Here is a 72,089-nt window from a genome sequence, read left to right on the forward strand (position 1 = left end):
TCGAGATACGTTTCTACGGAAAGGATAGGATTTTCTTTGGGGTTCCGAGTATCTCTTTTCCGATGCATTATTCCGCCTTTACTGCATCCCTCGCTCCCTCACATTGACGAATTAACACACAATTTGCGTCCATATAAAATACTCTGGATTCCTTGCATTGTCCTTCTAAATCGAGATACGTTTCTACGGAAACGATAGGATTTTCTTTGGGGTTCCGAGTATCTCTTTTCCGATGCATTATTCCTCCTTTACTGCATCCCTCGCTCCCTCACATTGCCGAATTAACACACAATTTGCGTCCATATGAAATACTCTGGGTTCCCTGCATTATCTTTCTAAAACGAGATACGTTTCTACGGAAACGATAGGATTTTCTTTGGGGTTCCGAGTATCTCTTTTCCGATGCATTATTCCCCCTTTACTGCATCCCTCGCTCTTTCACATTGACGAATTAACACACAATTTGCGTCCATATGGAATACTCTAGATTCCCTACATTGTCCTTCTAAATCGAGATACGTTTCTACGGAAACGATAGGATTTTCTTTGGGGTTCCGAGTATCTCTTTTCCGATGCATTATTAATCCTTTACTCCATCCCTCGGTCCCTCACATTGACGAATTAACACACAATTTGCGTCCATATGAAATACTCTGGATTCCCTGCATTGTCCTTCTAAATCGAGATACGTTTCTACGGAAACGATAGGATTTTCTTTGGGGTCCCGTGTATCGCTTATCCGATGCATTATTCCTCCTTTACTGCATCCCTCGCTCCCTCACATTGACGATTTAACACACAATTTGCGTCCATATGAAATACTCTGGATTCCCTGCATTGTCCTTCTAAATCGAGATACGTTTTTACGAAAACGATAGGAATTTCTTTGGGGTTCCGCGTATCTCTTTTCCGATGCATTATTCCTCCTTTACTGCATCCCTCGCTCCCTCACATTGACGAATTAACACACAATTGGCGTCCATATGAAATACTCTGGATTCCCTGCATTGTCCTTCTAAATCGAGATACGTTTCTACGGAAACGATAGGATTTTCTTTGGGGTTCCGAGTATCTCTTTTCCGATGCATTATTCCTCTTTTACTGCATCCCTCGCTCCCTCACATTGACGAATTAACACACAATTTGCGTCCATATGAAATACTCTGGATTCCCTGCATTGTCCTTCTAAATCGAGATACGTTTCTACGGAAACGATAGGATATCCTTTGGGGTTCCGAGTATCTCTTTTCCGATGCATTACTCCTCCTTTACTGCATCCCTCGCTCCCTCACATTGACGAATTAACACACAATTTGCGTCCATATGAAATACTCTGGATTCCTTGGATTGTCGTTCTAAATCGAGATACGTTTCTACGGAAACGATAGGATTTTCTTTGGGGTTCCGAGTATCTCTTTTCCGATGCATTATTCCTCCTTTACTGCATCCCTCGCTCCCTCACATTGCCGAATTAACACACAATTTGCGTCCACATGAAATACTCTGGGTTCCCTGCATTATCTTTCTAAAACGAGATACGTTTCTACAGAAACGATAGGATTTTCTTTTGGGAGTCGAGTATCTCTTTTCCGATGCATTATTCCTCCTTTACTGCATCCCTCGCTCCCTCACATTGACGAATTAACACACAATTTGCGTCCATATGATATACTCTGGATTCCCTGCATTGTCCTTCTAAATCGAGATACGTTTCTACGGAAACGATAGGATTTTCTTTGGGGTTCCGAGTATCTCTTTTCCGATGCATTATTCCCCCTTTACTGCATCCCTCGCTCCCTCACATTGACGAATTAACACACAATTTGCGTCCATATGGAATACTCTGGATTCCCTACATTGTCCTTCTAAATCGAGATACGTTTCTACGGAAACGATAGGATTTTCTTTGGGGTTCCGAGTATCTCTTTTCCGATGCATTATTCCTCCTTTACTCCATCCCTCGCTCCCTCACATTGACGAATTAACACACAATTTGCGTCCATATGAAATACTCTGGATTCCCTGCATTGTCCTTCTAAATCGAGATACGTTTCTACGGAAACGATAGGATTTTCTTTGGGCTTCCGCGTATCTCTTTTCCGATGCATTATTCCTCCTTTACTGCATCCCTCGCTCCCTCACATTGACGAATTAACACACAATTGGCGTCCATATGAAATACTCTGGATTCCCTGCATTGTCCTTCTAAATCGAGATACGTTTCTACGGAAACGATAGGATTTTCTTTGGGGTTCCGAGTATCTCTTTTCCGATGCATTATTCCCCCTTTACTGCATCCCTCGCTCCCTCACATTGACGAATTAACACACAATTTGCGTCCATATGGAATACTCTGGATTCCCTGCATTGTCCTTCTAAATCGAGATACGTTTCTACGGAAACGATAGGATTTTCTTTGGGGTTCCGAGTATCTCTTTTCCGATGCATTATTCCTCCTTTACTGCATCCCTCGCTCCCTCACATTGACGAATTAATACACAATTTGCGTCCATATGAAACACTCTGGATTCCCTGCATTGTCCTTCTAAATCGAGATACGTTTCTACGGAAACGATAGGATTTTTTTGGGGTACCGAGTATCTCTTATCCGATGCATTATTCCTCCTTTACTGCAGCCCTCGCTCCCTCACATTGACGAATTAACACACAATTTGCGTCCATATGAAATACTCTGGATTCCCTGCATTGTCCTTATAAATCTTTATTCGTTTCGACGGAAACGATAGGATTTTCTTTGGGGTTCCGAGTATCTCTTTTCCGATGCATTATTCCCCCTTTACTGCATCCCTCGCTCCCTCACATTGACGAATTAACACACAATTTGCGTCCATATGGAATACTCTGGATTCCCTGCATTGTCCTTCTAAATCGAGATACGTTTCTACGGAAACGATAGGATTTTCTTTGGGGTTACGAGTATCTCTTTTCCGATGCATTATTCCTCCTTTACTGCATCCCTCGCTCCCTCACATTGACGAATTAACACACAATTTGCGTCCATATGAAATACTCTGGATTCCCTGCATTGTCCTTCTAAATCGAGATACGTTTCTACGGAAACGATAGGATTTTCTTTGGGGTTCCGAGTATCTCTTTTCCGATGCATTATTCCTCCTTTACTGCATCCCTCAGTCCCTCACATTGACGAATTAACACACAATTTGCGTCCATATGCAATACTCTGGATTCCCTGCATTGTCCTTCTAAATCGAGATACGTTTCTACGGAAACGATAGGATTTTCTTTGGGGTTCCGAGTATCTCTTTTCCGATGGATTATTCCTCCTTTACTGCATCCCTCGCTCCCTCACATTGACGAATTAACACACAATTTGCGTCCATATGAAATACTCTGGATTCCCTGCATTGTCCTTCTAAATCGAGATACGTTTCTACGGAAACGATAGGATTTCCTTTGGGGTTCCGAGTATCTCTTTTCCGATGCATTATTCCTCCTTTACTGCATCCCTCGCTAACTCACATTGACGAATTAACACACAATTTGCGTCCATGTGAAATACTCTGGATTCCCTGCATTGTCCTTCTAAATCGAGATACGTTTCTACGGAAACGATAGGATTTTCTTTGGGGTTCCGAGTATCTCTTTTCCGATGCATTATTCCTCCTTTACTGCATCCCTCGTTCCCTCACATTGACGAATTAACACACAATTTGCGTCCATATGAAATACTCTGGATTCCCTGCATTGTCCTTCTAAATCGGGATTCGTTTCTACGGAAACGATAGTATTTTCTTTGGGGTTCCGAGAATCTCTTTTCCGATGCATTATTCCTCCTTTACTGCATCCCTCGCTCCCTCACATTGCCGAATTAACACACAAATTGCGCCCATATGAAATACTCTGGATTCCCTGCATTGTCCTTCTAAATCGAGATACGTTTTTACGAAAACTATAGGATTTTCTTTGGGGTTCCGAGTATCTCTTTTCCGATGCATTATTCCTCCTTTACTGCATCCCTCGCTCCCTCACATTGACGAATTAACACACAATTTGCGTCCATATGAAATACTCTGGATTCCCTGCATTGTCCTTCTAAATCGAGATACGTTTCTACGGAAAGGATAGGATTTTCTTTGGGGTTCCGAGTATCTCTTTTCCGATGCATTATTCCGCCTTTACTGCATCCCTCGCTCCCTCACATTGACGAATTAACACACAATTTGCGTCCATATAAAATACTCTGGATTCCTTGCATTGTCCTTCTAAATCGAGATACGTTTCTACGGAAACGATAGGATTTTCTTTGGGGTTCCGAGTATCTCTTTTCCGATGCATTATTCCTCCTTTACTGCATCCCTCGCTCCCTCACATTGCCGAATTAACACACAATTTGCGTCCATATGAAATACTCTGGGTTCCCTGCATTATCTTTCTAAAACGAGATACGTTTCTACGGAAACGATAGGATATTCTTTGGGGTTCCGAGTATCTCTTTTCCGATGCATTATTCCCCCTTTACTGCATCCCTCGCTCTTTCACATTGACGAATTAACACACAATTTGCGTCCATATGGAATACTCTGGATTCCCTACATTGTCCTTCTAAATCGAGATACGTTCCTACGGAAACGATAGGATTTTCTTTGGGGTTCCGAGTATCTCTTTTCCGATGCATTATTCCTCCTTTACTCCATCCCTCGCTCCCTCACATTGACGAATTAACACACAATTTGCGTCCATATGAAATACTCTGGATTCCCTGCATTGTCCTTCTAAATCGAGATACGTTTCTACGGAAACGATAGGATTTTCTTTGGGGTCCCGTGTATCGCTTATCCGATGCATTATTCCTCCTTTACTGCATCCCTCGCTCCCTCACATTGACGAATTAACACACAATTTGCGTCCATATGAAATACTCTGGATTCCCTGCATTGTCCTTCTAAATCGAGATACGTTTTTACGAAAACGATAGGATTTTCTTTGGGGTTCCGCGTATCTCTTTTCCGATGCATTATTCCTCCTTTACTGCATCCCTCGCTCAGTCACATTGACGAATTAACACACAATTGGCGTCCATATGAAATACTCTGGATTCCCTGCATTATCCTTCTAAATCGAGATACGTTTCTACGGAAACGATAGGATTTTCTTTGGGGTTCCGAGTATCTCTTTTCCGATGCATTATTCCTCTTTTACTGCATCCCTCGCTCCCTCACATTGACGAATTAACACACAATTTGCGTCCATATGAAATACTCTGGATTCCCTGCATTGTCCTTCTAAATCGAGATACGTTTCTACGGAAACGATAGGATATCCTTTGGGGTTCCGAGTATCTCTTTTCCGATGCATTACTCCTCCTTTACTGCATCCCTCGCTCCCTCACATTGACGAATTAACACACAATTTGCGTCCATATGAAATACTCTGGATTCCTTGGATTGTCGTTCTAAATCGAGATACGTTTCTACGGAAACGATAGGATTTTCTTTGGGGTTCCGAGTATCTCTTTTCCGATGCATTATTCCTCCTTTACTGCCTCCCTCGCTCCCTCACATTGCCGAATTAACACACAATTTGCGTCCACATGAAATACTCTGGGTTCCCTGCATTATCTTTCTGAAACGAGATACGTTTCTACGGAAACGATAGGATTTTCTTTTGGGAGTCGAGTATCTCTTTTCCGATGCATTATTCCTCCTTTACTGCATCCCTCGCTCCCTCACATTGACGAATTAACACACAATTTGCGTCCATATGATATACTCTGGATTCCCTGCATTGTCCTTCTAAATCGAGATACGTTTCTACGGAAACGATAGGATTTTCTTTGGGGTTCCGAGTATCTCTTTTCCGATGCATTATTCCCCCTTTGCTGCATCCCTCGCTCCCTCACATTGACGAATTAACACACAATTTGCGTCCATATGGAATACTCTGGATTCCCTACATTGTCCTTCTAAATCGAGATACGTTTCTACGGAAACGATAGGATTTTCTTTGGGGTTCCGAGTATCTCTTTTCCGATGCATTATTCCTCCTTTACTCCATCCCTCGCTCCCTCACATTGACGAATTAACACACAATTTGCGTCCATATGAAATACTCTGGATTCCCTGCATTGTCCTTCTAAATCGAGATACGTTTCTACGGAAACGATAGGATTTTCTTTGGGCTTCCGCGTATCTCTTTTCCGATGCATTATTCCTCCTTTACTGCATCCCTCGCTCCCTCACATTGACGAATTAACACACAATTGGCGTCCATATGAAATACTCTGGATTCCCTGCATTGTCCTTCTAAATCGAGATACGTTTCTACGGAAACGATAGGATTTTCTTTGGGGTTCCGAGTATCTCTTTTCCGATGCATTATTCCCCCTTTACTGCATCCCTCGCTCCCTCACATTGACGAATTAACACACAATTTGCGTCCATATGGAATACTCTGGATTCCCTGCATTGTCCTTCTAAATCGAGATACTTTTCTACGGAAACGATAGGATTTTCTTTGGGGTTCCGAGTATCTCTTTTCCGATGCATTATTCCTCCTTTACTGCATCCCTCGCTCCCTCACATTGACGAATTAATACACAATTTGCGTCCATATGAAACATTCTGGATTCCCTGCATTGTCCTTCTAAATCGAGATACGTTTCTACGGAAACGATAGGATTTTTTTGGGGTACCGAGTATCTCTTATCCGATGCATTATTCCTCCTTTACTGCAGCCCTCGCTCCCTCACATTGACGAATTAACACACAATTTGCGTCCATATGAAATACTCTGGATTCCCTGCATTGTCCTTATAAATCTTTATTCGTTTCGACGGAAACGACAGGATTTACTTTGGGATTCCGAGTATCTCTTTTCCGATGCATTATTCCTCCTATACTGCATCCTTCGCTCCCTCACATTGCCGAATTAACACACAAATTGCGTCCATATGAAATACTCTGGGTTCCCTGCATTATCTTTCTAAATCGAGATACGATTCTACGGAAACGATAGGAATTTCCTTTGGGAGTCGAGTATCTCTTTTCCGATGCATTATTCCTCCTTTACTGCATCCCTCGTTCCCTCACATTGACGAATTAACACACAATTTGCGTCCATATGAAATACTCTGGATTCCCTGCATTGTCCTTCTAAATCGGGATTCGTTTCTACGGAAACGATAGGATTTTCTTTGGGGTTCCGAGTATCTCTTTTCCGATGCATTATTCCTCCTTTACTGCATCCCTCGCTCCCTCACATTGCCGAATTAACACACAAATTGCGCCCATATGAAATACTCTGGATTCCCTGCATTGTCCTTCTAAATCGAGATACGTTTTTACGGAAACGATAGGATTTTCTTTGGGGTTCCGCGTATCTCTTTTCCGATGCATTATTCCTCCTTTACTGCATCCCTCGCTCTCTCACATTGACGAATTAACACACAATTTGCGTCCATATGAAATACTCTGGATTCCCTGCATTGTCCTTCTAAATCGAGATACGTTTCTACGGAAACGATAGGATTTTCTCTGGGGTTCCGAGTATCTCTTTTCCGATGCATTATGCCCCCTTTACTGCATCCCTCGCTCCCTCACATTGACGAATTAACACACAATTAGCGTCCATATGGAATACTCTGGATTCCCTACATTGTCCTTCCAAATCGAGATACGTTTCTACGGAAACGATAGGATTTTCTTTGGGGTTTCGAATATCTCATTTCCGATGCATTATTCCTCCTTTACTGCATCCCTCGCTCCCTCACATTGACGAATTAACACACAATTTGCGTCCATATGGAATACTCTGGATTCCTTGCATTGTCCTTCTAAATCGAGATACGTTTCTACGGAAACGATAGAATTTTCTTTGGGGTTCCGAGTATCTCCTTTCCGATGCATTATTCCTCCTTTACTGCATCCCTCGCACCCTCACATTGCCGAATTAACACACACTTTGCGTCCATATGAAATACTCTGGGTTCCCTGCATTATCTTTCTAAAACGAGATACGTTTCTACGGAAACGATAGGATTTTCTTTTGGGAGTCGAGTATCTCTTTTCCGATGCATTATTCCTCCTTTACTGCATCCCTCGCTCCCTCACATTGACGAATTAACACACAATTTGCGTCCATATGATATCCTCTGGATTCCCTGCATTGTCCTTCTAAATCGAGATACGTTTCTACGGAAACGATAGGATTTTCTTTGGGGTTCCGAGTATCTCTTTTCCGATGCATTATTCCCCCTTTACTGCATCCCTCGCTCCCTCACATTGACGAATTAACACACAATGTGCGTCCATATGGAATACTCTGGATTCCCTGCATTGTCCTTCTAAATCGAGATACGTTTCTACGGAAACGATAGGATTTTCTTTGGGGTTCCGAGTATCTCTTATCCGATGCATTATTCCTCCTTTACTCCATCCCTCGCTCCCTCACATTGACGAATTAACACACAATTTGCGTCCATATGAAATACTCTGCATTCCCTGCATTGTCCTTCTAAATCGAGATACGTTTCTACGGAAACGATAGGATTTTCTTTGGGGTTCCGAGTATCTCTTTTCCGATGCATTATTCCTCCTTTACTGCATCCCTCGCTCCCTCACATTGACGAATTAACACACAATTGGCGTCCATATGAAATACTCTGGATTCCCTGCATTGTCCTTCTAAATCGAGTTACGTTTCTACGGAAACGATAGGATTTTCTTTGGGGTTCCGAGTATCTCTTTTCCGATGCATTATTCCCCCTTTACTGCATCCCTCGCTCTCTCACATTGACGAATTAACACACAATTTGCGTCCATATGGAATACTCTGGATTCCCTGCATTGTCCTTCTAAATCGAGATACGTTTCTACTGAAACGATAGGATTTTCTTTGGGGTTCCGAGTATCTCTTTTCCGATGCATTATTCCTCCTTTACAGCATCCCTCGCTCCCTCACATTGACGAATTAACACACAATTTGCGTCCATATGAAATACTCTGGATTCCTTGGATTGTCGTTCTAAATCGAGATACGTTTCTACGGAAACGATAGGATTTTCTTTGGGGTTCCGAGTATCTCTTTTCCGATGCATTATTCCTCCTTTACTGCATCCCTCGCTCCCTCACATTGCCGAATTAACACACAATTTGCGTCCACATGAAATACTCTGGGTTCCCTGCATTATCTTTCTGAAACGAGATACGTTTCTACGGAAACGATAGGATTTTCTTTTGGGAGTCGAGTATCTCTTTTCCGATGCATTATTCCTCCTTTACTGCATCCCTCGCTCCCTCACATTGACGAATTAACACACAATTTGCGTCCATATGATATACTCTGGATTCCCTGCATTGTCCTTCTAAATCGAGATACGTTTCTACGGAAACGATAGGATTTTCTTTGGGGTTCCGAGTATCTCTTTTCCGATGCATTATTCCCCCTTTGCTGCATCCCTCGCTCCCTCACATTGACGAATTAACACACAATTTGCGTCCATATGGAATACTCTGGATTCCCTACATTGTCCTTCTAAATCGAGATACGTTTCTACGGAAACGATAGGATTTTCTTTGGGGTTCCGAGTATCTCTTTTCCGATGCATTATTCCTCCTTTACTCCATCCCTCGCTCCCTCACATTGACGAATTAACACACAATTTGCGTCCATATGAAATACTCTGGATTCCCTGCATTGTCCTTCTAAATCGAGATACGTTTCTACGGAAGCGATAGGATTTTCTTTGGGCTTCCGCGTATCTCTTTTCCGATGCATTATTCCTCCTTTACTGCATCCCTCGCTCCCTCACATTGACGAATTAACACACAATTGGCGTCCATATGAAATACTCTGGATTCCCTGCATTGTCCTTCTAAATCGAGATACGTTTCTACGGAAACGATAGGATTTTCTTTGGGGTTCCGAGTATCTCTTTTCCGATGCATTATTCCCCCTTTACTGCATCCCTCGCTCCCTCACATTGACGAATTAACACACAATTTGCGTCCATATGGAATACTCTGGATTCCCTGCATTGTCCTTCTAAATCGAGATACTTTTCTACGGAAACGATAGGATTTTCTTTGGGGTTCCGAGTATCTCTTTTCCGATGCATTATTCCTCCTTTACTGCATCCCTCGCTCCCTCACATTGACGAATTAATACACAATTTGCGTCCATATGAAACATTCTGGATTCCCTGCATTGTCCTTCTAAATCGAGATACGTTTCTACGGAAACGATAGGATTTTTTTGGGGTACCGAGTATCTCTTATCCGATGCATTATTCCTCCTTTACTGCAGCCCTCGCTCCCTCACATTGACGAATTAACACACAATTTGCGTCCATATGAAATACTCTGGATTCCCTGCATTGTCCTTATAAATCTTTATTCGTTTCGACGGAAACGACAGGATTTACTTTGGGATTCCGAGTATCTCTTTTCCGATGCATTATTCCTCCTATACTGCATCCCTCGCTCCCTCACATTGCCGAATTAACACACAAATTGCGTCCATATGAAATACTCTGGGTTCCCTGCATTATCTTTCTAAATCGAGATACGATTCTACGGAAACGATAGGAATTTCCTTTGGGAGTCGAGTATCTCTTTTCCGATGCATTATTCCTCCTTTACTGCATCCCTCGTTCCCTCACATTGACGAATTAACACACAATTTGCGTCCATATGAAATACTCTGGATTCCCTGCATTGTCCTTCTAAATCGGGATTCGTTTCTACGGAAACGATAGGATTTTCTTTGGGGTTCCGAGTATCTCTTTTCCGATGCATTATTCCTCCTTTACTGCATCCCTCGCTCCCTCACATTGCCGAATTAACACACAAATTGCGCCCATATGAAATACTCTGGATTCCCTGCATTGTCCTTCTAAATCGAGATACGTTTTTACGGAAACGATAGGATTTTCTTTGGGGTTCCGCGTATCTCTTTTCCGATGCATTATTCCTCCTTTACTGCATCCCTCGCTCTCTCACATTGACGAATTAACACACAATTTGCGTCCATATGAAATACTCTGGATTCCCTGCATTGTCCTTCTAAATCGAGATACGTTTCTACGGAAACGATAGGATTTTCTCTGGGGTTCCGAGTATCTCTTTTCCGATGCATTATGCCCCCTTTACTGCATCCCTCGCTCCCTCACATTGACGAATTAACACACAATTAGCGTCCATATGGAATACTCTGGATTCCCTACATTGTCCTTCCAAATCGAGATACGTTTCTACGGAAACGATAGGATTTTCTTTGGGGTTTCGAATATCTCTTTTCCGATGCATTATTCCTCCTTTACTGCATCCCTCGCTCCCTCACATTGACGAATTAACACACAATTTGCGTCCATATGGAATACTCTGGATTCCTTGCATTGTCCTTCTAAATCGAGATACGTTTCTACGGAAACGATAGAATTTTCTTTGGGGTTCCGAGTATCTCCTTTCCGATGCATTATTCCTCCTTTACTGCATCCCTCGCACCCTCACATTGCCGAATTAACACACACTTTGCGTCCATATGAAATACTCTGGGTTCCCTGCATTATCTTTCTAAAACGAGATACGTTTCTACGGAAACGATAGGATTTTCTTTTGGGAGTCGAGTATCTCTTTTCCGATGCATTATTCCTCCTTTACTGCATCCCTCGCTCCCTCACATTGACGAATTAACACACAATTTGCGTCCTTATGATATCCTCTGGATTCCCTGCATTGTCCTTCTAAATCGAGATACGTTTCTACGGAAACGATAGGATTTTCTTTGGGGTTCCGAGTATCTCTTTTCCGATGCATTATTCCCCCTTTACTGCATCCCTCGCTCCCTCACATTGACGAATTAACACACAATGTGCGTCCATATGGAATACTCTGGATTCCCTGCATTGTCCTTCTAAATCGAGATACGTTTCTACGGAAACGATAGGATTTTCTTTGGGGTTCCGAGTATCTCTTATCCGATGCATTATTCCTCCTTTACTCCATCCCTCGCTCCCTCACATTGACGAATTAACACACAATTTGCGTCCATATGAAATACTCTGCATTCCCTGCATTGTCCTTCTAAATCGAGATACGTTTCTACGGAAACGATAGGATTTTCTTTGGGGTTCCGAGTATCTCTTTTCCGATGCATTATTCCTCCTTTACTGCATCCCTCGCTCCCTCACATTGACGAATTAACACACAATTGGCGTCCATATGAAATACTCTGGATTCCCTGCATTGTCCTTCTAAATCGAGTTACGTTTCTACGGAAACGATAGGATTTTCTTTGGGGTTCCGAGTATCTCTTTTCCGATGCATTATTCTCCCTTTACTGCATCCCTCGCTCCCTCACATTGACGAATTAACACACAATTTGCGTCCATATGGAATACTCTGGATTCCCTGCATTGTCCTTCTAAATCGAGATACGTTTCTACTGAAACGATAGGATTTTCTTTGGGGTTCCGAGTATCTCTTTTCCGATGCATTATTCCTCCTTTACAGCATCCCTCGCTCCCTCACATTGACGAATTAACACACAATTTGCGTCCATATGAAATACTCTGGATTCCCTGCATTGTCCTTCTAAATCGAGATACGTTTTTACGAAAACGATAGGATTTTCTTTGGGGTTCCGCGTATCTCTTTTCCGATGCATTATTCCTCCTTTACTGCATCCCTCGCTCAGTCACATTGACGAATTAACACACAATTGGCGTCCATATGAAATACTCTGGATTCCCTGCATTATCCTTCTAAATCGAGATACGTTTCTACGGAAACGATAGGATTTTCTTTGGGGTTCCGAGTATCTCTTTTCCGATGCATTATTCCTCTTTTACTGCATCCCTCGCTCCCTCACATTGACGAATTAACACACAATTTGCGTCCATATGAAATACTCTGGATTCCCTGCATTGTCCTTCTAAATCGAGATACGTTTCTACGGAAACGATAGGATATCCTTTGGGGTTCCGAGTATCTCTTTTCCGATGCATTACTCCTCCTTTACTGCATCCCTCGCTCCCTCACATTGACGAATTAACACACAATTTGCGTCCATATGAAATACTCTGGATTCCTTGGATTGTCGTTCTAAATCGAGATACGTTTCTACGGAAACGATAGGATTTTCTTTGGGGTTCCGAGTATCTCTTTTCCGATGCATTATTCCTCCTTTACTGCATCCCTCGCTCCCTCACATTGCCGAATTAACACACAATTTGCGTCAACATGAAATACTCTGGGTTCCCTGCATTATCTTTCTGAAACGAGATACGTTTCTACGGAAACGATAGGATTTTCTTTTGGGAGTCGAGTATCTCTTTTCCGATGCATTATTCCTCCTTTACTGCATCCCTCGCTCCCTCACATTGACGAATTAACACACAATTTGCGTCCATATGATATACTCTGGATTCCCTGCATTGTCCTTCTAAATCGAGATACGTTTCTACGGAAACGATAGGATTTTCTTTGGGGTTCCGAGTATCTCTTTTCCGATGCATTATTCCCCCTTTGCTGCATCCCTCGCTCCCTCACATTGACGAATTAACACACAATTTGCGTCCATATGGAATACTCTGGATTCCCTACATTGTCCTTCTAAATCGAGATACGTTTCTACGGAAACGATAGGATTTTCTTTGGGGTTCCGAGTATCTCTTTTCCGATGCATTATTCCTCCTTTACTCCATCCCTCGCTCCCTCACATTGACGAATTAACACACAATTTGCGTCCATATGAAATACTCTGGATTCCCTGCATTGTCCTTCTAAATCGAGATACGTTTCTACGGAAACGATAGGATTTTCTTTGGGCTTCCGCGTATCTCTTTTCCGATGCATTATTCCTCCTTTACTGCATCCCTCGCTCCCTCACATTGACGAATTAACACACAATTGGCGTCCATATGAAATACTCTGGATTCCCTGCATTGTCCTTCTAAATCGAGATACGTTTCTACGGAAACGATAGGATTTTCTTTGGGGTTCCGAGTATCTCTTTTCCGATGCATTATTCCCCCTTTACTGCATCCCTCGCTCCCTCACATTGACGAATTAACACACAATTTGCGTCCATATGGAATACTCTGGATTCCCTGCATTGTCCTTCTAAATCGAGATACTTTTCTACGGAAACGATAGGATTTTCTTTGGGGTTCCGAGTATCTCTTTTCCGATGCATTATTCCTCCTTTACTGCATCCCTCGCTCCCTCACATTGTCGAATTAATACACAATTTGCGTCCATATGAAACATTCTGGATTCCCTGCATTGTCCTTCTAAATCGAGATACGTTTCTACGGAAAAGATAGGATTTTTTTGGGGTACCGAGTATCTCTTATCCGATGCATTATTCCTCCTTTACTGCAGCCCTCGCTCCCTCACATTGACGAATTAACACACAATTTGCGTCCATATGAAATACTCTGGATTCCCTGCAATGTCCTTATAAATCTTTATTCGTTTCGACGGAAACGACAGGATTTACTTTGGGATTCCGAGTATCTCTTTTCCGATGCATTATTCCTCCTATACTGCATCCCTCGCTCCCTCACATTGCCGAATTAACACACAAATTGCGTCCATATGAAATACTCTGGGTTCCCTGCATTATCTTTCTAAATCGAGATACGATTCTACGGAAACGATAGGAATTTCCTTTGGGAGTCGAGTATCTCTTTTCCGATGCATTATTCCTCCTTTACTGCATCCCTCGTTCCCTCACATTGACGAATTAACACACAATTTGCGTCCATATGAAATACTCTGGATTCCCTGCATTGTCCTTCTAAATCGGGATTCGTTTCTACGGAAACGATAGGATTTTCTTTGGGGTTCCGAGTATCTCTTTTCCGATGCATTATTCCTCCTTTACTGCATCCCTCGCTCCCTCACATTGCCGAATTAACACACAAATTGCGCCCATATGAAATACTCTGGATTCCCTGCATTGTCCTTCTAAATCGAGATACGTTTTTACGGAAACGATAGGATTTTCTTTGGGGTTCCGCGTATCTCTTTTCCGATGCATTATTCCTCCTTTACTGCATCCCTCGCTCTCTCACATTGACGAATTAACACACAATTTGCGTCCATATGAAATACTCTGGATTCCCTGCATTGTCCTTCTAAATCGAGATACGTTTCTACGGAAACGATAGGATTTTCTCTGGGGTTCCGAGTATCTCTTTTCCGATGCATTATGCCCCCTTTACTGCATCCCTCGCTCCCTCACATTGACGAATTAACACACAATTAGCGTCCATATGGAATACTCTGGATTCCCTACATTGTCCTTCCAAATCGAGATACGTTTCTACGGAAACGATAGGATTTTCTTTGGCGTTTCGAATATCTCTTTTCCGATGCATTATTCCTCCTTTACTGCATCCCTCGCTCCCTCACATTGACGAATTAACACACAATTTGCGTCCATATGGAATACTCTGGATTCCTTGCATTGTCCTTCTAAATCGAGATACGTTTCTACGGAAACGATAGAATTTTCTTTGGGGTTCCGAGTATCTCCTTTCCGATGCATTATTCCTCCTTTACTGCATCCCTCGCACCCTCACATTGCCGAATTAACACACACTTTGCGTCCATATGAAATACTCTGGGTTCCCTGCATTATCTTTCTAAAACGAGATACGTTTCTACGGAAACGATAGGATTTTCTTTTGGGAGTCGAGTATCTCTTTTCCGATGCATTATTCCTCCTTTACTGCATCCCTCGCTCCCTCACATTGACGAATTAACACACAATTTGCGTCCATATGATATCCTCTGGATTCCCTGCATTGTCCTTCTAAATCGAGATACGTTTCTACGGAAACGATAGGATTTTCTTTGGGGTTCCGAGTATCTCTTTTCCGATGCATTATTCCCCCTTTACTGCATCCCTCGCTCCCTCACATTGACGAATTAACACACAATGTGCGTCCATATGGAATACTCTGGATTCCCTGCATTGTCCTTCTAAATCGAGATACGTTTCTACGGAAACGATAGGATTTTCTTTGGGGTTCCGAGTATCTCTTATCCGATGCATTATTCCTCCTTTACTCCATCCCTCGCTCCCTCACATTGACGAATTAACACACAATTTGCGTCCATATGAAATACTCTGCATTCCCTGCATTGTCCTTCTATTTCGAGATACGTTTCTACGGAAACGATAGGATTTTCTTTGGGGTTCCAAGTATCTCTTTTCCGATGCATTATTCCTCCTTTACTGCATCCCTCGCTCCCTCACATTGACGAATTAACACACAATTGGCGTCCATATGAAATACTCTGGATTCCCTGCATTGTCCTTCTAAATCGAGTTACGTTTCTACGGAAACGATAGGATTTTCTTTGGGGTTCCGAGTATCTCTTTTCCGATGCATTATTCCCCCTTTACTGCATCCCTCGCTCCCTCACATTGACGAATTAACACACAATTTGCGTCCATATGGAATACTCTGGATTCCCTGCATTGTCCTTCTAAATCGAGATACGTTTCTACTGAAACGATAGGATTTTCTTTGGGGTTCCGAGTATCTCTTTTCCGATGCATTATTCCTCCTTTACAGCATCCCTCGCTCCCTCACATTGACGAATTAACACACAATTTGCGTCCATATGAAACGCTCTGGATTCCCTGCATTGTCCTTCTAAATCGAGATACGTTTCTACGGAAACGATAGGATTTTCTTTGGGATCCCGTGTATCGCTTATCCGATGCATTATTCCTCCTTTACTGCATCCCTCGCTCCCTCACATTGACGAATTAACACACTATTTGCGTCCATATGGAATACTCTGGATTCCCTGCATTGTCCTTCTAAATCGAGATACGTTTCTACGGAAACGATAGGATTTTCTTTGGGGTTCCGAGTATCTCTTTTCCGATGCATTATTCCTCCTTTACTGCATCCCTCACTCCCTCACATTGACGAATTAACACACAATTTGCGTCCATATGAAATACTCTGGATTCCCTGCATTGTCCTTCTAAATCGAGATACGTTTCTACGGAAACGATAGGATTTTCTTTGGGGTTCCGAGTATCTCTTTTCCGATGCATTATTCCTCCTTTACTGCATCCCTCGCTCCCTCACATTGACGAATTAACACACAATTTGCGTTTATATGAAATACTCTGGATTCCCTGCATTGTCCTTCTAAATCGAGATACGTTTCTACGGAAACGATAGGATTTTCTTTGGGGTTCCGAGTATCTCTTTTCCGATGCATTATTCCTCCTTTACTGCATCCCTCGCTCCCTCACATTGACGAATTAACACACAATTTGCGTCCATATGAAATACTCTGGATTCCCTGCATTGTCCTTCTAAATCGAGATACGTTTCTACGGAAACGATAGGATTTTCTTTGGGGTTCCGAGTATCTCTTTTCCGATGCATTATTCCTCCTTTACTGCATCCCTCGTTCCCTCACATTGACGAATTAACACACAATTTGCGTCCATATGAAATACTCTGGATTCCCTGCATTGTCCTTCAAAATCGGGATTCATTTCTACGGAAACGATAGGATTTTCTTTGGGGTTCCGAGTATCTCTTTTCCGATGCATTATTCCTCCTTTACTGCATCGCTCGCTCCCTCACATTGCCGAATTAACACACAATTTGCGTCCATATGAAATACTCTGGGTTCCCTGCATTATCTTTCTAAAACGAGATACGTTTCTACGGAAACGATAGGATTTTCTTTTGGGAGTCGAGTATCTCTTTTACGATGCATTATTCCTCCTTTACTGCATCCCTCGCTCCCTCAAATTGACGAATTAACACACAATTTGCGTCCATATGATATACTCTGGATTCCCTGCATTGTCCTTCTAAATCGAGATACGTTTCTACGGAAACGATAGGATTTTCTTTGGGGTTCCGAGTATCTCTTTTCCGATGCATTATTCCCCCTTTACTGCATCCCTCGCTCCCTCACATTGACGAATTAACACACAATTTGCGTCCATATGGAATACTCTGGATTCCCTGCATTGTCCTTCTAAATCGAGATACGTTTCTACGGAAACGATAGGATTTTCTTTGGGGTTCCGAGTATCTCTTTTCCGACGCATTATTCCTCCTTTACAGCATGTCTCGCTCCCTCACATTGACGAATTAACACACAATTTGCGTCCATATGAAACACTCTGGATTCCCTGCATTGTCCTTCTAAATCGAGATACGTTTCTACGGAAACGATAGGATTTTCTTTGGGGTCCCGTGTATCGCTTATCCGATGCATTATTCCTCCTTTACTGCATCCCTCGCTCCCTCACATTGACGAATTAACACACTATTTGCGTCCATATGGAATACTCTGGATTCCCTGCATTGTCCTTCTAAATCGAGATACGTTTCTACGGAAACGATAGGATTTTCTTTGGGGTTCCGAGTATCTCTTTTCCGATGCATTATTCCTCCTTTACTGCATCCCTCACTCCCTCACATTGACGAATTAACACACAATTTGCGTCCATATGGAATACTCTGGATTCCCTGCATTGTCCTTCTAAATCGAGATACGTTTCTACGGAAACGATAGTATTTTCTTTGGGGTTCCGAGTATCTCTTTTCCGATGCATTATTCCTCCTTTACTGCATCCCTCGCTCCCTCACATTGATGAATTAACACACAATTTGCGTTTATATGAAATACTCTGGATTCCCTGCATTGTCCTTCTGAATCGAGATACGTTTCTACGGAAACGATAGGATTTTCTTTGGGGTTCCGAGTATCTCTTTTCCGATGCATTATTCCTCCTTTACTGCATCCCCCGCTCCCTCACATTGACGAATTAACACACAATTTGCGTCCATATGAAATACTCTGGATTCCCTGCATTGTCCTTCTAAATCGAGATACGTTTCTATGGAAACGATAGGATTTTCTTTGGGGTTCGGAGTATCTCTTTTCCGATGCATTATTCCTCCTTTACTGCATCCCTCGCTAACTCACATTGACGAATTAACACACAATTTGCGTCCATGTGAAATACTCTGGATTCCCTGCATTGTCCTTCTAAATCGAGATACGTTTCTACGGAAACGATAGGATTTTCCTTGGGGTTCCGAGTATCTCTTTTCCGATGCATTATTCCTCCTTTACTGCATCCCTCGTTCCCTCACATTGACGAATTAACACGCAATTGGCGTCCATATGAAATACTCTGGATTCCTTGCATTGTCCTTCTAAATCGAGATACGTTTCTACGGAAACGATAGGATTTTCTTTGGGGTTCCGAGTATCTCTTTTCCGATGCATTATTCCTCCTTTACTGCATCCCTCGCTCCCTCACATTGCCGAATTAACACACAATTTGCGTCCATATGAAATTCTCTGGGTTCCCTGCATTATCTTTCTAAAACGAGATACGTTTCTACGGAAACGATAGGATTTTCTTTTGGGAGTCGAGTATCTCTTTTTCCGATGCATTATTCCTCCTTTACTGCATCCCTCGCTCCCTCACATTGACGAATTAACACACAATTTGCGTCCATATGATATACTCTGGATTCCCTGCATTGTCCTTCTAAATCGAGATACGTTTCTACGGAAACGATAGGATTTTCTTTGGGGTTCCGAGTATCTCTTTTCCGATGCATTATTCCCCCTTTACTGCATCCCTCGCTCTTTCACATTGACGAATTAACACACAATTTGCGTCCATATGGAATACTCTGGATTCCCTACATTGTCCTTCTAAATCGAGATACGTTTCTACGGAAACGATAGGATTTTCTTTGGGGTTCCGAGTATCTCTTTTCCGATGCATTATTCCTCCTTTACTGCATCCCTCGCTCCCTCACATTGACGAATTAACACACAATTTGCGTCCATATGAAATACTCTGGATTCCCTGCATTGTCCTTCTAAATCGAGATACGTTTCTACGGAAACGATAGGATTTTCTTTGGGGTCCCGTGTATCGCTTATCCGATGCATTATTCCTCCTTTACTGCATCCCTCGCTCCCTCACATTGACGAATTAACACACAATTTGCGTCCATATGAAACACTCTGGATTCCCTGCATTGTCCTTCTAAATCGAGATACGTTTCTACGGAAACGATAGGATTTTCTTTGGGGTCCCGTGTATCGCTTATCCGATGCATTATTCCTCCTTTACTGCATCCCTCGCTCCCTCACATTGACGAATTAACACACAATTTGCGTCCATATGGAATACTCTGGATTCCCTGCATTGTCCTTCTAAATCGAGATACGTTTCTACGGAAACGATAGGATTTTCTTTGGGGTTCCGAGTATCTCTTTTCCGATGCATTATTCCTCCTTTACTGCATCCCTCACTCCCTCACATTGACGAATTAACACACAATTTGCGTCCATATGGAATACTCTGGATTCCCTGCATTGTCCTTCTAAATCGAGATACGTTTCTACGGAAACGATAGTATTTTCTTTGGGGTTCCGAGTATCTCTTTTCCGATGCATTATTCCTCCTTTACTGCATCCCTCGCTCCCTCACATTGATGAATTAACACACAATTTGCGTTTATATGAAATACTCTGGATTCCCTGCATTGTCCTTCTGAATCGAGATACGTTTCTACGGAAACGATAGGATTTTCTTTGGGGTTCCGAGTATCTCTTTTCCGATGCATTATTCCTCCTTTACTGCATCCCCCGCTCCCTCACATTGACGAATTAACACACAATTTGCGTCCATATGAAATACTCTGGATTCCCTGCATTGTCCTTCTAAATCGAGATACGTTTCTATGGAAACGATAGGATTTTCTTTGGGGTTCGGAGTATCTCTTTTCCGATGCATTATTCCTCCTTTACTGCATCCCTCGCTAACTCACATTGACGAATTAACACACAATTTGCGTCCATGTGAAATACTCTGGATTCCCTGCATTGTCCTTCTAAATCGAGATACGTTTCTACGGAAACGATAGGATTTTCCTTGGGGTTCCGAGTATCTCTTTTCCGATGCATTATTCCTCCTTTACTGCATCCCTCGTTCCCTCACATTGACGAATTAACACGCAATTGGCGTCCATATGAAATACTCTGGATTCCTTGCATTGTCCTTCTAAATCGAGATACGTTTCTACGGAAACGATAGGATTTTCTTTGGGGTTCCGAGTATCTCTTTTCCGATGCATTATTCCTCCTTTACTGCATCCCTCGCTCCCTCACATTGCCGAATTAACACACAATTTGCGTCCATATGAAATTCTCTGGGTTCCCTGCATTATCTTTCTAAAACGAGATACGTTTCTACGGAAACGATAGGATTTTCTTTGGGGTTCCGAGTATCTCTTTTCCGATGCATTATTCCTCCTTTACTGCATCCCTCGCTCCCTCACATTGACGAATTAACACACAATTTGCGTTTATATGAAATACTCTGGATTCCCTGCATTGTCCTTCTAAATCGAGATACGTTTCTACGGAAACGATAGGATTTTCTTTGGGGTTCCGAGTATCTCTTTTCCGATGCATTATTCCTCCTTTACTGCATCCCTCGCTCCCTCACATTGACGAATTAACACACAATTTGCGTCCATATGAAATACTCTGGATTCCCTGCATTGTCCTTCTAAATCGAGATACGTTTCTACGGAAACGATAGGATTTTCTTTGGGGTTCCGAGTATCTCTTTTCCGATGCATTATTCCTCCTTTACTGCATCCCTCGTTCCCTCACATTGACGAATTAACACACAATTTGCGTCCATATGAAATACTCTGGATTCCCTGCATTGTCCTTCAAAATCGGGATTCATTTCTACGGAAACGATAGGATTTTCTTTGGGGTTCCGAGTATCTCTTTTCCGATGCATTATTCCTCCTTTACTGCATCGCTCGCTCCCTCACATTGCCGAATTAACACACAATTTGCGTCCATATGAAATACTCTGGGTTCCCTGCATTATCTTTCTAAAACGAGATACGTTTCTACGGAAACGATAGGATTTTCTTTTGGGAGTCGAGTATCTCTTTTACGATGCATTATTCCTCCTTTACTGCATCCCTCGCTCCCTCAAATTGACGAATTAACACACAATTTGCGTCCATATGATATACTCTGGATTCCCTGCATTGTCCTTCTAAATCGAGATACGTTTCTACGGAAACGATAGGATTTTCTTTGGGGTTCCGAGTATCTCTTTTCCGATGCATTATTCCCCCTTTACTGCATCCCTCGCTCCCTCACATTGACGAATTAACACACAATTTGCGTCCATATGGAATACTCTGGATTCCCTGCATTGTCCTTCTAAATCGAGATACGTTTCTACGGAAACGATAGGATTTTCTTTGGGGTTCCGAGTATCTCTTTTCCGACGCATTATTCCTCCTTTACAGCATGTCTCGCTCCCTCACATTGACGAATTAACACACAATTTGCGTCCATATGAAACACTCTGGATTCCCTGCATTGTCCTTCTAAATCGAGATACGTTTCTACGGAAACGATAGGATTTTCTTTGGGGTCCCGTGTATCGCTTATCCGATGCATTATTCCTCCTTTACTGCATCCCTCGCTCCCTCACATTGACGAATTAACACACTATTTGCGTCCATATGGAATACTCTGGATTCCCTGCATTGTCCTTCTAAATCGAGATACGTTTCTACGGAAACGATAGGATTTTCTTTGGGGTTCCGAGTATCTCTTTTCCGATGCATTATTCCTCCTTTACTGCATCCCTCACTCCCTCACATTGACGAATTAACACACAATTTGCGTCCATATGGAATACTCTGGATTCCCTGCATTGTCCTTCTAAATCGAGATACGTTTCTACGGAAACGATAGTATTTTCTTTGGGGTTCCGAGTATCTCTTTTCCGATGCATTATTCCTCCTTTACTGCATCCCTCGCTCCCTCACATTGATGAATTAACACACAATTTGCGTTTATATGAAATACTCTGGATTCCCTGCATTGTCCTTCTGAATCGAGATACGTTTCTACGGAAACGATAGGATTTTCTTTGGGGTTCCGAGTATCTCTTTTCCGATGCATTATTCCTCCTTTACTGCATCCCCCGCTCCCTCACATTGACGAATTAACACACAATTTGCGTCCATATGAAATACTCTGGATTCCCTGCATTGTCCTTCTAAATCGAGATACGTTTCTATGGAAACGATAGGATTTTCTTTGGGGTTCGGAGTATCTCTTTTCCGATGCATTATTCCTCCTTTACTGCATCCCTCGCTAACTCACATTGACGAATTAACACACAATTTGCGTCCATGTGAAATACTCTGGATTCCCTGCATTGTCCTTCTAAATCGAGATACGTTTCTACGGAAACGATAGGATTTTCCTTGGGGTTCCGAGTATCTCTTTTCCGATGCATTATTCCTCCTTTACTGCATCCCTCGTTCCCTCACATTGACGAATTAACACGCAATTGGCGTCCATATGAAATACTCTGGATTCCTTGCATTGTCCTTCTAAATCGAGATACGTTTCTACGGAAACGATAGGATTTTCTTTGGGGTTCCGAGTATCTCTTTTCCGATGCATTATTCCTCCTTTACTGCATCCCTCGCTCCCTCACATTGCCGAATTAACACACAATTTGCGTCCATATGAAATTCTCTGGGTTCCCTGCATTATCTTTCTAAAACGAGATACGTTTCTACGGAAACGATAGGATTTTCTTTTGGGAGTCGAGTATCTCTTTTTCCGATGCATTATTCCTCCTTTACTGCATCCCTCGCTCCCTCACATTGACGAATTAACACACAATTTGCGTCCATATGATATACTCTGGATTCCCTGCATTGTCCTTCTAAATCGAGATACGTTTCTACGGAAACGATAGGATTTTCTTTGGGGTTCCGAGTATCTCTTTTCCGATGCATTATTCCCCCTTTACTGCATCCCTCGCTCTTTCACATTGACGAATTAACACACAATTTGCGTCCATATGGAATACTCTGGATTCCCTACATTGTCCTTCTAAATCGAGATACGTTTCTACGGAAACGATAGGATTTTCTTTGGGGTTCCGAGTATCTCTTTTCCGATGCATTATTCCTCCTTTACTGCATCCCTCGCTCCCTCACATTGACGAATTAACACACAATTTGCGTCCATATGAAATACTCTGGATTCCCTGCATTGTCCTTCTAAATCGAGATACGTTTCTACGGAAACGATAGGATTTTCTTTGGGGTCCCGTGTATCGCTTATCCGATGCATTATTCCTCCTTTACTGCATCCCTCGCTCCCTCACATTGACGAATTAACACACAATTTGCGTCCATATGAAACACTCTGGATTCCCTGCATTGTCCTTCTAAATCGAGATACGTTTCTACGGAAACGATAGGATTTTCTTTGGGGTCCCGTGTATCGCTTATCCGATGCATTATTCCTCCTTTACTGCATCCCTCGCTCCCTCACATTGACGAATTAACACACAATTTGCGTCCATATGGAATACTCTGGATTCCCTGCATTGTCCTTCTAAATCGAGATACGTTTCTACGGAAACGATAGGATTTTCTTTGGGGTTCCGAGTATCTCTTTTCCGATGCATTATTCCTCCTTTACTGCATCCCTCACTCCCTCACATTGACGAATTAACACACAATTTGCGTCCATATGGAATACTCTGGATTCCCTGCATTGTCCTTCTAAATCGAGATACGTTTCTACGGAAACGATAGTATTTTCTTTGGGGTTCCGAGTATCTCTTTTCCGATGCATTATTCCTCCTTTACTGCATCCCTCGCTCCCTCACATTGATGAATTAACACACAATTTGCGTTTATATGAAATACTCTGGATTCCCTGCATTGTCCTTCTGAATCGAGATACGTTTCTACGGAAACGATAGGATTTTCTTTGGGGTTCCGAGTATCTCTTTTCCGATGCATTATTCCTCCTTTACTGCATCCCCCGCTCCCTCACATTGACGAATTAACACACAATTTGCGTCCATATGAAATACTCTGGATTCCCTGCATTGTCCTTCTAAATCGAGATACGTTTCTATGGAAACGATAGGATTTTCTTTGGGGTTCGGAGTATCTCTTTTCCGATGCATTATTCCTCCTTTACTGCATCCCTCGCTAACTCACATTGACGAATTAACACACAATTTGCGTCCATGTGAAATACTCTGGATTCCCTGCATTGTCCTTCTAAATCGAGATACGTTTCTACGGAAACGATAGGATTTTCCTTGGGGTTCCGAGTATCTCTTTTCCGATGCATTATTCCTCCTTTACTGCATCCCTCGTTCCCTCACATTGACGAATTAACACGCAATTGGCGTCCATATGAAATACTCTGGATTCCTTGCATTGTCCTTCTAAATCGAGATACGTTTCTACGGAAACGATAGGATTTTCTTTGGGGTTCCGAGTATCTCTTTTCCGATGCATTATTCCTCCTTTACTGCATCCCTCGCTCCCTCACATTGCCGAATTAACACACAATTTGCGTCCATATGAAATTCTCTGGGTTCCCTGCATTATCTTTCTAAAACGAGATACGTTTCTACGGAAACGATAGGATTTTCTTTTGGGAGTCGAGTATCTCTTTTTCCGATGCATTATTCCTCCTTTACTGCATCCCTCGCTCCCTCACATTGACGAATTAACACACAATTTGCGTCCATATGATATACTCTGGATTCCCTGCATTGTCCTTCTAAATCGAGATACGTTTCTACGGAAACGATAGGATTTTCTTTGGGGTTCCGAGTATCTCTTTTCCGATGCATTATGCCCCCTTTACTGCATCCCTCGCTCTTTCACATTGACGAATTAACACACAATTTGCGTCCATATGGAATACTCTGGATTCCCTACATTATCCTTCTAAATCGAGATACGTTTCTACGGAAACGATAGGATTTTCTTTGGGGTTCCGAGTATCTCTTTTCCGATGCATTATTCCTCCTTTACTGCATCCCTCGCTCCCTCACATTGACGAATTAACACACAATTTGCGTCCATATGAAATACTCTGGATTCCCTGCATTGTCCTTCTAAATCGAGATACGTTTCTACGGAAACGATAGGATTTTCTTTGGGGTCCCGTGTATCGCTTATCCGATGCATTATTCCTCCTTTACTGCATCCCTCGCTCCCTCACATTGACGAATTAACACACAATTTGCGTCCATATGAAATACTCTGGATTCCCTGCATTGTCCTTCTAAATCGAGATACGTTTTTACGAAAACGACAGGATTTTCTTTGGGGTTCCGCGTATCTCTTTTCCGATGCATTATTCCTCCTTTACTGCATCCCTCGCTCCCTCACATTGACGAATTAACACACAATTTGCGTCCATATGAAATACTCTGGATTCCCTGCATTGTCCTTCTAAATCGAGATACGTTTCTACGGAAACGATAGGATTTTCTTTGGGGTTCCGAGTATCTCTTTTCCGATGCATTATTCCTCTTTTACTGCATCCCTCGCTCCCTCACATTGACGAATTAACACACAATTTGCGTTCATATGAAATACTCTGGATTCCCTGCATTGTCCTTCTAAATCGAGATACGTTTCTACGGAAACGATAGGATTTCCTTTGGGGTTCCGAGTATCTCTTTTCCGATGCATTACTCCTCCTTTACTGCATCCCTCGCTCCCTCACATTGACGAATTAACACACAATTTGCGTCCATATGATATACTCTGGATTCCCTGCATTGTCCTTCTAAATCGAGATACGTTTCTACGGATACGATAGGATTTTCTTTGGGGTTCCGAGTATCTCTTTTCCGATGCATTATTCCCTCTTTACTGCATCCCTCGCTCTTTCACATTGACGAATTAACACACAATTTGCGTCCATATGGAATACTCTGGATTCCCTACATTGTCCTTCTAAATCGAGATTCGTTTCTACGGAAACGATAGGATTTTCTTTGGGGTTCCGAGTATCTCTTTTCCGATGCATTATTCCTCCTTTACTCCATCCCTCGCTCCCTCACATTGACGAATTAACACACAATTGGCGTCCATATGAAATACTCTGGATTCCCTGCATTGTCCTTCTAAATCGAGATACGTTTCTACGTAAACGATAGGATTTTCTTTGGGGTTCCGAGTATCTCTTTTCCGATGCATTATTGCCCCTTTACTGCATCCCTCGCTCCCTCACATTGACGAATTAACACACAATTTGCGTCCATATGGAATACTCTGGATTCCCTGCATTGTCCTTCTAAATCGAGATACGTTTCTACGGAAACGATAGGATTTTCTTTGGGGTTCTGAGTATCTCTTTTCCGATGCATTATTCCTCCTTTACAGCATCCCTCGCTCCCTCACATTGACGAATTAACACACAATTTGCGTCCATATGAAACACTCTGGATTCCCTGCATTGTCCTTCTAAATCGAGATACGTTTCTACTAAAAACGATAGGATTTTCTTTGGGGTTCCGAGTATCTCTTTTCCGATGCATTATTCTCCCTTTACTGCATCCCTCGCTCCCTCACATTGACGAATTAACACACAATTTGCGTCCAAATGGAATACTCTGGATTCCCTGCATTGTCCTTCTAAATCGAGATACGTTTCTACGGAAACGATAGGATTTTCTTTGGGGTTACGAGTATCTCTTTCCGATGCATTATTCCTCCTTTACTGCATCCCTCGCTCCCTCACATTGACGAATTAACACACAATTTGCGTCCATATGAAATACTCTGGATTCCCTGCATTGTCCTTCTAAATCGAGATACGTTTCTACGGAAACGATAGGATTTTCTTTGGGGTTCCGAGTATCTCTTTTCCGATGCATTATTCCTCCTTTACTGCATCCCTCGCTCCCTCACATTGACGAATTAACACACAATTTGCGTCCATATGAAATACTCTGGATTCCCTGCATTGTCCTTCTAAATCGAGATACGTTTCTACGGAAACGATAGGATTTTCTTTGGGGTTCCGAGTATCTCTTTTCCGATGGATTATTCCTCCTTTACTGCATCCCTCGCTCGCTCACATTGACGAATTAACACACAATTTGCGTCCATATGAAATACTCTGGATTCCCTGCCTTGTCCTTCTAAATCGAGATACGTTTCTACGGAAACGATAGGATTTCCTTTGGGGTTCCGAGTATCTCTTTTCCGATGCATTATTCCTCCTTTACTGCATCCCTCGCTAACTCACATTGACGAATTAACACACAATTTGCGTCCATGTGAAATACTCTGGATTCCCTGCATTGTCCTTCTAAATCGAGATACGTTTCTACGGAAACGATAGGATTTTCTTTGGGGTTCCGAGTAACTCTTTTCCGATGCATTATTCCTCCTTTACTGCATCCCTCGTTCCCTCACATTGACGAATTAACACACAATTTGCGCCCATATGAAATACTCTGGATTCCCTGCATTGTCCTTCAAATCGGGATTCGTTTCTACGGAAACGATAGGATTTTCTTTGGGGTTCCGAGTATCTCTTTTCCGATGGATTATTCCTCCTTTACTGCATCCCTCGCTCCCTCACATTGCCGAATTAACACACAAATTGCGCCCATATGAAATACTCTGGAATCCCTGCATTGTCCTTCTAAATCGAGATACGTTTTTACGAAAACTATAGGATTTTCTTTGGGGTTTCGCGTATCTCTTTTCCGATGCATTATTCCTCCTTTACTGCATCCCTCGCTCCCTCACATTGACGAATTAACACACAATTTGCGTCCATATGAAATACTCTGGATTCCCTGCATTGTCCTTCTAAATCGAGATACGTTTCTACGGAAACGATAGGATTTTCTTTGGGGTTCCGAGTATCTCTTTTCCGATGCATTATTCCTCCTTTACTCCATCCCTCGCTCCCTCACATTGACGAATTAACACACAATTTGCGTCCATATGAAATACTCTGGATTCCCTGCATTGTCCTTCTAAATCGAGATACGTTTCTACGGAAACGATAGGATTTTCTTTGGGGTTCCGAGTATCTCTTTTCCGATGCATTATTCCTCCTTTACTGCATCCCCCGCTCCCTCACATTGACGAATTAACACACAATTTGCGTCCATATGAAATACTCTGGATTCCTTGCATTGTCCTTCTAAATCGAGATACGTTTCTACCGAAACGATAGGATTTTCTTTGGGGTTCCGAGTATCTCTTTTCCGATGCATTATTCCTCCTTTACTGCATCCCTCGCTCCCTCACATTGCCGAATTAACACACAATTTGCGTCCATGTGAAATACTCTGGGTTCCCTGCATTATCTTTCTAAAACGAGATACGTTTCTACGGAAACGATAGGATTTTCTTTTGGGAGTCGAGTAACTCTTTTCCGATGCATTATTCCTCCTTTACTGCATCCCTCGCTCCCTCACATTGACGAATTAACACACAATTTGCGTCCATATGATATACTCTGGATTCCCTGCATTGTCCTTCTAAATCGAGATACGTTTGTACGGAAACGATAGGATTTTCTTTGGGGTTCCGAGTATCTCCTTTCCGATGCATTATTCCCCCTTTACTGCATCCCTCGCTCTTTCACATTGACGAATTAACACACAATTTGCGTCCATATGGAATACTCTGGATTCCCTACATTGTCCTTCTAAATCGAGATACGTTTCTACGGAAACGATAGGATTTTCTTTGGGGTTCCGAGTATCTCTTTTCCGATGCATTATTCCTCCTTTACTCCATCCCTCGCTCCCTCACATTGACGAATTAACACACAATTTGCGTCCATATGAAATACTCTGGATTCCCTGCATTGTCCTTCTAAATCGAGATACGTTTCTACGGAAACGATAGGATTTTCTTTGGGGTCCTGTGTATCGCTTATCCGATGCATTATTCCTCCTTTACTGCATCCCTCGCTCCCTCACATTGACGAATTAACACACAATTTGCGTCCATATGAAATACTCTGGATTCCCTGCATTGTCCTTCTAAATCGAGATACGATTTACGAAAACGATAGGATTTTCTTTGGGGTTCCGCGTATCTCTTTTCCGATGCATTATTCCTCCTTTACTGCATCCCTCGCTCCCTCACATTGACGAATTAACACACAATTTGCGTCCATATGAAATACTCTGGATTCCCTGCATTGTCCTTCTAAATCGAGATACGTTTCTACGGAAACGATAGGATTTTCTTTGGGGTTCCGAGTATCTCTTTTCCGATGCATTATTCCTCTTTTACTGCATCCCTCGCTCCCTCACATTGACGAATTAACACACAATTTGCGTCCATATGAAATACTCTGGATTCCCTGCATTGTCCTTCTAAATCGAGATACGTTTCTACGGAAACGATAGGATATCCTTTGGGGTTCCGAGTATCTCTTTTCCGATGCATTACTCCTCCTTTACTGCATCCCTCGCTCCCTCACATTGATGAATTAACACACAATTTGCGTCCATATGAAATACTCTGGATTCCTTGGATTGTCCTTCTAAATCGAGATACGTTTCTACGGAAACGGTAGGATTTTCTTTGGGCTTCCGAGTATCTCTTTTCCGATGCATTATTCCTCCTTTACTGCATCCCTCGCTCCCTCACATTGCCGAATTAACACACAATTTGCGTCCACATGAAATACTCTGGGTTCCCTGCATTATCTTTCTAAAACGAGATACGTTTCTACGGAAACGATAGGATTTTCTTTTGGGAGTCGAGTATCTCTTTTCCGATGCATTATTCCTCCTTTACTGCATCCCTCGCTCCCTCACATTGACGAATTAACACACAATTTGCGTCCATATGATATACTCTGGATTCCCTGCATTGTCCTTCTAAATCGAGATACGTTTCTACGGAAACGATAGGATTTTCTTTGGGGTTCCGAGTATCTCTTTTCCGATGCATTATTCCCCCTTTACTGCATCCCTCGCTCTTTCACATTGACGAATTAACACACAATTTGCGTCCATATGGAATACTCTGGATTCCCTACATTGTCCTTCTAAATCGAGATACGTTTCTACGGAAACGATAGGATTTTCTTTGGGGTTCCAAATATCTCTTTTCCGATGCATTATTCCTCCTTTACTCCATCCCTCGCTCCCTCACATTGACGAATTAACACACAATTTGCGTCCATATGAAATACTCTGGATTCCCTGCATTGTCCTTCTAAATCGAGATACGTTTCTACGGAAACGATAGGATTTTCTTTGGGCTTCCGCGTATCTCTTTTCCGATGCATTATTCCTCCTTTACTGCATCCCTCGCTCCCTCACATTGACGAATTAACACACAATTGGCGTCCATATGAAATACTCTGGATTCCCTGCATTGTCCTTCTAAATCGAGATACGTTTCTACGGAAACGATAGGATTTTCTTTGGGGTTCCGAGTATCTCTTTTCCGATGCATTATTCCCCCTTTACTGCATCCCTCGCTCCCTCACATTGACGAATTTACACACAATTTGCGTCCATATGGAATACTCTGGATTCCCTGCATTGTCCTTCTAAATCGAGATACGTTTCTACGGAAACGATAGGATTTTCTTTGGGGTTCCGAGTATCTCTTTTCCGATGCATTATTCCTCCTTTACTGCATCCCTCGCTCCCTCACATTGACGAATTAACACACAATTTGCGTCCATATGAAACACTCTGGATTCCCTGCATTGTCCTTCTAAATCGAGATACGTTTCTACGGAAACGATAGGATTTTTTTGGGGTACCGAGTATCTCTTATCCGATGCATTATTCCTCCTTTACTGCAGCCCTCGCTCCCTCACATTGACGAATTAACACACAATTTGCGTCCATATGAAATACTCTGGATTCCCTGCATTGTCCTTATAAATCTTTATTCGTTTCGACGGAAACGACAGGATTTACTTTGGGATTCCGAGTATCTCTTTTCCGATGCATTATTCCTCCTATACTGCATCCCTCGCTCCCTCACATTGCCGAATTAACACACAAATTGCGTCCATATGAAATACTCTGGGTTCCCTGCATTATCTTTCTAAATCGAGATACGATTCTACGGAAACGATAGGAATTTCTTTTGGGAGTCGAGTATCTCTTTTCCGATGTATTATTCCTCCTTTACTGCATCCCCCGTTCCCTCACATTGACGAATTAACACACAATTTGCGTCCATATGAAATACTCTGGATTCCCTGCATTGTCCTTCTAAATCGGGATTCGTTTCTACGGAAACGATAGGATTTTCTTTGGGGTTCCGAGTATCTCTTTTCCGATGCATTATTCCTCCTTTACTGCATCCCTCGCTCCCTCACATTGCCGAATTAACACACAAATTGCGCCCATATGAAATACTCTGGATTCCCTGCATTGTCCTTCTAAATCGAGATACGTTTTTACGGAAACGATAGGATTTTCTTTGGGGTTCCGCGTATCTCTTTTCCGATGCATTATTCCTCCTTTACTGCATCCCTCGCTCCCTCACATTGACGAATTAACACACAATTTGCGTCCATATGAAATACTCTGGATTCCCTGCATTGTCCTTCTAAATCGAGATACGTTTCTACGGAAACGATAGGATTTTCTTTGGGGTTCCGAGTATCTCTTTTCCGATGCATTATGCCCCCTTTACTGCATCCCTCGCTCCCTCACATTGACGAATTAACACACAATTTGCGTCCATATGGAATACTCTGGATTCCCTACATTGTCCTTCCAAATCGAGATACGTTTCTACGGAAACGATAGGATTATCTTTGGGGTTTCGAATATGTCTTTTCCGATGCATTATTCCTCCTCTACTGCAGCCCTCGCTCCCTCACATTGACGAATTAACACACAATTTGCGTCCATATGAAATACTCTGGATTCCTTGCATTGTCCTTCTAAATCGAGATACGTTTCTACGGAAACGATAGAATTTTCTTTGGGGTTCCGAGTATCTCTTTTCCGATGCATCATTCCTCCTTTACTGCATCCCTCGCTCCCTCACATTGCCGAATTAACACACAATTTGCGTCCACATGAAATACTCTGGGTTCCCTGCATTATCTTTCTAAAACGAGATACGTTTCTACGGAAACGATAGGATTTTCTTTGGGGTTCCGAGTATCTCTTTTCCGATGCATCATTCCTCCTTTACTGCATCCCTCGCTCCCTCACATTGCCGAATTAACACACAATTTGCGTCCACATGAAATACTCTGGGTTCCCTGCATTATCTTTCTAAAACGAGATACGTTTCTACGGAAACGATAGGATTTTCTTTTGGGAGTCGAGTATCTCTTTTCCGATGCATTATTCCTCCTTAACTGCATCCCTCGCTCCCTCACATTGACGAATTAACACACAATTTGCGTCCATATGATATACTCTGGATTCCCTGCATTGTCCTTCTAAATCGAGATACGTTTCTACGGAAACGATAGGATTTTCTTTGGGCTTCAACGTATCTCTTTTCCGATGCATTATTCCTCCTTTACTGCATCCCTTGCTCCCTCACATTGACGAATTAACACACAATTGGCGTCCATATGAAATACTCTGGATTCCCTGCATTGTCCTTCTAAATCGAGATACGTTTCTACGGAAACGATAGGATTTTCTTTGGGGTTCCGAGTATCTCTTTTCCGATGCATTATTCCCCCTTTACTGCATCCCTCGCTCCCTCACATTGACGAATTAACACACAATTTGCGTCCATATGGAATACTCTGGATTCCCTGCATTGTCCTTCTAAATCGAGATACGTTTCTACGGAAACGATAGGATTTTCTTTGGGGTTCCGAGTATCTCTTTTCCGATGCATTATTCCTCCTTTACTGCATCCCTCGCTCCCTCACATTGACGAATTAACACACAATTTGCGTCCATATGAAACACTCTAGATTCCCTGCATTGTCCTTCTAAATCGAGATACGTTTCTACGGAAACGATAGGATTTTTTTGGGGTAACGAGTATCTCTTATCCGATGCATTATTCCTCCTTAACTGCAGCCCTCGCTCCCTCACATTGACGAATTAACACACAATTTGCGTCCATATGAAATACTCTGGATTCCCTGCATTGTCCTTATAAATCTTTATTCGTTTCGACGGAAACGACAGGATTTACTTTGGGATTCCGAGTATCTCTTTTCCGATGCATTTTCCTCCTATACTGCATCCCTCGCTCCCTCACATTGCCGAATTAACACACAAATTGCGTCCATATGAAATACTCTGGGTTCCCTGCATTATCTTTCTAAATCGAGATACGATTCTACGGAAACGATAGGAATTTCTTTTGGGAGTCGAGTATCTCTTTTCCGATGCATTATTCCTCCTTTACTGCATCCCTCGTTCCCTCACATTGACGAATTAACACACAATTTGCGTCCATATGAAATACTCTGGATTCCCTGCATTGTCCTTCTAAATCGGGATTCGTTTCTACGGAAACGATAGGATTTTCTTTGGGGTTCCGAGTATCTCTTTTCCGATGCATTATTCCTCCTTTACTGCATCCCTCGCTCCCTCACATTGCCGAATTAACACACAAATTGCGCCCATATGAAATACTCTGGATTCCCTGCATTGTCCTTCTAAATCGAGAAACGTTTTTACGGAAACGATAGGATTTTCTTTGGGGTTCCGCGTATCACTTTTCCGATGCATTATTCCTCCTTTACTGCATCCCTCGCTCCCTCACATTGACGAATTAACACACAATTTGCGTCCATATGAAATACTCTGGATTCCCTGCATTGTCCTTCTAAATCGAGATACGTTTCTACGGAAACGATAGGATTTTCTTTGGGGTTCCGAGTATCTCTTTTCCGATGCATTATGCCCCCTTTACTGCATCCCTCGCTCCCTCACATTGACGAATTAACACACAATTTGCGTCCATATGGAATACTCTGGATTCCCTACATTGTCCTTCCAAATCGAGATACGTTTCTACGGAAACGATAGGATTTTCTTTGGGGTTTCGAATATCTCTTTTCCGATGCATTATTCCTCCTTTACTGCAGCCCTCGCTCCCTCACATTGACGAATTAACACACAATTTGCGTCCATATGATATACTCTGGATTCCCTGCATTGTCCTTCTAAATCGAGATACGTTTCTACGGAAACGATAGGATTTTCTTTGGGGTTCCGAGTATCTCTTTTCCGATAAATTATTCCCCCTTTACTGCATCCCTCGCTCCCTCACATTGACGAATTAACACACAATGTGCGTCCATATGGAATACTCTGGATTCCCTGCATTGTCCTTCTAAATCGAGATACGTTTCTACGGAAACGATAGGATTTTCTTTGGGGTTCCGAGTATCTCTTTTCCGATGCATTATTCCTCCTTTACTGCATCCCTCGCCTCCTCACATTGACGAATTAACGCACAATTTGCGTCCATATGAAATACTCTGGATTCCCTGCATTGTCCTTCTAAATCGAGATACGTTTCTACGGAAACGATAGGATTTTCTTTGGGGTTCCGAGTATCTCTTTTCCGATGCATTATTCCCCCTAAACTGCATCCCTCGCTCCCTCACATTGACGAATTAACACACAATTTGCGTCCATATGGAATACTCTGGATTCCCTGCATTGTCCTTCTAAATCGAGATACGTTTCTACGGAAACGATAGGATTTTCTTTGGGGTTCCGAGTATCTCTTTTCCGATGCATTATTCCTCCTTTACAGCATCCCTCGCTCCCTCACATTGACGAATTAACACACAATTTGCGTCCATATGAAACACTCTGGATTCCCTGCATTGTCCTTCTAAATCGAGATACGTTTCTACGGAAACGATAGGATTTTCTTTGGGGTCCCGTGTATCGCTTATCCAATGCATTATTCCTCCTTTACTGCATCCCTCGCTCCCTCACATTGACGAATTATTACACTATTTGCGTCCATATGGAATACTCTGGATTCCCTGCATTGTCCTTCTAAATAGAGATACGTTTCTACGGGAACGATAGGATTTTCTTTGGAGTTCCGAGTATCTCTTTTCCGATGCATTATTCCTCCTTTACTGCATCCCTCGCTCCCTCACATTGACGAATTAACACACAATTTGCGTCCATATGAAATACTCTGGATTCCCTGCATTGTCCTTCTAAATCGAGATACGTTTCTACGGAAACGATAGGATTTTCTTTGGGGTTCGGAGTATCTCTTTTCCGATGCATTATTCCTCCTTTACTGCATCCCTCGCTAACTCACATTGACGAATTAACACACAATTTGCGTCCATGTGAAATACTCTGGATTCCCTGCATTGTCCTTCTAAATCGAGATACGTTTCTACGGAAACGATAGGATTTTCTTTGGGGTTCCGAGTATCTCTTTTCCGATGCATTATTCCTCCTTTATTGCATCCCTCGTTCCCTCACATTGACGAATTAACACACAATTTGCGTCCATATGAAATACTCTGGATTCCCTGCATTGTCCTTCAAAATCGGGATTCGTTTCTACGGAAACGATAGGATTTTCTTTGGGGTTCCGAGTATCTCTTTTCCGATGCATTATTCCTCCTTTACTGCATCCCTCGCTCCCTCACATTGCCGAATTAACACACAAATTGCGCCCATATGAAATACTCTGGATTCCCTGCATTGTCCTTCTAAATCGAGATACGTTTTTACGAAAACGATAGGATTTTCTTTGGGGTTACGCGTATCTCTTTTCCGATGCATTATTCCTCCTTTACTGCATCCCTCGCTCCCTCACATTGACGAATTAACACACAATTTGCGTCCATATGAAATACTCTGGATTCCGTGCATTGTCCTTCTAAATCGAGATACGTTTCTACGGAAACGATAGGATTTTCTTTGGGGTTCCGAGTATCTCTTTTCCGATGCATTATTCCTCCTTTACTGCATCCCTCGCCCCCTCACATTGACGAATTAACACACAATTTGCGTCCATATGAAATACTCTGGATTCCCTGCATTGTCCTTCTAAATCGAGATACGTTTCTACGGAAACGATAGGATTTTCTTTGGGGTTCCGAGTATCTCTTTTCCGATGCATTATTCCTCCTTTACTGCATCCCTCGCTCCCTCACATTGACGAATTAACACACAATTTGCGTCCATATGAAATACTGTGGATTCCTTGCATTGTCCTTCTAAATCGAGATACGTTTCTACGGAAACGATAGGATTTTCTTTGGGGTTCCGAGTATCTCTTTTCCGATGCATTATTTCTCCTTTACTGCATCCCTCGCTCCCTCACATTGACGAATTAACACACAATTTGCGTCCATAAGATATACTCTGGATTCCCAGCATTGTCCTTCTAAATCGAGATACGTTTCTACTGAAACGATAGAATTTTCTTTGGGGTTCCGAGTATCTCTTTTCCGATGCATTATTCCCCCTTTACTGCATCCCTCGCTCTTTCACATTGACGAATTAACACACAATTTGCGTCCATATGGAATACTCTGGATTCCCTACATTGTCATTCTAAATCGAGATACGTTTCTACGGAAACGATAGGATTTTCTTTGGGGTTCCGGGTATCTCTTTTCCGATGCATTATTCCTCCTTTACTCCATCCCTCGCTCTCTCACATTGACGAATTAACACACAATTTGCGTCCATATGAAATACTCTGGATTCCCTGCATTGTCCTTCTAAATCGAGATACGTTTCTACGGAAACGATAGGATTTTCTTTGGGGTTCCGAGTATCTCTTTTCCGATGCATTATTCCTCCTTTACTGCATCCCTCGCTCCCTCACATTGACGAATTAACACACAATTTGCGTCCATATGAAACACTCTGGATTCCCTGCATTGTCCTTCTAAATCGAGATACGTTTCTACGGAAACGATAGGATTTTCTTTGGGGTACCGAGTATCTCTTTTCCGATGCATTATTCCTCCTTTACTGCAGCCCTCGCTCCCTCACATTGACGAATTAACACACAATTTGCGTCCATATGAAATACTCTGGATTCCCTGCATTATCCTTCTAAATCGAGATACATGAAATACTCTGGATTCCCTGCATTGTCCTTATAAATCTTTATTGGTTTCGACGGAAACGACAGGATTTACTTTGGGATTCCGAGTATCTCTTTTCCGATGCATTATTCCTCCTTTACTGCATCCCTCGCTCCCTCACATTGCCGAATTAACACACAAATTGCGTTCATATGAAATACTCTGGGTTCCCTGCATTATCTTTCTAAATCGAGATACGATTCTACGGAAACGATAGGAATTTCTTTTGGGAGTCGAGTATCTCTTTTCCGATGCATTATTCCTCCTTTACTGCATACCTCGCTCCCTCACATTGACGAAATAACACACAATTTGCGTCCATATGAAATACTCTGGATTCCCTGCATTGTCCTTCTAAATCGAGATACGTTTCTACGGAAACGATAGGATTTTCTTTGGGGTTCCGAGTATCTCTTTTCCGATGCATTATTCCTCCTTTACTGCATCCCTCGCTCCCTCACATTGACGAATTAACACACAATTTGCGTCCATATGAAATACTCTGGATTCCCTGCATTGTCCTTCTAAATCAAGATACGTTTCTACGGAAACGATAGGATTTTCTTTGGGGTTCCGAGTATCTCTTTTCCGATGCATTATTCCTCCTTTACTGCATCCCTCGCTCCCTCACATTGACGAATTAACACACAATTTGCGTCCATTTGAAATACTCTGGATTCCCTGCATTGTCCTTCTAAATCGAGATACGTTTCTACGGAAACGATAGGATTTTCTTTGGGGTTCCGAGTATCACTTTTCCAATGCATTATTCCTCCTTTACTGCATTTCTCGCTCCATCACATTGACGAATTGACACACAATTTGCGTCCATATGAAATACTCTGGATTCCCTGCATTGTCCTTCTAAATCGAGCTACGTTTCTACGGAAATGATAGGATGTTCTTTGGGGTCCCGTGTATCGCTTATCCGATGCATTATTCCTCCTTTACTGCATCCCTCGCTCCCTCACATTGACGAATTAACACACAATTTGCGTCCATATGGAATACTCTGGATTCCCTGCATTGTCCTTCTAAATCGAGATACGTTTCTACGGAAACGATAGGATTTTCTTTGGGGTTCCGAGTATCTCTTTTCCGATGCATTATTCCCCCTTTACTGCATCCCTCGCTCCCTCACATTGACGAATTAACACACAATTTGCGTCCATATGGAATACTCTGGATTCCCTGCATTATCCTTCTAAATCGAGATACGTTTCTACGGAAACGATAGGATTTTCTTTGGGGTTCCGAGTATCTCTTTTCCGATGCATTATTCCTCCTTTACTGCATCCCTCGCTCCCTCACATTGACGAATTAACACACAATTTGCGTCCATATGAAATACTCTGGATTCCCTGCATTGTCCTTCTAAATCGAGATACGTTTCTACGGAAACGATAGGATTTTCTTTGCGGTTCCGAGTATCTCTTTTCCGATGCATTATTCCTCCTTCACTGCATCCCTCGCTCCCTCACATTGACGAATTAACACACAATTTGCGTCCATATGAAATACTCTGGATTCCCTGCATTGTCCTTCTAAATCCAGATACGTTTCTACGGAAACGAGAGGATTTTCTTTGGGGTTCCGAGTATCTCTTTTCCGATGCATTATTCCTCCTTTACTGCATCCCTCGCTCCCTCACATTGCCGAATTAACACACAATTTGCGTCCATATGAAATACTCTGGGTTCCCTGCATTATCTTTCTAAAACGAGATACGTTTCTACGGAAACAATAGGATTTTCTTTCGGGAGTCGAGTATCTCTTTTCCGATGCATTATTCCTCCTTTACTGCATCCCTCGCTCCCTCACATTGACGAATTAACACACAATTTGCGTCCATATGATATACTCTGGAGTCCCTGCATTGTCCTTCTAAATCGAGATACGTTTCTACGGAAACGATAGGATTTTCTTTGGGGTTCCGAGTACCTCTTTTCCGATGCATTATTCCCCCTTTACTGCATCCCTCGCTCTCTCACATTGACGAATTAACACACAATTTGCGTCCATATGGAATACTCTGGATTCCCTACATTGTCCTTCTAAATCGAGATACGTTTCTACGGAAACGATAGGATTTTCTTTGGGGTTCCGAGTATCTCTTTTCCGATGCATTATTCCTCCTTTACTCCATCCCTCGCTCCCTCACATTGACGAATTAACACACAATTTGCGTCCATATGAAATACTCTGGATTCCCTGCATTGTCCTTCTAAATCGAGATACGTTTCTACGGAAACGATAGGATTTTCTTTGGGGTTCCGAGTATCTCTTTTCCGATGCATTATTCCTCCTTTACTGCATCCCTCGCTCCCTCACATTGACGAATTAACACACAATTGGCGTCCATATGAAATACTCTGGATTCCCTGCATTGTCCTTCTATATCGAGATACGTTTCTACGGAAACGATAGGATTTTCTTTGGGGTTCCGAGTATCTCTTTTCCGATACATTATTCCCCCTTTACTGCATCTCTCGCTCCCTCACATTGACGAATTAACACACAATTTGCGTCCATATGGAATACTCTGGATTCCCAGCATTGTCCTTCTAAATCGAGATACGTTTCTACGGAAACGATAGGATTTTCTTTGGGGTTCCGAGTATCTCTTTTCCGATGCATTATTCCTCCTTTACTGCAGCCCTCGCTCCCTCACATTGACGAATTAACACACAATTTGCGTCCATATGAAATACTCTGGATTCCCTGCATTGTCCTTATAAATCTTTATTCGTTTCGACGGAAACGACAGGATTTACTTTGGGATTCCGAGTATCTCTTTTCCGATGCATTATTCCCCCTTTACTGCATCCCTCGCTCCCTCACATTGACGAATTAACACACAATTTGCGTCCATATGGAATACTCTGGATTCCCTGCATTGTCCTTCTAAATCGAGATACGTTTCTACGGAAACGATAGGATTTTCTTTGGGGTTCCGAGTATCTCTTTTCCGATGCATTATTCCTCCTTTACTGCATCCCTCGCTCCCTCACATTGACGAATTAACACACAATTTGCGTCCATATGAAATACTCTGGATTCCCTGCATTGTCCTTCTAAATCAAGATACGTTTCTACGGAAACGATAGGATTTTCTTTGCGGTTCCGAGTATCTCTTTTCCGATGCATTATTCCTCCTTCACTGCATCCCTCGCTCCCTCACATTGACGAATTAACACACAATTTGCGTCCATATGAAATACTCTGGATTCCCTGCATTGTCCTTCTAAATCGAGATACGTTTCTACGGAAACGAGAGGATTTTCTTTGGGGTTCCGAGTATCTCTTTTCCGATGCATTATTCCTCCTTCACTGCATCCCTCGCTCCCTCACATTGACGAATTAAAACACAATTTGCGTCCATATGAAATACTCCGGATTCCTTGCATTGTCCTTCTAAATCGAGATACGTTTCTACGGAAACGATAGGATGTTCTTTGGGGTCCCGTGTATCGCTTATCCGATGCATTATTCCTCCTTTACTGCATCCCTCGCTCCCTCACATTGACGAATTAACACACAATTTGCGTCCATATGGAATACTCTGGATTCCCTGCATTGTCCTTCTAAATCGAGATACGTTTCTACGGAAACGATAGGATTTTCTTTGGGGTTCCGAGTATCTCTTTTCCGATGCATTATTCCCCCTTTACTGCATCCCTCGCTCCCTCACATTGACGAATTAACACACAATTTGCGTCCATATGGAATACTCTGGATTCCCTGCATTATCCTTCTAAATCGAGATACGTTTCTACGGAAACGATAGGATTTTCTTTGGGGTTCCGAGTATCTCTTTTCCGATGCATTATTCCTCCTTTACTGCATCCCTCGCTCCCTCACATTGACGAATTAACACACAATTTGCGTCCATATGAAATACTCTGGATTCCCTGCATTGTCCTTCTAAATCGAGATACGTTTCTACGGAAACGATAGGATTTTCTTTGCGGTTCCGAGTGTCTCTTTTCCGATGCATTATTCCTCCTTCACTGCTTCCCTCGCTCCCTCACATTGACGAATTAACACACAATTTGCGTCCATATGAAATACTCTGGATTCCCTGCATTGTCCTTCTAAATCGAGATACGTTTCTACGGAAACGAGAGGATTTTCTTTGGGGTTCCGAGTATCTCTTTTCCGATGCATTATTCCTCCTTTACTGCATCCCTCGCTCCCTCACATTGACGAATTAAAACACAATTTGCGTCCATATGAAATACTCTGGATTCCTTGCATTGTCCTTCTAAATCGAGATACGTTTCTACGGAAACGCTAGGATTTTCTTTGGGGTTCCGAGTATCTCTTTTCCGATGCATTATTCCTCCTTTACTGCATCCCTCGCTCCCTCACATTGCCGAATTAACACACAATTTGCGTCCATATGAAATACTCTGGGTTCCCTGCATTATCTTTCTAAAACGAGGTACGTTTCTACGGAAACAATAGGATTTTCTTTCACGAGTCGAGTATCTCTTTTCCGATACATTATTCCCCCTTTACTGCATCTCTCGCTCCCTCACATTCACGAATTAACACACAATTTGCGTCCATATGGAATACTCTGGATTCCCAGCATTGTCCTTCTAAATCGAGATACGTTTCTACGGAAACGATAGGATTTTCTTTGGGGTTCCGAGTATCTCTTTTCCGATGCATTATTCCTCCTTTACTGCAGCCCTCGCTCCCTCACATTGACGAATTAACACACAATTTGCGTCCATATGAAATACTCTGGATTCCCTGCATTGTCCTTATAAATCATTATTAGTTTCGACGGAAACGACAGGATTTACTTTGGGATTCCGAGTTTCTCTTTTCCGATGCATTATTCCTCCTTTACTGCATCCCTCGCTCCCTCACATTGACGAATTAAAACACAATTTTCGTCCATATGAAATACTCTGGATTCCCTGCATTGTCTTTATAAATCTTTATTGGTTTCGATGGAAACGACAGGATTTACTTTGGGATTCCGAGTATCTCTTTTCCGATGCATTATTTCTCCCATACTGCGTCCCTCGCTCCCTAACATTGCCGAATTAACACACAAATTGCGTCCATATGAAATACTCTGGATTCCCTGCATTGTCCTTCTAAATCAAGGTACGTTTCTACGGAAACGATAGGATTTTCTTTGGGGTTCCGAGTATCTCTTTTCCGATGCATTATTCCTCCTTTACTGCATCCCTCGCTCCCTCACATTGACGAATTAACACACAATTTGCGTCCATATGAAATACTCTGGATTCCCTGCATTGTCATTCTAAATCGAGATACGTTTCTACGGAAACGATAGGATTTTCTTTGGGGTTCCGAGTATCTCTTTTCCGATGCATTATTCCTCATTTACTGCATCCCTCGCTCCCTCACATTGACGAATTAACACACAATTTGCGTCCATATGAAATACTCTGGATTCCTTGCATTGTCCTTCTAAATCGAGATACGTTTCTACGGAAACGATAGGATTTTCTTTGGGGTTCCGAGTATCTCTTTTCCGATGCATTATTCCTCCTTTACTGCATCCCTCGCTCCCTCACATTGTCGAATTAACACACAATTTGCGTCCATATGAAATACTCTGGGTTCCCTGCATTATCTTTCTAAAACGAGATACGTTTCTACAGAAACGATAGGATTTTCTTTTGGGAGTCGAGTATCTCTTTTCCGATGCATTATTTCTCCTTTACTGCATCCCTCGCTCCCTCACATTGACGATTTAACACACAATTAGCGTCCATAAGATATACTCTGGATTCCCTGCATTGTCCTTCTAAATCGAGATACGTTTCTACGAAAACGATAGGATTTTCTTTGGGGTTCCGAGTATCTCTTTTCCGATGCATTATTCCCCCTTTACTGCATCCCCCGCTCTTTCACATTGACGAATTAACACACAATTTGCGTCCATTTGGAATACTCTGGATTCCCTACATTGTCCTTCTAAATCGAGATACGTTTCTACGGAAACGATAGGATTTTCTTTGGGGTTCCGAGTATCTCTTTTCCGATGCATTATTCCTCCTTTACTCCATCCCTCGCTCCCTCACATTGACGAATTAACACACAATTATGCGTCCATATGAAATACTCAGGATTCCCTGCATTGTCCTTCTAAATCGAGATACGTTTCTACGGAAACGATAGGATTTTCTTTGGGGTTCCGAGTATTTCTTTTCCGATGCATTATTCCTCCTTTACTGCAGCCCTCGCTCCCTCCCATTGACGAATTAACACACAATTTGCGTCCATATGAAATACTCTGGATTCCCTGCATTGTCCTTATAAATCTTTATTGGTTTCGACGGAAACGACAGGATTTACTTTGGGATTCCGAGTATCTCTTTTCCGATGCATTATTCCTCCTATACTGCATCCCTCGCTCCCTCACATTGCCGAATTAACACACAAATTGCGTTCATATGAAATACTCTGGGTTCCCTGCATTATCTTTCTAAATCGAGATACGATTCTACGGAAACGATAGGAATTTCTTTTGGGAGTCGAGTATCTCTTTTCCGATGCATTATTCCTCCTTTACTGCATACCTCGCTCCCTCACATTGACGAAATAAAACACAATTTGCGTCCATATGAAATACTCTGGATTCCCTGCATTGTCCTTCTAAATCGAGATACGTTTCTACGGAAACGATAGGATTTTCTTTGGGGTTCCGAGTATCTCTTTTCCGATGCATAATTCCTCCTTTACTGCATCCCTCGCTCCCTCACATTGACGAATTAACACACAATTTGCGTCCATATGAAATACTCTGGATTCCCTGCATTGTCCTTCTAAATCAAGATACGTTTCTACGGAAACGATAGGATTTTCTTTGGGGTTCCGAGTATCTCTTTTCCGATGCATTATTCCTCCTTTACTGCATCCCTCGCTCCCTCACATTGACGAATTAACACACAATTTGCGTTTATATGAAATACTCTGGATTCCCTGCATTGTCATTCTAAATCGAGATACGTTTCTACGGAAACGATAGGATTTTCTTTGGGGTTCCGAGTATCTCTTTTCCGATGCATTATTCCTCATTTACTGCATCCCTCGCTCCCTCACATTGACGAATTAACACACAATTTGCGTCCATATGAAATACTCTGGATTCCTTGCATTGTCCTTCTAAATCGAGATACGTTTCTAGGGAAACGATAGGATTTTCTTTGGGGTTCCGAGAATCTCTTTTCCGATGCATTATTCCTCCTTTACTGCATCCCTCGCTCCCTCACATTGCCGAATTAACACACAATTTGCGTCCATATGAAACACTCTGGGTTCCCTGCATTATCTTTCTAAAACGAGATACGTTTCTACGGAAACGAAAGGATTTTCTTTTGGGAGTCGAGTATCTCTTTTCCGATGCATTATTCCTCCTTTACTGCATCCCTCGCTCCCTCACATTGACGAATTAACACACAATTTGCGTCACATATGAAATACTCTGGATTCCCTGCATTGTCCTTCTAAATCGAGATACGTTTCTACGGAAACGATAGGATTTTCTTTGGGGTTCCGAGTATCACTTTTCCAATGCATTATTCCTCCTTTACTGCATTTCTCGCTCCATCACATTGACGAATTGACACACAATTTGCGTCCATATGAAATACTCTGGATTCCCTGCATTGTCCTTCTAAATCGAGCTACGTTTCTACGGAAATGATAGGATTTTCTTTGGGGTCCCGTGTATCGCTTATCCGATGCATTATTCCTCCTTTACTGCATCCCTCGCTCCCTCACATTGACGAATTAACACACAATTTGCGTCCATATGGAATACTCTGGATTCCCTGCATTGTCCTTCTAAATCGAGATACGTTTCTACGGAAACGATAGGATTTTCTTTGGGGTTCCGAGTATCTCTTTTCCGATGCATTATTCCCCCTTTACTGCATCCCACGCTCCCTCACATTGACGAATTAACACACAATTTGCGTCCATATGGAATACTCTGGATTCCCTGCATTATCCTTCTAAATCGAGATACGTTTCTACGGAAACGATAGGATTTTCTTTGGGGTTCCGAGTATCTCTTTTGCGATGCATTATTCCTCCTTTACTGCATCCCTCGCTCCCTCACATTGACGAATTAACACACAATTTGCGTCCATATGAAATACTCTGGATTCCCTGCATTGTCCTTCTAAATCGAGATACGTTTCTACAGACATGATAGGATTTTCAATGCGGTTCCGAGTATCTCTTTTCCGATGCATTATTCCTCCTTCACTGCATCCCTCGCTCCCTCACATTGACGAATTAACACACAATTTGCGTCCATATGAAATACTCTGGATTCCCTGCATTGTCCTTCTAAATCAAGATACGTTTCTACGGAAACGAGAGGATTTTCTTTGGGGTTCCGAGTATCTCTTTTCCGATGCATTATTCCTCCTTTACTGCATCCCTCGCTCCCTCACATTCACGAATTAAAACACAATTTGCGTCCATATGAAATACTCTGGAATCCTTGCATTGTCCTTCTAAATCGAGATACGTTTCTACGGAAACGATAGGATTTTCTTTGGGGTTCCGAGTATCTCTTTTCCGATGCATTATTCCTCCTTTACTGCATCCCTCGCTCCCTCACATTGACGAATTAACACACAATTTGCGTCCATATGAAATACTCTGGGTTCCCTGCATTATCTTTCTAAAACGAGATACGTTTCTATGGAAACGATAGGATTTTCTTTCGGGAGTCGAGTATCTCTTTTCCGATGCATTATTCCTCCTTTACTGCATCCCTCGCTCCCTCACATTGACGAATTAACACACATTTTGCGTCCATATGATATACTCTGGATTCCCTGCATTGTCCTTCTAAATCGAGATACGTTTCTACGGAAACGATAGGATTTTCTTTGGGGTTCCGAGTATCTCTTTTCCGATGCATTATTCCCCCTTTACTGCATCCCTCGCTCTCTCACATTGACGAATTAACACACAATTTGCGTCCATATGGAATACTCTGGATTCCCTACATTGTCCTTCTAAATCGAGATACGTTTCTACGGAAACGATAGGATTTTCTTTGGGGTTCCGAGTATCTTTTTTCTGATGCATTATTCCTCCTTTACTCCATCCCTCGCTCCCTCACATTGACGAATTAACACACAATTTGCGTCCATATGAAATACTCTGGATTCCCTGCATTGTCCTTCTAAATCGAGATACGTTTCTACGGAAACGATAGGATTTTCTTTGGGGTTCCGAGTATCTCTTTTCCGATGCATTATTCCTACTTTACTGCATCTCTCGCTCCCTCACATTGACGAATTAACACACAATTTGCGTCCATATGGAATACTCTGGATTCCCTGCATTGTCCTTCTAAATCGAGATACGTTTCTACGGAAACTATAGGATTTTCTTTGGGGTTCCGAGTATCTCTTTTCCGATGCATTATTCCTCCTTTACTGCAGCCATCGCTCCCTCACATTGACGAATTAACACACACTTTGCGTCCATATGAAATACTCTGGATTCCCTGCATTGTCCTTATAAATCTTTATTCGTTTCGACGGAAACGACAGGATTTACTTTGGGATTCCGAGTATCTCTTTTCCGATGCATTATTCCTCCTTTACTGCATCGCTCGCTCCCTCACATTGACGAATTAAAACACAATTTGCGTCCATATGAAATACTCTGGATTCCTTGCATTGTCCTTCTAAATCGAGATACGTTTCTACGGAAACGATAGGATTTTCTTTGGGGTTCCGAGTATCTCTTTTCCGATGCATTATTCCTCCTTTACTGCATCCCTCGCTCCCTCACATTGCCGAATTAACACACAATTTGCGTCCATATGAAATACTCTGGGTTCCCTGCATTATCTTTCTAAAACGAGATACGTTTCTACGGAAACAATAGGATTTTCTTTCGGGAGTCGAGTATCTCTTTTCCGATGCATTATTCCTCCTTTACTGCATCCCCCGCTCCCTCACATTGACGAATTAACACACAATTTGCGTCCATATGATATACTCTGGATTCCCTGCATTGTCCTTCTAAATCGAGATACGTTTCTACGGAAACGATAGGATTTTCTTTGGGGTTCCGAGTACCTCTTTTCCGATGCATTATTCCCCCTTTACTGCATCCCTCGCTCTCTCACATTGACGAATTAACACACAATTTGCGTCCATATGGAATACTCTGGATTCCCTACATTGTCCTTCTAAATCGAGATACGTTTCTACGGAAACGATAGGATTTTCTTTGGGGTTCCGAGTATCTCTTTTCCGATGCATTATTCCTCCTTTACTCCATCCCTCGCTCCCTCACATTGACGAATTAACACACAATTTGCGTCCATATGAAATACTCTGGATTCCCTGCATTGTCCTTCTAAATCGAGATACGTTTCTACGGAAACGATAGGATTTTCTTTGGGGTTCCGAGTATCTCTTTTCCGATGCATTATTCCTCCTTTACTGCATCCCTCGCTCCCTCACATTGACGAATTAACACACAATTGGCGTCCATATGAAATACTCTGGATTCCCTGCATTGTCCTTCTAAATCGAGATACGTTTCTACGGAAACGATAGGATTTTCTTTGGGGTTCCGAGTATCTCTTTTCCGATACATTATTCCCCCTTTACTGCATCTCTCGCTCCCTCACATTCACGAATTAACACACAATTTGCGTCCATATGGAATACTCTGGATTCCCAGCATTGTCCTTCTAAATCGAGATACGTTTCTACGGAAACGATAGGATTTTCTTTGGGGTTCCGAGTATCTCTTTTCCGATGCATTATTCCTCCTTTACTGCAGCCCTCGCTCCCTCACATTGACGAATTAACACACAATTTGCGTCCATATGAAATACTCTGGATTCCCTGCATTGTCCTTATAAATCTTTATTAGTTTCGACGGAAACGACAGGATTTACTTTGGGATTCCGAGTATCTCTTTTCCGATGCATTATTCCTCCTTTACTGCATCCCTCGCTCCCTCACATTGACGAATTAAAACACAATTTTCGTCCATATGAAATACTCTGGATTCCCTGCATTGTCTTTATAAATCTTTATTGGTTTCGATGGAAACGACAGGATTTACTTTGGGATTCCGAGTATCTCTTTTCCGATGCATTATTCCTCCTATACTGCGTCCCTCGCTCCCTAACATTGCCGAATTAACACACAAATTGCGTCCATATGAAATACTCTGGATTCCCTGCATTGTCCTTCTAAATCAAGGTACGTTTCTACGGAAACGATAGGATTTTCTTTGGGGTTCCGAGTATCTCTTTTCCGATGCATTATTCCTCCTTTACTGCATCCCTCGCTCCCTCACATTGACGAATTAACACACAATTTGCGTCCATATGAAATACTCTGGATTCCCTGCATTGTCATTCTAAATCGAGATACGTTTCTACGGAAACGATAGGATTTTCTTTGGGGTTCCGAGTATCTCTTTTCCGATGCATTATTCCTCATTTACTGCATCCCTCGCTCCCTCACATTGACGAATTAACACACAATTTGCGTCCATATGAAATACTCTGGATTCCTTGCATTGTCCTTCTAAATCGAGATACGTTTCTACGGAAACGATAGGATTTTCTTTGGGGTTCCGAGTATCTCTTTTCCGATGCATTATTCCTCCTTTACTGCATCCCTCGCTCCCTCACATTGCCGAATTAACACACAATTTGCGTCCATATGAAATACTCTGGGTTCCCTGCATTATCTTTCTAAAACGAGATACGTTTCTACAGAAACGATAGGATTTTCTTTTGGGAGTCGAGTATCTCTTTTCCGATGCATTATTTCTCCTTTACTGCATCCCTCGCTCCCTCACATTGACGATTTAACACACAATTAGCGTCCATAAGATATACTCTGGATTCCCTGCATTGTCCTTCTAAATCGAGATACGTTTCTACGGAAACGATAGGACTTTCTTTGGGGTTCCGAGTATCTCTTTTCCGATGCATTATTCCCCCTTTACTGCATCCCCCGCTCTTTCACATTGACGAATTAACACACAATTTGCGTCCATTTGGAATACTCTGGATTCCCTACATTGTCCTTCTAAATCGAGATACGTTTCTACGGAAACGATAGGATTTTCTTTGGGGTTCCGAGTATCTCTTTTCCGATGCATTATTCCTCCTTTACTCCATCCCTCGCTCCCTCACATTGACGAATTAACACACAATTTGCGTCCATATGAAATACTCAGGATTCCCTGCATTGTCCTTCTAAATCGAGATACGTTTCTACGGAAACGATAGGATTTTCTTTGCGGTTCCGAGTATTTCTTTTCCGATGCATTATTCCTCCTTTACTGCAGCCCTCGCTCCCTCCCATTGACGAATTAACACACAATTTGCGTCCATATGAAATACTCTGGATTCCCTGCATTGTCCTTATAAATCTTTATTGGTTTCGACGGAAACGACAGGATTTACTTTGGGATTCCGAGTATCTCTTTTCCGATGCATTATTCCTCCTATACTGCATCCCTCGCTCCCTCACATTGCCGAATTAACACACAAATTGCGTTCATATGAAATACTCTGGGTTCCCTGCATTATCTTTCTAAATCGAGATACGATTCTACGGAAACGATAGGAATTTCTTTTGGGAGTCGAGTATCTCTTTTCCGATGCATTATTCCTCCTTTACTGCATACCTCGCTCCCTCACATTGACGAAATAAAACACAATTTGCGTCCATATGAAATACTCTGGATTCCCTGCATTGTCCTTCTAAATCGAGATACGTTTCTACGGAAACGATAGGATTTTCTTTGGGGTTCCGAGTATCTCTTTTCCGATGCATAATTCCTCCTTTACTGCATCCCTCGCTCCCTCACATTGACGAATTAACACACAATTTGCGTCCATATGAAATACTCTGGATTCCCTGCATTGTCCTTCTAAATCAAGATACGTTTCTACGGAAACGATAGGATTTTCTTTGGGGTTCCGAGTATCTCTTTTCCGATGCATTATTCCTCCTTTACTGCATCCCTCGCTCCCTCACATTGACGAAATAACACACAATTTGCGTTTATATGAAATACTCAGGATTCCCTGCATTGTCATTCTAAATCGAGATACGTTTCTACGGAAACGATAGGATTTTCTTTGGGGTTCCGAGTATCTCTTTTCCGATGCATTATTCCTCATTTACTGCATCCCTCGCTCCCTCACATTGACGAATTAACACACAATTTGCGTCCATATGAAATACTCTGGATTCCTTGCATTGTCCTTCTAAATCGAGATACGTTTCTAGGGAAACGATAGGATTTTCTTTGGGGTTCCGAGAATCTCTTTTCCGATGCATTATTCCTCCTTTACTGCATCCCTCGCTCCCTCACATTGCCGAATTAACACACAATTTGCGTCCATATGAAACACTCTGGGTTCCCTGCATTATCTTTCTAAAACGAGATACGTTTCTACGGAAACGAAAGGATTTTCTTTTGGGAGTCGAGTATCTCTTTTCCGATGCATTATTCCTCCTTTACTGCATCCCTCGCTCCCTCACATTGACGAATTAACACACAATTTGCGTCACATATGAAATACTCTGGATTCCCTGCATTGTCCTTCTAAATCGAGATACGTTTCTACGGAAACGATAGGATTTTCTTTGGGGTTCCGAGTATCACTTTTCCAATGCATTATTCCTCCTTTACTGCATTTCTCGCTCCATCACATTGACGAATTGACACACAATTTGCGTCCATATGAAATACTCTGGATTCCCTGCATTGTCCTTCTAAATCGAGCTACGTATCTACGGAAATGATAGGATTTTCTTTGGGGTCCCGTGTATCGCTTATCCGATGCATTATTCCTCCTTTACTGCATCCCTCGCTCCCTCACATTGACGAATTAACACACAATTTGCGTCCATATGGAATACTCTGGATTCCCTGCATTGTCCTTCTAAATCGAGATACGTTTCTACGGAAACGATAGAATTTTCTTTGGGGTTCCGAGTATCTCTTTTCCGATGCATTATTCCCCCTTTACTGCATCCCACGCTCCCTCACATTGACGAATTAACACACAATTTGCGTCCATATGGAATACTCTGGATTCCCTGCATTATCCTTCTAAATCGAGATACGTTTCTACGGAAACGATAGGATTTTCTTTGGGGTTCCGAGTATCTCTTTTGCGATGCATTATTCCTCCTTTACTGCATCCCTCGCTCCCTCACATTGACGAATTAACACATAATTTGCGTCCATATGAAATACTCTGGATTCCCTGCATTGTCCTTCTAAATCGAGATACGTTTCTACAGACACGATAGGATTTTCTTTGCGGTTCCGAGTATCTCGTTTCCGATGCATTATTCCTCCTTCACTGCATCCCTCGCTCCCTCACATTGACGAATTAACACACAATTTGCGTCCATATGAAATACTCTGGATTCCCTGCATTGTCCTTCTAAATCAAGATACGTTTCTACGGAAACGAGAGGATTTTCTTTGGGGTTCCGAGTATCTCTTTTCCGATGCATTATTCCTCCTTTACTGCATCCCTCGCTCCCTCACATTGACGAATTAAAACACAATTTGCGTCCATATGAAATACTCTGGAATCCTTGCATTGTCCTTCTAAATCGAGATACGTTTCTACGGAAACGATAGGATTTTCTTTGGGGTTCCGAGTATCTCTTTTCCGATGCATTATTCCTCCTTTACTGCATCCCTCGCTCCCTCACATTGACGAATTAACACACAATTTGCGTCCATATGAAATACTCTGGGTTCCCTGCATTATCTTTCTAAAACGAGATACGTTTCTATGGAAACGATAGGATTTTCTTTCGGGAGTCGAGTATCTCTTTTCCGATGCATTATTCCTCCTTTACTGCATCCCTCGCTCCCTCACATTGACGAATTAACACACATTTTGCGTCCATATGATATACTCTGGATTCCCTGCATTGTCCTTCTAAATCGAGATACGTTTCTACGGAAACGATAGGATTTTCTTTGGGGTTCCGAGTATCTCTTTTCCGATGCATTATTCCCCCTTTACTGCATCCCTCGCTCTCTCACATTGACGAATTAACACACAATTTGCGTCCATATGGAATACTCTGGATTCCCTACATTGTCCTTCTAAATCGAGATACGTTTCTACGGAAACGATAGGATTTTCTTTGGGGTTCCGAGTATCTTTTTTCTGATGCATTATTCCTCCTTTACTCCATCCCTCGCTCCCTCACATGGACGAATTAACACACAATTTGCGTCCATATGAAATACTCTGGATTCCCTACATTGTCCTTCTAAATCGAGATACGTTTCTACGGAAACGATAGGATTTTCTTTGGGGTTCCGAGTATCTCTTTTCCGATGCATTATTCCTACTTTACTGCATCTCTCGCTCCCTCACATTGACGAATTAACACACAATTTGCGTCCATATGGAATACTCTGGATTCCCTGCATTGTCCTTCTAAATCGAGATACGTTTCTACGGAAACGATAGGATTTTCTTTGGGGTTCCGAGTATCTCTTTTCCGATGCATTATTCCTCCTTTACTGCAGCCCTCGCTCCCTCACATTGACGAATTAACACACACTTTGCGTCCATATGAAATACTCTGGATTCCCTGCATTGTCCTTATAAATCTTTATTCGTTTCGACGGAAACGACAGGATTTACTTTGGGATTCCGAGTATCTCTTTTCCGATGCATTATTCCTCCTTTACTGCATCCCTCGCTCCCTCACATTGACGAATTAACACACAATTTGCGTCCATATGAAATACTCTGGATTCCTTGCATTGTCCTTCTAAATCGAGATACGTTTCTACGGAAACGATAGGATTTTCTTTGGGGTTCCGAGTATCTCTTTTCCGATGCATTATTCCGCCTTTACTGCATCCCTCGCTCCCTCACATTGCCGAATTAACACACAATTTGCGTCCATATGAAATACTCTGGGTTCCCTGCATTATCTTTCTAAAACGAGATACGTTTATACGGAAACGATAGGATTTTCTTTTGGGAGTCGAGTATCTCTTTTCCGATGCATTATTCCTCCTTTACTGCATCCCTCGCTCCCTCACATTGACGAATTAACACACAATTGGCGTCCATATGAAATACTCTGGATTCCCTGCATTGTCCTTCTAAATCGAGATACGTTTCTACGGAAACGATAGGATTTTCTTTGGGGTTCCGAGTATCTCTTTTCCGATGCATTATTCCCCCTTTACTGCATCTCTCGCTTCCTCACATTGACGAATTAACACACAATTTGCGTCCATATGGAATACTCTGGATTCCCTGCATTGTCCTTCTAAATCGAGATACGTTTCTACGGAAACGATAGGATTTTCTTTGGGGTTCCGAGTATCTCTTTTCCGATGCATTATTCCTCCTTTACTGCAGCCCTCGCTCCCTCACATTGACGAATTAACACACAATTTGCGTCCATATGAAATACTCTGGATTCCCTGCATTGTCCTTATAAATCTTTATTCGTTTCGACGGAAACGACAGGATTTACTTTGGGATTCCGAGTATCTCTTTTCCGATGCATTATTCCTCCTTTACTGCATCCCTCGCTGCCTCACATTGACGAATTAACACACAATTTGCGTCCATATGAAATACTCTGGATTCCTTGCATTGTCCTTCTAAATCGAGATACGTTTCTACGGAAACGATAGGATTTTCTTTGGGGTTCCGAGTATCTCTTTTCCGATGCATTATTCCGCCTTTACTGCATCCCTCGCTCCCTCACATTGCCGAATTAACACACAATTTGCGTCCATATGAAATACTCTGGGTTCCCTGCATTATCTTTCTAAAACGAGATACGTTTATACGGAAACGATAGGATTTTCTTTTGGGAGTCGAGTATCTCTTTTCCGATGCATTATTCCTCCTTTACTGCATCCCTCGCTCCCTCACATTGACGAATTAACACACAATTTGCGTCCATATGATATACTCTGGATTCCCTGCATTGTCCTTGTAAATCGAGATACGTTTCTACGGAAACGATAGGATTTTCTTTGGGGTTCCGCGTATCTCTTTTCCGATGCCTTATTCCCCCTTTACTGCATCCCTCGCTCTCTCACATTGACGAATTAACACACAATTTGGGTCCATATGGAATACTCTGGATTCCCTGCATTGTCCTTCTAAATCGAGATACGTTTCTACGGAAACGATAGGATTTTCTTTGGGGTTCCGAGTATCTCTTTTCCGATGCATTATTCCTCCTTTACTGCATCCCTCGCTCCCTCACATTGACGAATTAACACACAATTTGCGTCCATATGAAATACTCTGGATTCCCTGCATTGTCCTTCTAAATCGAGATACGTTTCTACGGAAAAGATAGGATTTTCTTTGGGGTTCCGAGTATCTCTTTTCCGATGCATTATTCCTCCTTTACTGCATCCCTCGCTCCCTCACATTGTCGAATTAACACACAATTGGCGTCCATATGAAATACTCTGGATCCCTGCATTGTCCTTCTAAATCCAGATACGTTTCTACGGAAACGATAGGATTTTCTTTGGGGTTCCGAGTATCTCTTTTCCGATGCATTATTCCCCCTATACTGCATCTCTCGCTGCCTCACATTGACGAATTAACACACAATTTGCGTCCATATGGAATACTCTGGATTCCCTGCATTGTCCTTCTAAATCGAGATACGTTTCTACGGAAACGATAGTATTTTCTTTGGGGTTCCGAGTATCTCTTTTCCGATGCATTATTCCTCCTTTACTGCATCATTCGCTCCCTCACATTGACGAATTAACACACAATTTGCGTCCATATGAAATACTCTGGATTCCCTGCATTGTCCTTATAAATCTTTATTCGTTTCGACGGAAACGACAGGATTTACTTTGGGATTCCGAGTATCTCTTTTCCGATGCATTATTCCTCCTATACTGCATCCCTCGCTCCCTCACATTGCCGAATTAACACACAAATTGCGTCCATTTGAAATACTCTGGGTTCCCTGCTTTATCTTTCTAAATCGAGATACGATTCTACGGAAACGATAGGAATTTTTTTGGGAGTCGAGTATCTCTTTTCCGATGCATTATTCCTCCTTTACTGCATCCCTCGCTCCCTCACATTGACGAAATAACACACAATTTGCGTCCATATGAAATACTATGGATTCCCTGCATTGTCCTTCTAAATCGAGATACGTTTCTACGTAAACGATATGATTTTCTTTGGGGTTCCGAGTATCTCTTTCCGATGCATTATTCCTCCTTTACTGCATCCCTCGCGCCCTCACATTGACGAATTAACACACAATTTGCGTCCATATGAAATACTCTGGATTCCCTGCATTGTCCTTCTAAATCAAGATACGTTTCTACGGAAACGATAGGATTTTCTTTGGGGTTCCGAGTATCTCTTTTCCGATGCATTATTCCTCCTTTACTGCATCCCTCGCTCCCTCACATTGACGAATTAACACACAATTTGCGTCCATATGAAATACTCTGGATTTCCTGCATTGTCATTCTAAATCGAGATACGTTTCTACGGAAACGATAGGACTTTCTTTGGGGTTCCGAGTACCTCTTTTCCGATGCATTATTCCTCCTTTACTGCATCCCTCGCTCCCTCACATTGACGAATTAACACACAATTTGCGTCCATATGAAATACTCTGGATTCCCTGCATTGTCCTTCTAAATCGAGATACGTTTCTACGGAAACGATAGGATTTTCTTTGGGGTTCCGAGTATCTCTTTTCCGATGCATTATTCCTCCTTTACTGCATCCCTCGCTCCCTCACATTGCCGAATTAACACACAATTTGCGTCCATATGAAATACTCTGGGTTCCCTGCATTATCTTTCTAAAACGAGATACGTTTCTACGATACGATAGGATTTTCTTTTGGGAGTCGAGTATCTCTTTTCCGATGCATTATTCCTCCTTTACTGCATCCCTCGCTCCCTCACATTGACGAATTAACACACAATTTGCGTCCATATGAAATAATCTGGATTCCCTGCATTGACTTCTAAATCGAGCTACGTTTGTACGGAAATGATAGGATTTTCTTTGGGGTCCCGTGTATCGCTTATCCGATGCATTATTCCTCCTTTACTGCATCCCTCGCTCCCTCACATTGACGAATTAACACACAATTTGCGTCCATATGGAATACTCTGGATTCCCTGCATTGTCCTTCTTAATCGAGATACGTTTCTACGGAAACGATAGGATTTTCTTTGGGGTTCCGAGTATCTCTTTTCCGATGCATTATTCCCCCTTTACTGCATCCCTCGCTCCCTCACATTGACGAATTAACACACAATTTGCGTCCATATGGAATACTCTGGATTCCCTGCATTGTCCTTCTAAATAGAGATACGTTTCTACGGAAACGATAGGATTTTCTTTGGGGCTCCGAGTATCTCTTTTCCGATGTATTATTCCTCCTTTACTGCATCCCTCGCTCCCTCACATTGACGAATTAACACACAATTTGCGTCCATATGAAATACTCTGGATTCCCTGCATTGTCCTTCTAAATCGAGATACGTTTCTACGGAAACGATAGGATTTTCTTTGGGGTTCCGAGTATCTCTTTTCCGATGCATTATTCCTCCTTTACTGCATCCCTCGCTCCCTCACATTGTCGAATTAACACACAATTGGCGTCCATATGAAATACTCTGGATCCCTGCATTGTCCTTCTAAATCCAGATACGTTTCTACGGAAACGATAGGATTTTCTTTGGGGTTCCGAGTATCTCTTTTCCGATGCATTATTCCCCCTATACTGCATCTCTCGCTGCCTCACATTGACGAATTAACACACAATTTGCGTCCATATGGAATACTCTGGATTCCCTGCATTGTCCTTCTAAATCGAGATACGTTTCTACGGAAACGATAGTATTTTCTTTGGGGTTCCGAGTATCTCTTTTCCGATGCATTATTCCTCCTTTACTGCATCATTCGCTCCCTCACATTGACGAATTAACACACAATTTGCGTCCATATGAAATACTCTGGATTCCCTGCATTGTCCTTATAAATCTTTATTCGTTTCGACGGAAACGACAGGATTTACTTTGGGATTCCGAGTATCTCTTTTCCGATGCATTATTCCTCCTATACTGCATCCCTCGCTCCCTCACATTGCCGAATTAACACACAAATTGCGTCCATTTGAAATACTCTGGGTTCCCTGCTTTATCTTTCTAAATCGAGATACGATTCTACGGAAACGATAGGAATTTTTTTGGGAGTCGAGTATCTCTTTTCCGATGCATTATTCCTCCTTTACTGCATCCCTCGCTCCCTCACATTGACGAAATAACACACAATTTGCGTCCATATGAAATACTATGGATTCCCTGCATTGTCCTTCTAAATCGAGATACGTTTCTACGGAAACGATATGATTTTCTTTGGGGTTCCGAGTATCTCTTTCCGATGCATTATTCCTCCTTTACTGCATCCCTCGCGCCCTCACATTGACGAATTAACACACAATTTGCGTCCATATGAAATACTCTGGATTCCCTGCATTGTCCTTCTAAATCAAGATACGTTTCTACGGAAACGATAGGATTTTCTTTGGGGTTCCGAGTATCTCTTTTCCGATGCATTATTCCTCCTTTACTGCATCCCTCGCTCCCTCACATTGACGAATTAACACACAATTTGCGTCCATATGAAATACTCTGGATTTCCTGCATTGTCATTCTAAATCGAGATACGTTTCTACGGAAACGATAGGACTTTCTTTGGGGTTCCGAGTACCTCTTTTCCGATGCATTATTCCTCCTTTACTGCATCCCTCGCTCCCTCACATTGACGAATTAACACACAATTTGCGTCCATATGAAATACTCTGGATTCCCTGCATTGTCCTTCTAAATCGAGATACGTTTCTACGGAAACGATAGGATTTTCTTTGGGGTTCCGAGTATCTCTTTTCCGATGCATTATTCCTCCTTTACTGCATCCCTCGCTCCCTCACATTGCCGAATTAACACACAATTTGCGTCCATATGAAATACTCTGGGTTCCCTGCATTATCTTTCTAAAACGAGATACGTTTCTACGATACGATAGGATTTTCTTTTGGGAGTCGAGTATCTCTTTTCCGATGCATTATTCCTCCTTTACTGCATCCCTCGCTCCCTCACATTGACGAATTAACACACAATTTGCGTCCATATGAAATAATCTGGATTCCCTGCATTGACTTCTAAATCGAGCTACGTTTGTACGGAAATGATAGGATTTTCTTTGGGGTCCCGTGTATCGCTTATCCGATGCATTATTCCTCCTTTACTGCATCCCTCGCTCCCTCACATTGACGAATTAACACACAATTTGCGTCCATATGGAATACTCTGGATTCCCTGCATTGTCCTTCTTAATCGAGATACGTTTCTACGGAAACGATAGGATTTTCTTTGGGGTTCCGAGTATCTCTTTTCCGATGCATTATTCCCCCTTTACTGCATCCCTCGCTCCCTCACATTGACGAATTAACACACAATTTGCGTCCATATGGAATACTCTGGATTCCCTGCATTGTCCTTCTAAATAGAGATACGTTTCTACGGAAACGATAGGATTTTCTTTGGGGCTCCGAGTATCTCTTTTCCGATGTATTATTCCTCCTTTACTGCATCCCTCGCTCCCTCACATTGACGAATTAACACACAATTTGCGTCCATATGAAATACTCTGGATTCCCTGCATTGTCCTTCTAAATCGAGATACGTTTCTACGGAAACGATAGGATTTTCTTTGGGGTTCCGAGTATCTCTTTTCCGATGCATTATTCCTCCTTTACTGCATCCCTCGCTCCCTCACATTGACGAATTACCACACAATTTGCGTCCATATGAAATACTCTGGATTCCCTGCATTGTCCTTCTAAATCGAGATACGTTTCTACGGATACGATAGAATTTTCTTTGCGGTTCCGTGTATCTCTTTTCCGATGCATTATTCCTCCTTCACTGCATCCCTCGCTCCCTCACATTGACGAATTAACACACGATTTGCGTCCATATGAAATACTCTGGATTCCCTGCATTGTCCTTCTAAATCGAGATACGTTTCTACGGAAACGAGAGGATTTTCTTTGGGGTTCCGAGTATCTCTTTTCCGATGCATTATTCCTCCTTTACTGCATCCCTCGCTCCCTCACATTGACGAATTAACACACAATTTGCGTCCATATGAAATACTCTGGATTCCCTGCATTGTCCTTCTAAATCGAGATACGTTTCTACGGAAACGATAGGATTTTCTTTGGGGTTCCGAGTATCTCTTTTCCGATGCATTATTCCTCCTTTACTGCATCCCTCGCTCCCTCACATTGACGAATTAACACACAATTTGCGTCCATATGAAATACTCTGGATTCCCTGCATTGTCCTTCTAAATCGAGAAACGTTTCTATGGAAACGATAGGATTTTCTTTGGGGTTCCGAGTATCTCTTTTCCGATGCATTATTCCTCCTTCACTGCATCCCTCACTCCCTCACATTGACGAATTCACACACAAATTGCGTCCATATGAAATACTCTGGGTTTCCTGCATTGTCCTTCTAAATCGGGATTCGTTTCTACGGAAACGATAGGATTTTCTTTGGGGTTCCGAGTATCTTTTTTTCGATGCATTATTCTTCCTTTACTGCATCCCTCGCTCCCTCACATTGACGAATTAACACACAATTTGCGTCCATATGAAATACTCTGGATTCCCTGCATTGTCCTTCTAAACCGAGATACTTTTCTACGGAAATGATAGGATTTTCTTTGGGGTTCCTAGTATCTCTTTTCCGATGCATTATTCCTCCTTTACTGCATCCCTCGCTCCCTCACATTGACGAATTAACACACAATTTGCGTCCATATGAAATACTCTGGATTCCCTGCATTGTCCTTCTAAATCGAGATACGTTTCTACGGAAACGATAGGATTTTCTTTGGGGTTCCGAGTATCTCTTTTCCGATTCATTATTCCTCCTTTACTGCATCCCTCGCTCCCTCACATTGACGAATTAACACACAATTTGCGTCCATATGAAATACTCTGGATTCCCTGCATTGTCCTTCTAAATCGAGATACGTTTCTACGGATACGATAGAATTTTCTTTGCGGTTCCGAGTATCTCTTTTCCGATGCATTATTCCTCCTTCACTGCATCCCTCGCTCCCTCACATTGACGAATTAACACACGATTTGCGTCCATATGAAATACTCTGGATTCCCTGCATTGTCCTTCTAAATCGAGATACTTTTCTACGGAAACGAGAGGATTTTCTTTGGGGTTCCGAGTATCTCTTTTCCGATGCATTATTCCTCCTTTACTGCATCCCTCGCTCCCTCACATTGACGAATTAACACACAATTTGCGTCCATATGAAATAGTCTGGATTCCCTGCATTGTCCTTCTAAATCGAGATACGTTTCTACGGAAACGATAGGATTTTCTTTGGGGTTCCGAGTATCTCTTTTCCGATGCATTATTCCTCCTTTACTGCATCCCTCGCTCCCTCACATTGACGAATTAACACACAATTTGCGTCCATATGAAATACTCTGGATTCCCTGCATTATCCTTCTAAATCGAGATACGTTTCTATGGAAACGATAGGATTTTCTTTGGGGTTCCGAGTATCTCTTTTCCGATGCATTATTCCTCCTTCACTGCATCCCTCACTCCCTCACATTGACGAATTCACACACAAATTGCGTCCATATGAAATACTCTGGGTTTCCTGCATTGTCCTTCTAAATCGGGATTCGTTTCTACGGAAACGATAGGATTTTCTTTGGGGTTCCGAGTATCTTTTTTCCGATGCATTATTCCTCCTTTACTGCGTCCCTCGCTCCCTCACATTGACGAATTAACACACAATTTGCGTAGATATGAAATACTCTGGATTCCCTGCATTGTCCTTCTAAATCGAGATACTTTTCTACGGAAATGATAGGATTTTCTTTGGGGTTCCGAGTATCTCTTTTCCGATGCATTATTCCTCCTTTACTGCATCCCTCGCTCCCTCACATTGACGAATTATCACACAATTTGCGTCCATATGAAATACTCTGGATTCCCTGCATTGTCCTTCTAAATCGAGATACGTTTCTACGGAAACGAAAGGATTTTCTTTGGGGTTCCGAGTATCTCTTTTCCGATACAGTATTCCTCCTTTACTGCATTCCTCGCTCCCTCACATTGACCAATTAGCACACAATTTGCGTCCATATGAAATACTCTGGATTCCCTGCATTGTCCTTCTAAATCGGGATTCGTTTCTACGGAAACGATAGGATTTTCTTTTGAGTCCCGAGTATCTCTTTTCCGATGCATTATTCCTCCTTTACTGCATCTCTCGCTCCCTCACATTGACGAATTAACACACAATTTGCGTCCATATGAAATACTCTGGATTCCCTGCATTGTCCTTGTAAATCGAGATACGTTTCTACGGAAACGATAGGATTTTCTTTTGGGAGTCGTGTATCTCTTTTCCGATGCATTATTCCTCCTTTACTGCATCCCTCGCTCCCTCACATTGACGAATTAACAGACAATTTGCGTCCATATGAAATACTCTGGATTCCCTGCATTGTCCCTCTAAATCGAGATACGTTTCTACGGAAGCGATAGGATTTTCTTTGGGGTACCGAGTATCTCTTTTCCGATGCATTATTCCTCCTTTACTGCATCCCTCACTCACTCACATTGACGAATTAACACACAATTTGCGTCCATATGAAATACTCTGGATTCCCTGCATTGTAATTCAAAATCAAGATACGTTTCTACGGAAACGATAGGATTTTCTTTGTGGTTCCGAGTATCTCTTTTCCGATGCATTATTCCTCCTTTACTGCATCCCTCGCTCCCTCACATTGACGAATTAACACACAATTTGCGTCCATATGAAATACTCTGGATTCCCTGCATTGTCCTTCTAAATCGAGATACTTTTCTACGGAAACGATAGGATTTTCTTTGGGGTTCCGAGTATCTCTTTTCCGATGCATTATTCCTCCTTTACTGCATCATTCGCTCCCTCACATTGACGAATTAACACACAATTTGCGTCCATATGAAATACTCTGGATTCCTTGCATTGTCCTTCTAAATAGAGATACGTTTCTACGGAAACGGTAGGATTTTCTTTGGGTTCCGAGTATCTTTTTTCCGATGCATTATTCCTCCTTTACTGCATCCCTCGCTCCCTCACATTGCCGGATTAACACACAATTTGCGTCCATATGAAATACTCTGGGTTCCCTGCATTATCTTTCTAAAACGAGATACGTTTCTACGGAAACGATAGGATTTTCTTTTGGGAGTCGAGTATCTCTTTTCCGATGTATTATTCCTCCTTTACTGCATCCCTCGCTCCCTCACATTGAAGAATTAACACACATTTTGCGTCCATATGATATACTCTGGATTCCCTGCATTACCCTTCTAAATCGAGATACGTTTCTACGGAAACGATAGGATTTTCTTTGGGGTTCCGAGTATCTCTTTTCCGATGCATTATTCCTCCTTTACTGCATCCCTCACTCCCTCACATTGACGAATTAACACACAATTTGCGTCCATATGAAATACTCTGGATTCCCTGCATTGTCCTTCTAAATCAAGATACGTTTCTACAGAAACGATAGGATTTTCTTTGGGGTTCCGAGTATCTCTTTTCCGATGCATTATTCCTCCTTTACTGCATCCCTCGCTCCCTCACATTGACGAATTAACACACAATTTGCGTCCATATGAAATACTCTGGATTCCCTGCATTGTCCTTCTAAATCGAGATACGTTTCTACGGAAACGATAGGATTTTCTTTGGGGTTCCGAGTATCTCTTTTCCGATGCATTATTCCTCCTTTACTGCATCATTCGCTCCCTCACATTGACGAATTAACACACAATTTGCGTCCATATGAAATACTCTCGATTTCTTGCATTGTCTTTCTAAATCGAGATACGTTTCTACGGAAACGATAGGATTTTCTTTGGGGTTCCGAGTATCTTTTTTCCGATGAATTTTCTCCTTTACTGCATCCCTCGCTCCCTCACATTGCCGAATTAACACACAATTTGCGTCCATATGAAATACTCTGGGTTCCCTGCATTATCTTTCTAAAACGAGATACGTTTCTACGGAAACGATAGGATTTTCTTTTGGGAGTCGAGTATCTCTTTTCCGATGCATTATTCCTCCTTTACTGCATCCCTCACTCCCTCACATTGACGAATTAACACACAATTTGCGTCCATATGAAATACTCTGGATTCCCTGCATTGTCCTTCTAAATCAAGATACGTTTCTACAGAAACGATAGGATTTTCTTTGGGGTTCCGAGTATCTCTTTTCCGATGCATTATTCCTCCTTTACTGCATCTCTCACTCCCTCACATTGACGAATTAACACACAATTTGCGTCCATATGAAATACTCTGGATTCCCTGCATTGTCCTTCTAAATCAAGATACGTTTCTACAGAAACGATAGGATTTTCTTTGGGGTTCCGAGTATCTCTTTTCCGATGCATTATTCCTCCTTTACTGCATCCCTCGCTCCCTCACATTGACGAATTAACACACAATTTGCGTCCATATGAAATACTCTGGATTCCCTGCATTGTCCTTCTAAATCGAGATACGTTTCTACGGAAACGATAGGATTTTCTTTGGGGTTCCGAGTATCTCTTTTCCGATGCATTATTCCTCCTTTACTGCATCATTCGCTCCCTCACATTGACGAATTAACACACAATTTGCGTCCATATGAAATACTCTGGATTTCTTGCATTGTCCTTCTAAATCGAGATACGTTTCTACGGAAACGATAGGATTTTCTTTGGGGTTCCGAGTATCTTTTTTCCGATGCATTATCCTCCTTTACTGCATCCCTCGCTCCCTCACATTGACGAATTAACACACAATTTGCGTCCATATGAAATACTCTGGGTTCCCTGCATTATCTTTCTAAAACGAGATACGTTTCTACGGAAACGATAGGATTTTCTTTTGGGAGTCGAGTATCTCTTTTCCGATGCATTATTCCTCCTTTACTGCATCCCTCGCTCCCTCACATTGACGAATTAACACAAAATTTGCGTCCATATGATATACTCTGAATTCCCTGCATTGTCCTTCTAAATCGAGATACGTTTCTACGGAAACGATAGGATTTTCTTTGGGGTTCCGAGTATCACTTTTCCAATGCGTTATTCCTCCTTTACTGCATTTCTCGCTCCCTCACATTGACGAATTAACACACAATTTGCGTCCATATGAAATACTCTGGATTCCCTGCATTGTCCTTCTAAATCAAGATACGTTTCTACGGAACCGAGAGGATTTTCTTTGGGGTTCCGAATATCTCTTTTCCGATGCATTATTCCTCCTTTACTGCATCCCTCGCTCCCTCACATTGACGAATTAACACACAATTTGCGTCCATATGAAATACTCTGGATTCCCTGCATTGTCCTTCTAAATCGAGATACGTTTCTACGGAAACGATAGGATTTTCTTTGGGGTTCCGAGTATCTCTTTTCCGATGCATTATTCCTCCTTTACTGCATCATTCGCTCCCTCACATTGACGAATTAACACACAATTTGCGTCCATATGAAATACTCTGGATTTCTTGCATTGTCCTTCTAAATCGAGATACGTTTCTACGGAAACGATAGGATTGTCTTTGGGGTTCCGAGTATCTCTTTTCCGATGCATTATTCCTCCTTTACTGCATCCCTCGCTCCCTCACATTGACGAATTAACACACAATTTGCGTCCATATGAAATACTCTGGATTCCCTGCATTGTCCTTCTAAATCGAGATACGTTTCTACGGAAACGATAGGATTTTCTTTGGGGTTCCGAGTATCTCTTTTCCGATGCATTATTCCTCCTTTACTGCATCATTCGCTCCCTCACATTGACGAATTAACACACAATTTGCGTCCATATGAAATACTCTGGATTTCTTGCATTGTCCTTCTAAATCGAGATACGTTTCTACGGAAACGATAGGATTTTCTTTGGGGTTCCGAGTATCTTTTTTCCGATGCATTATCCTCCTTTACTGCATCCCTCGCTCCCTCACATTGCCGAATTAACACACAATTTGCGTCCATATGAAATACTCTGGGTTCCCTGCATTATCTTGCTAAAACGAGATACGTTTCTACGGAAACGATAGGATTTTCTTTTGGGAGTCGAGTATCTCTTTTCCGATGCATTATTCCTCCTTTACTGCATCCCTCGCTCCCTCACATTGACGAATTAACACACAATTTGCGTCCATATGATATACTCTGAATTCCCTGCATTGTCCTTCTAAATCGAGATACGTTTCTACGGAAACGATAGGATTTTCTTTGGGGTTCCGAGTATCACTTTTCCAATGCGTTATTCCTCCTTTACTGCATTTCTCGCTCCCTCACATTGACGAATTAACACACAATTTGCGTCCATATGAAATACTCTGGATTCCCTGCATTGTCCTTCTAAATCGAGATACGTTTCTACGGAAACGAGAGGATTTTCTTTGGGGTTCCGAGTATCTCTTTTCCGATGCATTATTCCTCCTTTACTGCATCCCTCGCTCCCTCTCATTGACGAATTAACACACAATTTGCGTCCATATGAAATACTCTGGATTCCCTGCATTGTCCTTCTAAATCGAGATACGTTTCTACGGAAACGATAGGATTTTCTTTGGGGTTCCGAGTATCTCTTTTCCGATGCATTATTCCTCCTTTACTGCAGCCCTCGCTCCCTCACATTGACGAATTAACACACAATTTGCGTCCATATGAAATACTCTGGATTCCCTGCATTGTCCTTATAAATCTTTATTCGTTTCGACGGAAACGACAGGATTTACTTTGGGATTCCGAGTATCTCTTTTCCGATGCATTATTCCTCCTATACTGCATCCCTCGCTCCCTCACATTGCCGAATTAACACACAAATTGCGACCATTAGAAATACTCTGGGTTCCCTGCTTTATCTTTCTAAATCGAGATACGATTCTACGGAAACGATAGGAATTTCTTTTGGGAGTCGAGTATCTCTTTTCCGATGCATTATTCCTCCTTTACTGCATCCCTCGCTCCCTCACATTGACGAAATAACACACAATTTGCGTCCATATGAAATACTATGGATTCCCTGCATTGTCCTTCTAAATCGAGATACGTTTCTACGGAAACGATAGGATTTTCTTTGGGGTTCCGAGTATCTCTTTCCGATGCATTATTCCTCCTTTACTGCATCCCTCGCGCCCTCACATTGACGAATTAACACACAATTTGCGTCCATATGAAATACTCTGGATTCCCTGCATTGTCCTTCTAAATCAAGATACGTTTCTACGGAAACGATAGGATTTTCTTTGGGGTTCCGAGTATCTCTTTTCCGATGCATTATTCCTCCTTTACTGCATCCCTCGCTCCCTCACATTGACGAATTCACACACAAATTGCGTCCATATGAAATACTCTGGGTTTCCTGCATTGTCCTTCTAAATCGGGATTCGTTTCTACGGAAACGATAGGATTTTCTTTGGGGTTCCGAGTATCTTTTTTCCGATGCATTATTCCTCCTTTACTGCGTCCCTCGCTCCCTCACATTGACGAATTAACACACAATTTGCGTAGATATGAAATACTCTGGATTCCCTGCATTGTCCTTCTAAATCGAGATACTTTTCTACGGAAATGATAGGATTTTCTTTGGGGTTCCGAGTATCTCTTTTCCGATGCATTATTCCTCCTTTACTGCATCCCTCGCTCCCTCACATTGACGAATTATCACACAATTTGCGTCCATATGAAATACTCTGGATTCCCTGCATTGTCCTTCTAAATCGAGATACGTTTCTATGGAAACGAAAGGATTTTCTTTGGGGTTCCGAGTATCTCTTTTCCGATACAGTATTCCTCCTTTACTGCATTCCTCGCTCCCTCACATTGACCAATTAGCACACAATTTGCGTCCATATGAAATACTCTGGATTCCCTGCATTGTCCTTCTAAATCGGGATTCGTTTCTACGGAAACGATAGGATTTTCTTTTGAGTCCCGAGTATCTCTTTTCCGATGCATTATTCCTCCTTTACTGCATCTCTCGCTCCCTCACATTGACGAATTAACACACAATTTGCGTCCATATGAAATACTCTGGATTCCCTGCATTGTCCTTGTAAATCGAGATACGTTTCTACGGAAACGATAGGATTTTCTTTTGGGAGTCGTGTATCTCTTTTCCGATGCATTATTCCTCCTTTACTGCATCCCTCGCTCCCTCACATTGACGAATTAACAGACAATTTGCGTCCATATGAAATACTCTGGATTCCCTGCATTGTCCCTCTAAATCGAGATACGTTTCTACGGAAGCGATAGGATTTTCTTTGGGGTACCGAGTATCTCTTTTCCGATGCATTATTCCTCCTTTACTGCATCCCTCACTCACTCACATTGACGAATTAACACACAATTTGCGTCCATATGAAATACTCTGGATTCCCTGCATTGTAATTCAAAATCAAGATACGTTTCTACGGAAACGATAGGATTTTCTTTGTGGTTCCGAGTATCTCTTTTCCGATGCATTATTCCTCCTTTACTGCATCCCTCGCTCCCTCACATTGACGAATTAACACACAATTTGCGTCCATATGAAATACTCTGGATTCCCTGCATTGTCCTTCTAAATCGAGATACTTTTCTACGGAAACGATAGGATTTTCTTTGGGGTTCCGAGTATCTCTTTTCCGATGCATTATTCCTCCTTTACTGCATCATTCGCTCCCTCACATTGACGAATTAACACACAATTTGCGTCCATATGAAATACTCTGGATTCCTTGCATTGTCCTTCTAAATAGAGATACGTTTCTACGGAAACGGTAGGATTTTCTTTGGGTTCCGAGTATCTTTTTTCCGATGCATTATTCCTCCTTTACTGCATCCCTCGCTCCCTCACATTGCCGGATTAACACACAATTTGCGTCCATATGAAATACTCTGGGTTCCCTGCATTATCTTTCTAAAACGAGATACGTTTCTACGGAAACGATAGGATTTTCTTTTGGGAGTCGAGTATCTCTTTTCCGATGTATTATTCCTCCTTTACTGCATCCCTCGCTCCCTCACATTGAAGAATTAACACACATTTTGCGTCCATATGATATACTCTGGATTCCCTGCATTACCCTTCTAAATCGAGATACGTTTCTACGGAAACGATAGGATTTTCTTTGGGGTTCCGAGTATCTCTTTTCCGATGCATTATTCCTCCTTTACTGCATCCCTCACTCCCTCACATTGACGAATTAACACACAATTTGCGTCCATATGAAATACTCTGGATTCCCTGCATTGTCCTTCTAAATCAAGATACGTTTCTACAGAAACGATAGGATTTTCTTTGGGGTTCCGAGTATCTCTTTTCCGATGCATTATTCCTCCTTTACTGCATCCCTCGCTCCCTCACATTGACGAATTAACACACAATTTGCGTCCATATGAAATACTCTGGATTCCCTGCATTGTCCTTCTAAATCGAGATACGTTTCTACGGAAACGATAGGATTTTCTTTGGGGTTCCGAGTATCTCTTTTCCGATGCATTATTCCTCCTTTACTGCATCATTCGCTCCCTCACATTGACGAATTAACACACAATTTGCGTCCATATGAAATACTCTCGATTTCTTGCATTGTCTTTCTAAATCGAGATACGTTTCTACGGAAACGATAGGATTTTCTTTGGGGTTCCGAGTATCTTTTTTCCGATGAATTTTCTCCTTTACTGCATCCCTCGCTCCCTCACATTGCCGAATTAACACACAATTTGCGTCCATATGAAATACTCTGGGTTCCCTGCATTATCTTTCTAAAACGAGATACGTTTCTACGGAAACGATAGGATTTTCTTTTGGGAGTCGAGTATCTCTTTTCCGATGCATTATTCCTCCTTTACTGCATCCCTCACTCCCTCACATTGACGAATTAACACACAATTTGCGTCCATATGAAATACTCTGGATTCCCTGCATTGTCCTTCTAAATCAAGATACGTTTCTACAGAAACGATAGGATTTTCTTTGGGGTTCCGAGTATCTCTTTTCCGATGCATTATTCCTCCTTTACTGCATCTCTCACTCCCTCACATTGACGAATTAACACACAATTTGCGTCCATATGAAATACTCTGGATTCCCTGCATTGTCCTTCTAAATCAAGATACGTTTCTACAGAAACGATAGGATTTTCTTTGGGGTTCCGAGTATCTCTTTTCCGATGCATTATTCCTCCTTTACTGCATCCCTCGCTCCCTCACATTGACGAATTAACACACAATTTGCGTCCATATGAAATACTCTGGATTCCCTGCATTGTCCTTCTAAATCGAGATACGTTTCTACGGAAACGATAGGATTTTCTTTGGGGTTCCGAGTATCTCTTTTCCGATGCATTATTCCTCCTTTACTGCATCATTCGCTCCCTCACATTGACGAATTAACACACAATTTGCGTCCATATGAAATACTCTGGATTTCTTGCATTGTCCTTCTAAATCGAGATACGTTTCTACGGAAACGATAGGATTTTCTTTGGGGTTCCGAGTATCTTTTTTCCGATGCATTATCCTCCTTTACTGCATCCCTCGCTCCCTCACATTGACGAATTAACACACAATTTGCGTCCATATGAAATACTCTGGGTTCCCTGCATTATCTTTCTAAAACGAGATACGTTTCTACGGAAACGATAGGATTTTCTTTTGGGAGTCGAGTATCTCTTTTCCGATGCATTATTCCTCCTTTACTGCATCCCTCGCTCCCTCACATTGACGAATTAACACAAAATTTGCGTCCATATGATATACTCTGAATTCCCTGCATTGTCCTTCTAAATCGAGATACGTTTCTACGGAAACGATAGGATTTTCTTTGGGGTTCCGAGTATCACTTTTCCAATGCGTTATTCCTCCTTTACTGCATTTCTCGCTCCCTCACATTGACGAATTAACACACAATTTGCGTCCATATGAAATACTCTGGATTCCCTGCATTGTCCTTCTAAATCAAGATACGTTTCTACGGAACCGAGAGGATTTTCTTTGGGGTTCCGAATATCTCTTTTCCGATGCATTATTCCTCCTTTACTGCATCCCTCGCTCCCTCACATTGACGAATTAACACACAATTTGCGTCCATATGAAATACTCTGGATTCCCTGCATTGTCCTTCTAAATCGAGATACGTTTCTACGGAAACGATAGGATTTTCTTTGGGGTTCCGAGTATCTCTTTTCCGATGCATTATTCCTCCTTTACTGCATCATTCGCTCCCTCACATTGACGAATTAACACACAATTTGCGTCCATATGAAATACTCTGGATTTCTTGCATTGTCCTTCTAAATCGAGATACGTTTCTACGGAAACGATAGGATTGTCTTTGGGGTTCCGAGTATCTCTTTTCCGATGCATTATTCCTCCTTTACTGCATCCCTCGCTCCCTCACATTGACGAATTAACACACAATTTGCGTCCATATGAAATACTCTGGATTCCCTGCATTGTCCTTCTAAATCGAGATACGTTTCTACGGAAACGATAGGATTTTCTTTGGGGTTCCGAGTATCTCTTTTCCGATGCATTATTCCGCCTTTACTGCATCATTCGCTCCCTCACATTGACGAATTAACACACAATTTGCGTCCATATGAAATACTCTGGATTTCTTGCATTGTCCTTCTAAATCGAGATACGTTTCTACGGAAACGATAGGATTTTCTTTGGGGTTCCGAGTATCTTTTTTCCGATGCATTATCCTCCTTTACTGCATCCCTCGCTCCCTCACATTGCCGAATTAACACACAATTTGCGTCCATATGAAATACTCTGGGTTCCCTGCATTATCTTGCTAAAACGAGATACGTTTCTACGGAAACGATAGGATTTTCTTTTGGGAGTCGAGTATCTCTTTTCCGATGCATTATTCCTCCTTTACTGCATCCCTCGCTCCCTCACATTGACGAATTAACACACAATTTGCGTCCATATGATATACTCTGAATTCCCTGCA

The sequence above is a fragment of the Schistocerca nitens genome, chromosome 2 (assembly GCF_023898315.1).
Source record: "Schistocerca nitens isolate TAMUIC-IGC-003100 chromosome 2, iqSchNite1.1, whole genome shotgun sequence".
NCBI classification, from domain to species: domain Eukaryota; kingdom Metazoa; phylum Arthropoda; class Insecta; order Orthoptera; family Acrididae; genus Schistocerca; species Schistocerca nitens.